Raw genomic sequence first — 71777 nt, 5'->3', positions numbered from 1 at the left:
TGATGAGTTTTTGAAGCACAAAGGGGACCTGGGCGAGTGAGCATTTGCTGTCAGTGCCATGGAGACAGCGAGGCAAAGCAGCAGAGATGAGGTCCTTTCCCATTTGCCTCAGCCGCTGATGCCCTTCATCACCTCTAGCCACCATATCTCCTCCTGCTCCTCGTGGTCTGACTCACCAGACCTGCCCAGGCAGGCTTGAAAGCCATTCCTGCCACGGAGCAGTGGGCAGCCCCTCCACAGCAGCCTCAGTTCTCCAGCACCTCCCTCCCGCTGGCTCCCCTGCCCTCCCTGCTCTATCCCTCTTCACCTCGTCATCATCCCTGCCAAGCACTCCAGAGCCCCAAACCTTGTGTCTCCTGCCTCCAAACCGTACTGCAGCCCCAGAAATAATTGGCCAGGCACTACCTTTAGTTGCTCTGGCTTCTCCAGAGCATCCCCATGCATTGCTGTGGGTCCATCCTTAGTTTACACTAATGGGTCTCCTTCACCCATTGCTGAAATGCAGGTGTCTCAGGGGTGGGAGGTAGGTAGCAGCTCTGTGGTTCACTGGAGGAACCTCAGTCTGAGACAGAAAACCACTAGAAAAAAAATCATCTGAAGAATCTGTAAGGAGAAAAAATCAGGACTAGGAAGAATTCCTATAACTCAAGAAATAAGCATGTACACCCCTCTCAGACACTGCCACGCGGGATCTGGGAGGAGAAAGTGGGGAAGAGATTTCACACCCATTATATGTGTTCCCATCAAGGCTAGGTCAGATGGTTAGGAGAGGTCAAATGGCTGCTGAAGGGAACCCTTAGCAACACCTGCTTTGCAGCATAGCCCCATGAGGTTATATTGCCTATTTTCTGGATAATTTCCTTGCCCAGGCAGGGATAGCCAGGGATGAGCAGGCTCAGCTGCACAGTGGCTTGTGCTTACATCTATGTGCATGCACATGGAGATGCAGAGACAGAGCAGGCAGAAAGAAATCACTATAAAAATGCTCGCTGCACTCTGTTGAGTGCCTCAGGGTTGTCACAAGCTTTTTTGGGGAGTAATGATGTGGTGAGGGCACCGTCTCACTCCCTGCATGCCTACCTCCTCAGGAATGTCTGCCTGAGAAACAAATGCCAAATGTAGCACAGAGGCAGTAATTGGGTAAGAAGTGTGAGGAATGTCAGTGCCACCCACTGCCGATTGGCAGCTGGAAACAGCGAATTAATTCAGCAATTAGTGAAAAATTAGAGAGCAGGCAGGGTAGGTTGATGAGCAGGGTACTGATGGGACTCCCCCAGGCTCAGGCCTGAAAACCTGCTCTGCCACAGTTTTGCTACGGGTTGAGAGCAAGTCACTTAGGTGGCTTTCACCTCATCTCGTTTTGGTTGTCTGAAAACCTATGGGTTTGACTGTTTCTATAGTTTAGAGAGAGATGGAAAACTCTGGAGTTGCTCTTTCTGTCCTAATGTACGAGGGGTTGGATGAATCACCTTGTGTTTTCATTTGGTTGGTGACTACCGCCAGCCAGATGACCAGGGTGGGATTTGCATCGTCCAGTTATAGCTACCTCTGAGCTGCTCTTGCCATCTCTCTTGGTGGACAGTCAAGAGAAACAGGTACTTCTAGAGCCACTCGTGTGGACGTCCTGTGACAGCAAGCTTGCCGTAAGGTACACTGTGCCTCCTCCCTGGGACCTGTACTAAGGGTAGATGAAGTATCCCCACTGCAATGAAAGGCATAAGCATGCCTGAGGAAATAGCGAGGGGAGTGGAATGCTGAAGTTCACCAGGAATGGTACTAGGGTGGGGAAGGTGGGAGGTAACAGTGTCCTACACTGTTAGATGACCAAACTTGATGGAAGCTGCCTGCTCTAATAGCTGTGTGTTGCCATACTTTTAATCCCCCTCTGCCTCTGCCCTTCTCTGAAACTGCAATCCCCACTTTATGAAACACATCAATATTGTTAGGCGCTCACATCCATACAGGTGTTCAGATGCATAATTTATTTTTAAATCCCCATCCTATGAATGAGGTGTTTACCTGTCTGCTTGGATCTTGCCCATAGCTATTCCAGGTTATTTGGGCAGGTGGCTTCATGGCTGACTCCATGAATGCAGATACGTTTTGGCGGTGACACAAACCAAAAGCTTTTTGAAGCAGTGAGGAAAGGTAGCTTGCAATGCAGATTAGATGCAGTGCTGGAGGCAGCTTGCCTTTGGGGCTGAGCTGGAGGAGGCACAAAAACCTCAGTTACACATGAGTTATTACAAACCATAATATGAGTTATTATAAGCATAACTTGGTGATGTCAGAGCCTTACGCATGAACAGCACATGGCTGCATTTTTATCATGTTCTTTTTTAATTGCACCTAAACAATCCCAATGGTATGTGCAAAAGCCTGCAGCTGAACAGGTAACCAGAGACGTATTTTCTTGACAGGCACCTCAAGGTTTGCATGCATCAGCTCATAAGGAGAGAAAATTAAGTTTATACCGTCTGCTTCATGTAGGCTGGGAATCTCTGCCAGGAGGCAGAGCTGACTTGTCTCGGGTCTACGTGTCCTTGTGGTACAGCAGCACTGCCATGGGAGTGAGAAGGGGTCAGTGTCTCTGTGAGCGTGTCAGGCTCAAAAGGGCCATAACACGGAGGGCAGTTCCCAGGCACAGCCTCTCACCCGTGCCCGCTCCATCACCTCTCCTGTGGGATTAAACACACTGCCTGCATCCCTCGTCCCATGGCACAACATCATAACCTCATCAGAACAGGGAGAATGAGCTGGGGGGGCACGATGGGACAGTGATTTTGTGGAACGCAAAATGTCTGGCCTCATCAGCCAGCTGCAGCCCGTGAATTTGGGGCGTCTGAGCGAGACGAGCAGAATAAGGCAGATGAAGTGCAGGTTAAGTCTTTTTTAAGTGGCATATTTAGAAAAAGCTACAACTTGTGCATCAGCACATAGGATTCACTGTGATCCTTCCAGTCCGAAGCAATAAGCATCAGATGCTTCAAAACAAAGTGCAAGAAACCTCCTTAGCAGGAGATGGGGGTGATGCAGCCCTCTGCAATGGCCAGCGTTGGCACTGTGACCAGGGCTGGTGCAGAGCGAGCCCTGAGCCCGGACCGCAGGGGCTTGGCTGATGCAGGAGGCCAGCCAGAGCTCAGCTCCTAGGCGAGGGTGATGGAGAGCTGCTGGCACTCGTGGTGCTGGCCATTTCACCCGGACTCGCAGCACAGGTTGACGCAGAGCTGTGAGCAGGTGATGAGTCACTAAGAGGATGCAAACTCTGGGTAAGGTTGCTGGACATCTGTCCAGCTGGCATTGCAAGATGGCCAAGGGATGAGGAAGGATGACTGGGGAGTGATTCGAGGTAAACTATGAACTGTCTGCCATAGATGTCTCCAAAGTACATATTATATAGTGCAGTAAGCAGTCTATAGGCCAGGAGCAAAGACAACAGGTTTAATTGGGCCAGCACAGTGCTAGGAGCTGAAGGCCACAGCCTTTGAAACAGAGACTACAGGAGGCAGTGACTGCCAGAGACCATCTGCCACCCCCGAGCTTCTACCAACATGCTCACCCTTTAATTTGGGGAAGAAAATGACAATCTGGCACCCCCCCTCCCGGAGCGGCTGCAGGCAGCATCAGTAGGAGTGACTAAGGAGCAGACAGAGCTGCTGCCACCTGAGAAAGACCTGAGCACGTCCCGCCATTTAGTGCTTCTGCTCCCACTGCTCGTTACCTCCCCATGCATGGCTCCGTGCATGACTCCAGGACAAATTCCTGCTGCAGCAATTGCTACCTCTGGCTCTGTGGCATGGGAATGGCAGACACAAGCAGGCAGCACAGATTCCATCGAGGACCTGCAGTGATGGCATCCTCACCCATTTTATGCCAGGAGCTGTGTGGTCATTAAGGATGAGGTTCAGACTATTAATGACATGAGGTTCAGACTACTAATGACAAGCCCTGAGAGAGCCCTAGGAGCTCCCTGCTGTGTCTGTGTTCAGGGCGGGGAAGTTCAGGTCATCTGCCATGGTGGCTGGCTTCATTCTGGCTTCTTACGTCATCAGTGGTGAGAGGTAAATGCCTTCTCTAGACATCTTATATACCATGGTTTTTGTCTTCATAGCTTGGATTTGATAGTTTAGAGGGACTGAATTAAGGTGCCATGGTAGGTGCTTAAATGAACTGGAGGTATCACCACTGTAGGAGGTGAACACATGGCCCTAAACCAAGCCATCTATTGGTCTTAAAAATCTCTTCTAGGAAAAAAAGCACAAGTTAGAGGCTTGGTGCAGGGTGACTGGTGAGATTCTGGAGGCTGTGTTGTGCTGCGAACCAGACTGGAGAGCTGCAAGCATCCCTTGCAGCCTAAATGGATGCGTTTGGCAGGGCAGCTAAGTAGAGCATACAGTCCTCCAAAGCACTGCAAGGAAAATAAGGAGGGAGTACAGGATGTGGTCTGAGGCACAGCATGTAGTAGCAGTCACAATGGAAAATATACTTCAAGGTCCCTTTTTACATGTTGCTTTCTAGGAAAGGGAAATTGCATCCAGTAACTCTTCTCTCTACTGTTTCAGATAGACGATCCAGAAAATGACCTGCATGAGATGGTGCATGAAGCTGATATTGTTGGCACTGTGGCCAACCTTGGTGCAAATCAAGCCTTGACCTCAGACTACGTGGGCTCCGGTTACGAGAGAGGGCTGCTCAATCCCAGCTTGCTCAATGAGGAGGATTTCCAGATGGCCACTTACACGCTCACGAACGCCGTCCCTCTGAGCCCGTCTCTGAGCAAAAGCTGGCACAGAGACATCGGGAGGGTAGTGGAGCAAGCTCTGGTCCCTCACTGCTCCAAGAAAGATCATCTGTATCTCCTTGCAGGTGCAATTCCTTCCAGTGTCCGAGTTAAAGGCAAGGTGTCGGTGCCAGAGACCCTCTGGCTGGCAGCCTGCTGCGATGCTCCGGAGGGATGGTCCCTGGGACTAGTGAAAAAAATGAATGATGAAATCAGCTTGGTGGACCTCACGGTGGGAGAGCTGGAGAAGCAGCTTCTAGCAGGAGTTCACTTGTTCAAGGGCAAGTGTGGGGAAGACAACAAAAGCCAGGAGAAAACGGAAGCAATACTGCAAGCTGTCAGTCAGATCCGCTCTGGAGAGCAAGTAGGAACAAGTGACAACCAGGAGGCCAAAGACGGCGGCTTGGTGAGAAGAGTGGCTGGCATCATTGCTACCCCTTTCATCAAACTTCTGGAACTCCTCATCTACGTGTTTGTGGAGCTGGTGAAATTTGTGTTTTATTTTCTGTGGCTTGTTATCAAGCGGGTTGGTGGTGCAGTTCTGGATGGACTCTACAGCCTGTGGAATGGGGTGGTGTCCTACCTTAAAGCCATCAGCATGGTACTCATCAGCATCCCCTATGATGTGGGGAGAGTCATCATCAACATCGTCCTGGGCTTCCTGCAAATTGTTCAAGATGTGGCGTCCCTCACCTACAGGATCCTGCGCATCCCCGTGGGCTTTGTCCTTCACCTCGCTGCTTTCCCTTACCAATCCATCTGTGCCATTCCCTCCGTCCTCAAAGACATGGCCACCGGGATCGGGGGCACCTTCTCTCTGGTCATCGACGCCACAGCCACACTTCTGCATGGCTTTTATTACCTGGCTTGTCACATAGTCAAACGGTTTGTCCCTAAAGGCTCCTCTGATGACTGATAGGGATGGAAACCAAGGCTGCAAAGTCACGGAGTGAAGGAAGAGTGGGGCAATGCTTTAAGACACGTGGCCAAATGCTGTCAATTTTATTCTGGTATTTATTGTAGTGACATTAATAACAATGAACCGACTGGGGAATAACAGGGAGGGCTGAAGTAATGTCGCCGGGGGCAGCCACCATTGTAACTCAAATTCTGTCTGTTGTAAACTGTTCGGGTTTTATTGGTGCAGGCCACAAAGTTTCTGTGATTTTCAAATGTCAAGATGCTTCCTCTGGGAGATGCGTGCTAAATGTGGTACAAGGTTATTTCTTTCCGGCTATGGTGACACTGAGCCCTACGTACTGGCAGTGAGCTCTGCAGAAGCCCATCCATGCCAAGGAGGAGGTGGTGGTCAGGGGAGGATTTTAGTTACAGAGGGTTTTCTGGGACCTGGAGAAAGGAGGAGGCGAGGGTACAAGGATTTGGGGCTGGGAAACAGCAGGGAGCAGGGCGGGATGGGCGCAAGGTCCTGCTGTCGGTTGCACTGCTCATTGCACCGGGGTCCCACGGGTGGAGGGGGTGCGACCAGGTGTATCTCATAGTCCTCAGGCCTTTCCAGGCAGCTGAAATTGTGTGGATCTTGCTGAGAGGAAAGACCTGCTGCTCGTCCTTTTGCATGGTGGGAAAACATTTTCCCTTAGCCATACCAAGGTCGTCTTCGCCCAACCCTTCCTTGCTCCCTGGTGACCACTGAAGGTCTAAGCCCTGAAGCTTAAAGATGTGGCGTACCCTGAAGGTCTAAGCCCCTGAATGTCTCAGCCCTGAAGCCCTCGTGCCTGCTCTGAAGCCCAGCGGCACCCGGGAGTCACGCTTTTGGCTTTGAATCAGTTGCCACCTGCTCTGCCTCCCTTGAGAGCTGACAGCTCCCCGAGCACGCAGCGGTATTTATGTGCCTGAGGTCTCTGTGAGACGATGCCCAGGCTGGCGATGGGTAACACCACAGCTGTCCTGCTGAGGCTTGTTTTGAAAGCACACCTCGCCGGGGAAAAATGATCCTCCTGGGTTTCCCTCTAGGGCAAAAGAAAAGCAGCTCTGCCCTTTCCATCAGTCTGGGTTGGTGGCGGGGATGCCCTTATAGAAAGGAGACACGGGAGAGGCGGTGCATGGGGAGCGTGGGGGGATTTTGCTGCTTTCGCGTGGGCTGATGTGCTGCTTTCATAGCCTGTACCCAGAGGTAGAGTCAGAGCGGGGCCGGAGCCAGCCCCGGGCAGGGCAGGCGGATCCCCTCGGTGCTGTGCTGGGCGTGAAGCTGGCCTGAGGGACATCAAGGAAACTTGTCCGGCAATTGGGAGAGAAAAGGCAGAGGGAATAGGATACTTGTGGTGAGTTCCTTGCACTTGGAGGTCCTGGCAGCACTCGTGGAAGAAGCCTCTGCCACCCGCAAGAGGAAAAGAGGTCTGTGTGGCTGTTGCAGCTGCAGGAACCAGCATGGCCAAGCTCCACCTGAGCCATAACGGCAAAGCCTTTTGCTGGGCATTTTTCCTCCTTAGCCAATTTTGGAAACCTGGAGGAGGGAAAAAGTGGTTGTGTTGCCTCTGTCTGCCATGGGGACTATGAACTGCCAGGTGGGATGAGAGGCAGGAGGGCGATCTGGGGTGCAGCACTCATTTTGCTGTGTGAATACCCACCTGGTGAGCCCACGCACAAGCAGACACGTTTATGTCAGAGGTGAACCCAGCTCCTCTTCTGCACCGCTCGTCCTCCCTGCTAGCTCTTCACCCTTTCCCCCAGCTGGCATGAGCCAGGACCCCCCCACATCTGGTACACTGAAGCTGGGGCACACATGGGGCCTTTGCAGGGGACCATCAGTGGTTTGCAGCCAGACGAGGGGCACAGGGACACCCGCCGCTGCTGGAGGAGGGCACAGGGGTACTGCCCTTCCCCAGGGCTTGGCTCAGCGAGGGGCTTTGGGTCTCTTGGTACAGCTGCCTGCAGGAGGGAGGCTCTCGATCGCAGCAGCATTTGCTTTGGCTGGACTCCAAGAGGCATTTGGGAGTTCTACATACGCAGATCCTTCCCTTCACCCTCACCTCTTTCCCTCCCTCCAGCACCACGTTGGTTTTGGACCCCTGATCTGCCATAGCATCCCATAAGGAGTCCCAGGGGTGTGCAAGCCAGTGCTGCCGTCCCCGTGGGGGACCCAGCGGTGCTGTGTTGGTGGTGGCCAGTCCTGGGTTGAAGAAAGCCCAATTACTCAACGTGGCAACTTTGCCTCTCTGCCTCATGCTGCCTGCGGCAAGGCTGAGCTGGGAGGGGAGAGATTCAGAGGGTAAAGGAGATTCTGCTGGTTCATGGTGGCAAGAGAGGGTTGTTTCCTTAGCTCAAGGGCTGCGTTCAATGCAACCAGCTGTGTGTGCACATCCTGGACCAGCACACCCTGACCAGGTGGCTCCCCGTTCAGCAATGACGCTAATGGCATCATTGGGGATGCCAATGATGGGGATGAAGTGGGGAGGCAGTGGGATGAGTGGGAGAGAGGATGACTCCTTGTCTCACCTTCGTGGGCCATGGCTGGTTTGTGGAGAGAGGCCGCCTGCAAGCAGTGCTGGCTTTGTTCAAAAGGAAAGGCAGCTTTTGTGTGCCAATATGGGTATAGCTGGGTGAAGTCAGTGGTGTTTTACAAGTCCCTCCTTTGCCTTGGAGCTGTTGGTTTGGGGATTTTGGGTACAAGGGGCAAGGTCCAGGTTGCTGCTCCCAGCAGGCAGACAGCAGCCTGCGGATGCTCTCCAAACCACACTTTGCATCTCTGCCTACTCAAACGTGCCTTTTCTGCTGCAGAGCCAGATGTGGAGCTGGTTTCCCACTCCTTCACGAGACCCTGTCCCAAGCCCAGCGCTCCTCTCGGGCTACATGGCAGCTGGCAAGGCAGGAAAGCAGCCAGCTCAGGTCCCAGGAGATGACAGGGTGGGGTGACGGGCACCAGCCTCGGGGACCCAGGGTCCCCAGCAGCCTCTGGAGGCACGTGTGGTGGCAGCAGCCGGCGATGCACTTCTCAGGGGTCCTGCACCCAGAGCAGCTTCCCCACAGCTTAACCCAGCAGCCCCCGCATCCCAGTTCCACCAGCATCTCCAGTTGCAGCACCCCCCTAGTTGCAGCGATGTGGGAGCTCACGTGCTGAGAGGCAGAAAAGCTGAGGCACCTCAGGAGGTCTGCGTTGCCGCATCTCCATCGCCACCGCTACCCAGCCTAGCTCGGGTCAGGCCAGCAGGTCTTCATGCTGCAACTGTGTCTTCTGACCGCAGGTGGGCAGGCCTTGAAATCTAAGGGGCTGCAGCACTGTAGGATTTGGGTAGATGTGGAACAGTATTATTAAAATTGTCTTAACGTGCTCAGATTTCAAATGCTAAGAACCGCAACTGGCACGGGGCATTTTTCTTCTGTGCTGCGTGTCTGAGCAGGTGATGGGAAATCTGTATTGAGCGCTGAGCAATTATCACAGAACAAGCAACATCCTGCTAAAAACTAACTATTGTTTGAGATTATTCTTATCTGGGCATGATTTATGGCTTCTGAGCTTTACTCTATCCTTGGAAACATATGGCTTCAACAAAATAAAAGTTACTTTTCCAAAGAGGGGCTGGTATCACGTTTCTGTCACAGTTGCAAACGGGATAATGCAACCCCGGGGTGCCTTGACTAATCAAGACAGCACCAGCAGCACAGTTGGTCTTTGTTATGGCTTGACGTCTGATATTAATGGCCCTTTTGTGCTTTTAAAACACCTTTCCTCTCTCAAAGCACTTTAAAAGAGTCAATTCATTAAGGTGCAGAATATGTAGGTAGAAGCTGGGGGGTTGCAGGCAGTGAATTTAGCTCTGTGTGTGCCAGAAGAGAGAGGGAATGTTTTATTCTTGTGAGATGCAGTGAGATGCAGCTCAGGTGCAGCACAATGGCCAGATACAGATTCTGTGATACAGAAAAATCACATCACAGCAGGATGATTCTTCGCAGCTGACAGGGAGAAACTCCCTCTTGTGCAATGCCATTCGCTTGACCGGTTTTATCACAACTTCTTGAGAAGGAGAACAAGCAGTCCCTAAAAGTGGCCATTTTCCTCCACTGACAGTATAGAAGTCCTGGGATGAGTAAGCCAGACGTTGACACCTGCGTTTTGTGGGTACCTCTCTTTGGGCAGATGAAGCCCTCCAGTGGAGTCTGCGTTCCTCTCAGGTCTGCAGGAACTGGTAAGACACTGGAACAGGTTGCCCAGAGAAGTTGTGGATGCCCCGTCATTGGAAGTGGTTGAGGTCAGGTTGGACAGGGCTTTGAGCAAGCTGACCTAGTGAAAGATGGCCCTGCCTCAACCAGGTCACCCAACGCTTCGACACAGGGGTCTCTGTGCACCTCGAGGTGACCCTTGTGCCTGCTGCATTCATCCTGGGGCTGGTCACTGGTAAGGGCAGAGGGACTCAGCAACCCCAGCAGCATGGCCCCTCGGTCACAGCCCTGGGCTCAGGTCCTCTGGGTCACACCTCTGCTGCCACTGCGTGTTTTGGAGCTGCTCAGCTCTGCGTGGAGCTCCGTCACCAGCTCCGTACCTCCCTCTGGCCAGGGAGCTGCTCCAGTTTGGCAGGGAACCGAGCCATGCTTGTTCACAGGTTATCTCTCCAGCGTAGTCAGTGCCAGAAAATGGAAAAGGTATTGGAAAATAAATACCAGTGTAACTCGTTTGGCTAGGAAGGATTGCCTGGGAGCAAGGAGCATGAGGTGTGTCTGGGGTGTGCGCGTTAGCAAGATTGCAATCCCATGGGTTTGACATGGGACGATTTCTCTTCGCTGCATGGTCTCCCAGGCTGTTGGATTTACTTCGATTTGGGAATGGATCTCACACTGGGTAACATCTGCCATTGATTTCCACAGAACTGGTGTTTCCAGCCAAGCAGAAAGGCCTACAGACTTTTCAGTGGTGTTAGTGTTACAGCTGGTTGGAAAATCTCCAGGGAAATATATCCTGTCAGAACAGGGTGATTTATCAAATAGGGTTCTTTTCATGGCAATTTGCCATATTCAGTGGAAAAGATTTTTCAGGCCCAGGCTAGGACAAGGACCAGAATCATCCAAGAGCAGCCCAGAGTCTGGATTGGAGGTTTGGATGTGGATATTCAGCACCCACTCCTGCCTAAAGCCAGGCCTGGCATGTGAATGTGACTGTCTCCATCTCACAGGAGTGCCCTTACAGCCATGGCCCATCTTAGCTTATGTCTCATTTTCTCCCATTTGTAAGGGTGAAAAAACCTTGTTTCCTTTCCAAAAATACTGAAATTGTGACTGTATTCCTGAGAGGTAGAAGCCATTTTCCGCTGAGCTAGCAGCAAAGTTGCCTGCAAAGCTGAAGCAGTGGCTTCAAATTCCTCTGCAGTATCATCTTTATTAATATCTTGATGTTTTAAACTAATTTAATATGGTGGAGAACGGACATTTGGAGCAGATGTCACTGCACATTTACTGCTGTGACATTGTGGATTTTGCCAAACCTCCCAATGTCTGCTGGTAGAAGATGGTTATGGACCAAAGCCAGGAGATGCAGCAGGCGGGCAGGATGATGCTAGTGGGCAGGGGAGGAACCATGGGAGCTCCTCACTGGTGGGAGAAGAGCAGCAGATGGAGGGGATGCTTCAGACTAGATTTAAGGAAGACATTTTTTACGATGAGCATGTTTTACACGCTGGCATAGGTTGCCCAGAGAGGTGGTAGATGCCGCATCCCTGCAAACATTCAAGGTCAGGCTGGACAGGGCTCTGAGCAACCTGATCTAGTTGAAGGTGTCCCTGCTCATTGCAGGGGGGTTGGACCAGATGACCTTTAAAGGTCCCTTCCAACCAAACTATTCTATGATTCTATGACACCAAGTGGCCTGTAACTAACTAGTGAACAGTAATGGCTGAGAAGTGGTCTCTGCTTGGTCCTGACACCAACAAGCTGCTGAGAAGAGTGGAGCAGCTCCAGAGGGATGATACGATAGAGTCAGGGAGACATCGCTGTCTGGATTTATGCCACCCAAGTGTGGGCATTTAAAATCTGCAGGCACTGGGCTCCCTCCATTCAGTATAAATATCTCACTAGGCTTTCACCTGGGCATCTCAGCTGGATGCCTAAAGCTGGGGCCAAGGAAGCTTACTTGGGGTTGGTGGCTGATGGGGCTTGTCCCATCCATGGAGACCTTTGAGGTGTCCATTGACGTGGGTCACCCAGGTGATTGTACAGCTGGGATGGTCTTTCCCATAGCCCCTTGGAAGGCTCTTGGGTGTATTGGCTTTGTGTGGCAAGGTTTTGGTAGCGGGGGGGGGGTTACAGGGGTGGCTTCTGTAAGAAGCTGCTGGAAGCTTCCCCTGTGTCAGACAGATCCAATACCAGCCGGCTCTGAGACGGACCTGCTGCTGGCCAAGGCCGAGCCCATCAGCGATAGTGGTAACGCCTCTGTGATAACATTTTTAAGAAGGAAAAAAAGTTGGGACAGATGGAAACGGCAGCTGGAGAGAGGAGTGAGAAGATGTGAGAGCCCCAGCCCTGCAGCCCCCCAGGTCAGTGCAGAAGGAGGGGAGGAGATGCTCCAGGCGCCGGAGCAGAGATTCCCCTGCAGCCCGTGGGGAAGACCATGGGGAGGCAGGCTGTCCCCCTGCAGCCCAGGGAGGTCCACGGGGGGGCAGATCTCCACCTGCAGCCCGGGGAGGACCCCACGCCAGAGCAGGTGGGTTCCCGAAGGAGGCTGGGACCCTGTGGGAAGCCCGCGCTGGAGCAGGCTCCTGGCAGGACCTGTGGTCCCGTGGAGAGAGGAGCCCAGGCTGGAGCAGGTTTGCTGGCAGGACTTGTGACCCCGTGTGGGACCCACGCTGGAGCAGTCTGTGCTCCTGAAGGACTGCAGCCCGGGGAAGGGACCCACGCTGGAGAAGTTTGTGGAGGACTGTCTCCCGTGGGTGGGACCCCACGCTGGAGCAGGGAAGAGTGTGATGAGTCCTCCCCCTGAGGAGGATGAAGCAGCAGAAATAACGTGTGATGAACTGACCGTAAACGCCATCCCCATCCCCCTGTGCCGCTGGGGGGGGGTGGTAGAGAATCCAGGAGTGAAGTTGTGCCCGGGAAGAAGGGAGGGGTGGAGGGAAGGTGTTCTGAGATTTAGTTTTATTTCTCATTACCCTGCTCTGGTTGATTTGTAATAAAGTGAGTTAATTTTCCCCAAGTTGAGTCTGTTTTGCCCGTGACGGTAATTGGTGAGTGATCTCTCCTGTCCTTATCTCGACCCACAAGCTCTTTGTTATATTTTCTCTCCCCTGTCCAGCTGAGGAGGGGGAGTGATAGAACGGCTTTGGTGGGCACCTGGCAACCAGCCAGGGTCAACCCATCACATTGGGTCACCAAGTCCTTCCATGTGGGTAGGAATGATACCAGGGGCTGATGCCTCCCAAGTGCTGCTGGAAATGACCCCCAGTGCTGGCAGCCACATTTGGGCAGTGGTTGGGATTTGTGTGTGGTCCCACTGCAACAGACGGGATTAACACCACGTGCGCCTCAAACCCTACGAGTTGGCCTGACCTGTGTGGAGTGATCCCATCCCCCCAAAAACTTGGCCCACAATTTTTTGAGTTCACGGAAAACATGCGTATTTGTGGGGTGGCTGAGTGCACCCTTCACCCTCAGGCATCTGCGGGGTGTAACTGTACACCTTTGCACTGTGGGTGATAGCCTGCACTTCAAAAAAACACTGCACTCTGCAAAACCAAGATGAGTTATTTGATGTGGAGCGAAGGGACTGCCTTCTCAAGGATCTGTGAGACCACGGAGCCCAGTAGCTGCAGAAGAGGTTTGAATGGTAACAATTAGCATCCTGGTGTCAGAGAGGTGCAAATGATCTCTGAGGCTCATTATCCCACCAGTTAAGGAGAAAAGGTGAGAACTCAGATGCTGGGTGTCATCAAGGACTAGGGAACAGGCACTGGGGCTCTGGGGATGGAGGATAGTTTTGTCCATCCCCCGATCCTGCAATGCCACAGATCATCACCCCAAGCCCAATCAGAGGGAGGTTTGGTGAAGTGGGATATGTCTGGGAACGTGGTACCTGTCCTTTATTTCTTTCAGGAGAGTATTCCCAGTCTTACACTTTCTCCATCACCCGTTGCCAGCTGTGAGCAGATGCAGGTGCTCAGCACCGAGCACATTCCCACACCATGCCCTGACAGCACTGCTGGGACTCCCGGGGACACAGCACTGAGGTTCTGGACCTCTGCGGTGGTGGGGATTTGCACTTGGGTCTACTAATTAGAGCTAGTAAGGATGCCTCCAGCTGAGCTGCTTCTGTTCCTGTTTTTTGCAAAAATTGCATTTTTCTTGTTTCGTTTTTCTTTTTCAGCAGGAAAACTGAAAGAAAAAAACCCAGGGGTTGGCTTAAATCCAATAAAAAATGTTTTCAGCTGATCCTTTCAGTATCACTGTGCTGTATTGCAGATGTGAGCCGGAGTTTAATCTTCTGCGAGCCGAACGCTGCAACCCGACCGTGCTTCCCCTGACGTGCAGGGAGTGGAGGCGGATCGGACTCCCCCAGGAGATGATTCAGGGCAGATGTCACCCTCTGGTGGAGTCTCTCCATCTCTCCACCGGTTGCAGAGGAAGCCAAGAGAGATTAGCTGGGTAATTTAGCAAGACAAATTGAAAGTCTGTATTCAGGCAGCAGCATCTCCCCAGCCCAGCTCTCCTCCTCCTGGTGCCTTCAGTGCATCACGAGAGACACCAGACCACGAGGAGAACGTGGGAGAGGTGGTCCGGGCCGAAGCTAAACCCGCTTTTGTGGGGTCGCACGCTGCAGCAGCAAACTGCCGGGGAACTCATTCCTGGGCTAGTCAACCCTGAATGTTGCAGGTCATGACTGCTAAACCACTTCGGGTTCTGTTGTATTGTCTGTAGCCAGTTTTTGGCAACATTTTGTTCCCTGGACGTGTTGAGAGTCTGAACACCAGCCCCAGGCAGGAGGAGCAGGGGGGCTTCCCTTCTGCAAAAGCACTTTCCTGCGGGTCGGAAATGTTCAAGTTTTGCTCCAAGGGCCAGAAGGAAGCCCGAGAACAAAAAGCACATGTGGAGGATGCAGAAGGTAGGTCTTAATTTAGCAGGAAATACAGATCCAGTGATTATCTTCTGTTATACATTGAAAAGCTTACAAAAAATCAATGATATTTACATGAGCTCATTAGCATGATGAGTGATGTTATTTATAACTTCTATAATTCTAGCTTGGATTTGTAGAGCCTCTGCTCTCCCGTCCAGGTGCCTCACCAGATTGCTCTGTCACGATCAAATTAAAAGTTAGTGGGGGGGAGTTTGCGTGCTCCCACGTGGCCTATAATTTGGGCTAATTTAGCGTGCAGCATTGAAATCAAGCCACGTGCTGGTGGCTGCACTTCAGCAGCAATTAATGCAGACCACTTCTTCCCCGCGCCACGGCACGAGGAGGCCCCGAGGCGACGCTGGGAAGAGGCCAAGGAGACCCCGGTACAAGCCGAAATCCAACCCTACGGATGTGGGCTTGCTTGAGCCACGAGCGGGCACCCAGTCTCCGCCGCTGCTGGCCAACCGGTGTCCGCCGCTGCTGGCCACCCTGCCGCTGCTGGCCACCTGGTCTCCGCTACTGCTGGCCACCCGGTCTCCGCCGCTGCTGGCCACCTGGTCTCCGCTACTGCTGGCCACCCGGTCTCCGCCGCTGCTGGCCACCCGGTGTCCGCCGCTGCTGGCCACCTCGTCTCCGCTGCTGCTGGCCACCCGGTCTCCGCCGCTGCTGGCCACCCGGTGTCCGCCGCTGCCGGCCACCCTGCCGCTGCCCACGGCTGCCCGGCTCCGTCCGGGAGGCTGGGGGTGGCCGAGCTCCCCGCCGCCGCCGGTCTCCCCGTGCTCCATGAGGCTGAGGAGGGACGTGGCGGGGCTCGGGGTCGGCCCAGCTGGGTGTCCCCAGGGACATGCCGCCCACCCTTACCCCGGGGACGGCCCTTCCCCGGATCCCGGGGGAGAACCCCACGGGGGTCACCCGTGGGGTGCAGGGACGCTGTCCCGTGGGCACACGAGCATCCCCGTGACACGGTCCCTCGTCCGCCACCGCCCTTCGGTCTCTGGGTTTCTCCGGACCCGGGCTGGGCGTAGAAGATTTTGGAAAATTTAGGACTGTACGACTGTTAGAAATTAGTATAGACTGAGTTAAGGTGAGCCGTGCGGGAGCGGGAGGCAGCGGGCGTGCGGCCAGACGGCAGCTCAGCCAGAGCGGCCCGGGGAGGGCGGCCAAGGCGAAGGTCTGGGGAATCGCCGACACGCACAGATGTTTTGGGCTTTGGCTTTCCTGGCGGGGGACCGGCCGGAGAGGTGAATCCGGGTCCAGGGCGAGCCCGGGGCCGGCGGGGAGCGGGGCTGTCCTCCGCCCGCGCTGGGTCCCCGCTCCGAGCGCTCACACCTCGCGCTGGGTGGAGGTGCGGGGACCAAAATCAGGGCTGGGCTCGCTGCTGGCGAGCGACCTGCCCTGCTGCTCACCTGCTCTGTGGGACCTTTAGGAAGTAAAGCAGGAACGCCACAGCAGCCTTTGGCTTTCAGGAATACGGCAAGTTCATCTTTTTCAGGACGGTGCTGGTGACACGGTCGCCCTCCCTCCAGTCCGGAGCTGCACCGGTGCCAGAGGCGACGGCCACAGCACCTGTAAGGGGACGGGAAGCTCTGCCTGCACCCAAGATGATATTTTCAGTATTTTGAAACTTCCACTCCAAGCAAATAAATAAGCACTTTAGGTATTTACAGATCTACTTTTCTTTATTGTGATATTTTTCAGGGCAGGATGAAGCTGAACCAGCTGAAGAGGCCTGTAGGTAGCGGCTGTGCTGCGGCAGCCCTCGGTCACAGCCCTTCTCGGGGCACACACTACCTCTAACAGAACTGGAAATGGGCTTTTAGGGGTTTTTGGGGGGGTTATTTCCATCACAGGGCGAGGTGAGGTCAGGTGAGCTGAGCATCCAGCAGCTGGAGGACGAGATACACCCGAAACACCCCAGGTCCGCGGTTTGTGTTAACTAGTTTTGTCTCTTTGGAGGGGAGATGAGCATCTCTCCCGGGACAAAGCCCCTCGGTGATCCCTCAGCGCTATGCCACCCTTCCCTGGGGGCTGGATGGGGCAGGCGGCAAGACCGCAGGGGCTTGGGGGCAATTTGGCTGCCAGATAAGCTTGGCATTGCCCCACGCCAGCACCCTCGGCACACATTTCCTCTCCCCTTCGCATCTCCTTCGTGGTTTTATGGCTCTCACCCGCTTCTGCTCTGGGGCTCAGCCAGGGCTCCCTGGAAGAGGGAGCAGCTCCTGGCGCATCCCACTGCCTGTGGCTTTCACAAAACAAATTCCTAAGGGGAAGGTGACAAGCCCTGTATCAAAAGCGAACATCATGATGCCCATCGCCCCATCCCTCATCACTGACAAATGCCTGTTTAAAAGACATCCCCTTTGGCAAGCACTATACATTTTTCAGGACCCATGTTCACATAGATTAAATAGAATTATTATCTGTATCTATGTATGTATGCATAGATTAAATAATCTATATATTAAATAATACATAGATTAAAAACCAGGACAAGGGCACGGAGGGGTAGGACAGTTCCAGGGCTGGATCTCGTCCCAAAACTCAGGATGCTCTGCTCCAGAGATGTGTTCCCCAGCACGTGGCAAATGATGGCTCGAACAGGAGACAGGTTTTATCCATTTTATTTAACCAATGAAATTCCTACTGATAACAATGAAAGTAATTTCAGCAAGTATAAATGCGATACAGTTTTAAACAAACCCCATTGTTCCGTACCTATAAATAGATTTTTCAAAACCTCATAAAAAGTGCAGATTTATGAATTGCTGTTAAAATGTTAATACATGATTCCTTTGTTTAAAAATGCGTTTTTGTCTCTTAACTCACGAAAAAAAAAAAGTTCCTTCTGCATCTGTTCAGATAAATTCAAGTCGGGTAACTTAAAAACTAACAAAAGTCACACACAAAAAAAAAAAAAAAATCCATCCCACTAGGTCAGTCTGTCCTCTGCAAAAAAAACCAAAAAAACCAAACCAACGAAAAAAACCCCCAACCAGCAACAACAGAAAAAAATAAATGATAAAAGCTGCTGTGGAAACCCCACAGTGAGCTCCTAGCAGCTGCCTCACCCCGCAGGCAAACCTCCTGCGAAAGCACGGAGCCCGTGGCGTACCCGGGAGCTCAGGGCAGGCGGTGGCCCGGGGGGGGCAGGACAGGTGATGTGCCACCCGCCCGCGGGATGCTGCCGGGACCGCGGGACCCGCTACCGTGCTTCCCTGCTTCGTGGCGGTGCGAGGGAGCAGCAGGATCAGCGCTTCGTCTTTAATCCTCCAGCCCGAAACATCCGCGCGGCCGTGGCAGGAGAAGGCAAGAAGCTGCCGGCTGCCGGGCTGGGGCTGGTACAACGTACCCCCCCCCGTCCGGAGGGTGGGAGATGCAATGGAACACCATTCCCCGGGGCGCAGCGCTGCCCTGCCCTGCCCGCCGCCCCAGCCTGCGGGCAAGGGGGCTCAGACCCCCAGCCGCCAACGGGGAGCCGGTGCCGCTTCTTACCCCCGACGTGCTGGGCTCTGCAGACGGCAAATCAAGGGCTAATTTTTGCACTCCGGAGAGGCTTGGAAGCTTTTCGGCTGCAGAAACACCGTGCCCGCGTTTTCGGTCCAGCGGCTGGTCCGTCCATCCCTGCCACGCCAGCAAGGCTCACGTTCCCCCCGCCGCGCGCCAGCGAGCAGACCGCGGCGGGCGGCCAGCGGCAGGCTTACGGGCACGGGGGGCTGGAACACACGCCAGACCCCGGCCTTCCCGGCGTTTGGGTCCAAATGCAGCCAAACGCAGGGTGGCCGCGCGGCTCGGACCGTGCTTTTCGCAGAGAGGGGCTCAGCTCACCCATGGTCGAGAGAGGTCTTGCCGGCGCACCTCCCTGTATCTACAGTGGTATTTTATCTACAGCAGGGTCTGTTTAGCAAGAGCAGTTTAAAGTGGCTATGTTTATCAAGTTTGCTACTTTATGAATTAAAAAAAAACAACAACAAAACAAAAAACCAAACCCCAACAACTATAAATACAAAGACTCTCACACACCAGACACTTGCAGCCTGCGTGACTCATAAACCGCATCAATATTCTGTTAAAAAGCTTATTCTACTTAAAACTATACATAGTACAAGAGACCGAAAAGTGGCAGTCGTGTATGGGCACGCTGCCTGCCCCAGGGTGGCCCACAGTCAGGTGCTTCCTAAAAAAATCAAGGAGTTACAGTAACACGGCACAGGACTGCAAAGCCGATCACAGCTTCTGCTTACACTGCATACGAAGTACCAAGGGGAACACAAAAAAGAACTGGTGTTAATACTGATGGATTAAAGAGTAACTATAAAGATCAAAACAGACGTTCACAGCATGCTACATATATTGCTCACAAACTTTTCTTTTAAAAAAAAAAGGCTAATACAAAACAAGGAGTTGGCAGTCTGATTTTCAGTTATGTCAGATAGAAAGATAAAGCATATACATTCATCGTGTGGCTTTCCAGCAAAAGGAGAAAAGGGTAAAACCGAGAGATTTCAAGTTTACAAAATTCCTATTTTATTAAGCTACAGTTTATATCCAGTTCCGGTCACAGTCATGAAAAGATTTCTGACTGCATCGCCTTGCAGAGTCCAAGGGCTGTAGCCTAATTATTATTATTTTCCCCCTAAAAGCGGCCGCATCTCCCACCACCCCGAGCGGGCTGCTCCTGCAGCCTCCTGGGCATGTGGCAGCTGGGCTGGAGGGAAGAGGTTTGGGTCTGGTGGCACGACATGAGCGTGAAGCGGGGAATGAGAAACAGTTTTGGACCGTGCGTGTTTCCGTGCATGTTTGGACCTGCTGCTGTCGCTGTCCCCCAGACCCCTCAGCTGGAGACACAATGCTTGGTGATTCACCCATTTCATCCAAAAACTCCCTTCAAAGGGCTGATGGGGGCAAGAAAATGTAGTTCAACAGCGGCATGTTTTTCTCGGGCACAAGTGAATGGTTCCCTTCCCCTGCTCCGTCCGTGGAGTAAGGAAAGGGCCCAGCTCTTGTCCTACAGAAGCCCTCTGGACACCTCGGGAGGAGGCACCTCCCACCACCTCCCCTACACACAGACATACACGAGAACGTCTCAGACACATCGGTTAAGTTTCTTTAACTGACCAACATGTCACCTCCTCCTGCGCTGGTTACGTCCCCTTGAGAGCGCCTGTGGTCTGTACCTTCCGATGCTGACAGCGTGGCTTGCTCCCCACAATTAGTGTATTAACTGGCATCTTCAATACCACCTCTAACTACTGTTGGGAACAAGAGCAGAATTCAGATTTCTGTTTTCCACGAGCCCTGATGATACTCAGTACCCGTAGGAACACCCAACCCTGCCTATGTCTCCAGCAGCCACTCCACTGCACGCATTTGGTTTTATCCTGTTGATAAGGAAAAAACCCGAATCTACTTGTTGCAGAGGTCGGCCGCGGTCTGCCCGGCTGCAGGGCACCCGAGGAGCTGCCGACTCAACGGCCCTGTAAGCTTGCCTGGCACAAGAGGACCTCAAATGCCCCATTAGATATCCCTCAAAGAAACCTGCACGGCTGAACAGCTCAAGCACGGGGAGTTTTGCCAAAGAAAGCGTTTCCTTAGTGGATCCACTGGATTATTACTGTAACTCCAGAGATGGAATCTGACACGCTACTGGCAAACGCTACCTAAATGGTGGAAGCAAGTACGGAGTGTTATCCTTTCAAAGCAGATTTAGAATTTTCCTGCCCAGAAATAACCTAATATGGCAATTAAGTGTTTCTGAACACGAGAAAGACCCTCTGAACTCAACAGCAAACGGTGATATAGGAACCTAGCATTGTTTTACAAGGTTAAGGCTAGGAGGTTGTCCCTGCATGACTGCTCAGGGTTGTGAGCTGGGAAGATAGGAAGCACTTGATGGAGGGTGGTGGTGGTGGCAGGTTGGAAAATGACAGTTTTTGCCCCTGGTGAGCAGCAGAAGGATTAAATGTCTGCAAGAGAGACGTGATGTGTGTTGGGGGAGCAGCAGCATTACCGCATGCCAGGAAATGTGCTCTAAGGGACAAATTAACACTGATCAAGACGGTCCTAAAGTTTCCTCATACTACTGTGCTCTCTCCATCTCCCACACCTGTGATCTGTGCAGTAGGTATGAAATGCTAAATTCATTTTCATTTGGAGATAAAAATTTTCATTTACAATCCCCAAATGCGGAAAAGCTGGTGGATGCATCTCTTGGAATGATCGCTAACAGCAAACCGATTCTTACAGCTTTATATTCAGATCAGCTCTGGGCAAGTTCATTTACAATGAATCCACTCCCTTCTCCCTCCGTTTTGTGCAACATCACCCCTTATTTATGGGAGAAGGATCCAAACCTCTAAGGAAAGTAACTGAAAGAACATCACTTGAAATCAAGAAGATTTGGAGTATTTCTTTCTGGCCAAAACTTTTTAGTCTGGGCACAAGCTATCCACTTGCTACCACCAATGTATCTTTTCTGCAAGTAGAGGTTAAATAATCCAGCTCTTCTAAAAGGGAGTCCAAACTCTGGAACATGAGCCTGAAATGCATGCCTATGTTCATGGAAAACACACACACATGAGAAACATCGAGAACCTGTTCTGCAAGAGCAGCAGCTTACAGTTTAACTGCTTTGGGAAAGATTTCTCTAAGCCTATATTAAGTACCCAAAACAACCCATTTCATTAACAATCGCTGCAAATCACATGGATCTGCTACACGTAACTCCTTTAATCTCTATGGAAACTGATTTTATTCTATTGAATTTAGGTGACTAAGTATCTTTAAAAATCTGACTCAAAAATGCAAGTGGGCACCTTGCAGGATTTTGCTAAGTGCCGAGGTGCTTAAATTCGCATTGAAATTCAGGCAACTAGCTGCTTTTTCCAAATCCCATGGAAACACCTATCAGCATCACTATGAACAAAAATACTTTTGAAGAATCTGGTGCTTTGACCTTCTGCACTCAAGTAACAGACAAGCAAAATGTTTTCCTTTTTGTTCTGTTCTGATCTGTTCTAAATTTAGAGAGGCCTACATTTATATTGTTTACAATCACTGATTTTCCTGTCCTTAAAAGTTTTTTTAACACATAGGAAGAGCTGATGGTAATTCTTTAACTCTTAAAGCTGAAAGTACATCCTTTTCATTTTAGTGAAGGCTTTAGGGCAAAGAATGTATGTTTCAGTTGAGACTTGATGAAAATAAATCCATCTACAGCTCACCAAAATTCTCATAGGATACCACACTAGCTTTAGTAGCTATCTGCACAAACTGTACCCTAGTTTAAAATGGTTCCTGTTCCTGTATGATGGCACTCTTGCGATGTTCAGCTGCAGGCAGCATGTTCTGGGAAATGCAAATGCTCTCTCCAATTAGCACCTTTTTCACTCCTCTTCATTACACAAAAAAATATGGAGCAATTTCAGCAAGAATGTACTCTATCGCAACACACATATTGAAGCAATTCTGCAATGATAAGAAATTGTCCATGCCCAAAAGCTCTGTTTCCTACTTACAGCATTCCCTGTGCTAACTGGTTCATTTGTACCTACCAAGCTTTCTCTTCAGCAGACAGGAGACTGTACACTTTGTTTTTATGCTGGTCACAGCTGGGATTTTGTGGACTAACATTAATGCTGGTAAATATCAATTCCAATAAAGGAACACAGAGGGAGAGTATTTACACTTCCAATGATTACGGCACTCTTAAGAATAATATTAATGAACAAAGTGTGAAGATTCACATTCATGAGTGCTTTAAAAATGCAATAAAATCCACGAACACTTGCACATTAAAATTTGGCACAGTGTGAGCCTAAAGCGTGCGTAAAGTGTATGGTAGAGTTGTCTGACTTTAAACACCTATTCTGAACAAACATCTATTAAAAATCATAAATTTGAGTATAAAAACTAGGCTATAAATTGTTACACTGTAAATGCAATACTTTGAAAAAAAAAAAAAATGCCACATGGAAAACATTTCCAGAAGTTTCAAGTTTGCATTTAATATTAAAAAAAAGAGAAATAGCAAACTAGTTGTACAATGACATTTCCTACAGTGGAATGTCTTGCAGGCCATATGTGACTTGATATGGCACCTTAAATAAAAAAAAAAAAAAAAAAAAAAAGAAGAAATCACTGGTTTACTACAAATTTTATGAAGCAATCCATTTATGGTTTCTATATTTCAAATCTGCTCATGTACTTTGCTCAGAAGGCATTTGAGCTGGCAAGTATATCTCGTAAGGAAAGAAGTAAAGGCACTCATGTTTCCAAACATAAAACTCAACCTACTCTAAGAGTCTTTGCATTTCTGAAGGGAAACTAAGCCGTCATATTAGTTACCCAAATCTAGTTTCACCTCCTTTCCAGAGCTCAACTGTGCTTCTTGAGAACTACTTGACTTTTCAAAGCAAAGGAATTTAAAGTAGTCCTGTACAGTTCCTCTCACGTGAAAAAAGCAAAAGTATTGCATGAAATCTTCTCTCAGCAGAACTGTTTTATGCACAAAAGCCATTAGGTATGGCCACTACAGTCACAAGAGGGAGGAAAAAGGATCATAACAACTTAGAAAGTTAATCTAAGTTCACACATATGAGCATCCCAATACTTCTGAGAAATCTTTGCAGTTAGCTATACAAGATAAATAAATCTGGTATTTTACCCAATGCTCTCTCTAGAAGAGAGTCTGATGCTGTCTATTGGGTAGTTTTCTAAATAGCCAACGTTACATTAAAAAAAAAAAAAAAATTACTGATTTCTTCCTCAAAAGGTTTTCACATGCAGAGTCTGCAGTCTGAAAGTGCAGAAAAGTGTACAATCATTTAGCTTTCCAATCTGGAACAGATAGATAAAGCGAAAAAACCAACATGCGAAGTCACAGCAAGGTATCAGGAAAAGGGAAGAAAAGAGAAAACTAACTTTAGTAGCGTACTGGTCCATGATTTTGTCAATGAAAAGTGTTAAAATATGACTGATAGTATTTTTTAAACTATTCTGCTATCACCAGTGGAAGAAAATCCTGTATTAACTTCTACAATCCAATGGAATATTAAACATAAACCTATCCAGTTAGTTTTGAATGTATGCAACAGAAATAAAGGTCACCCTCCTCAAAGAAATATGAAAAGTCCAAACCAACAGACAAAAGTCGAAGCAGTGACAACTTGCATCCTACCGGGTAAGTTTAAGCATCTCTTTAGGCACTTCACTGGTTCATTAAATGCAATACAAAATAAAGCTATAAATATCAACATTTTGTGCTCTTAAAAATTAGCCACAAGCAACAGAAAACAGCACAAAATTGTGACATTTTTGGCAGCTTATTTCTTCCCTTCCCCAATATTACTGGTTGTCCAAGAATGCTTTGTTTTGGGGATGCTTTGGCATCTCAGTATCAGGTTGTCTTAAGCCGTAAAAGCTAAAACAAAACTGCTAGGCCTTAGACAATAAAGAAATTTGGTTTTAAAATTTCTTTATGGCTATATAAGAAGGACACTTTAGCAGTGGCATGATAGGGAAAAAAGCTTGCTTTCTTTTTAAATATTGCACTTTTCTTTTGTTCACTCACACTAATGCATAGAAACTTTTTAAAACTTTGAATATTAAAATTTCATGCTATGAAAAAGTTATGGGAAATAAATTTCTACACATCCAATATGAAAGAACAGATATGCTAGCCTTCCTTTACTTTCCTTAGTTAAAACATTGAGAAAGAAGAGAGTGCAAAAAAACCCACAACCCTATTTTTGGTCAGCCTGTGTTTTAACTTTATAGGTGCCAACTAAACAAATTGCAACATGTGATGAGCATGGATATTGTAAGGACAACTGAGGGTGACTGTCAGTAAAACAAGATTATGCATGATTGAAACACAGTTAAGTGTGGCTGAAATGGCAAATCGTGAGGCCTCTTCTCTTGGGAAGGGGCACGACAAAGCAGATGAATTTCGCGCTTCAGTAGCATGCTGTAGGATTTATCATGATTAATTTCACATTAAAGTGTGCTCAATGTTTGCATCCACATCTCGCATCACCTTCAATTGCTGTAGTAAGACAGTGACTGGCAGTCTCCAGGAGACACAGAAGAATCCAGTGGGCAATTCAATGCAACGCAGCCTGCGTGTCTGTCACGAGTCATGACATGGTGGTACGTTCTCAGGACAGGCAGAACCAATCTTCTGCTGGACTCCACTAATCTGAAAAATGATTGCTTGGAAAAAGAAGTCTCTAAGCACTTCACTCCAGTGCTTAAAGAACAAAGCGCTAGGATTGGATATAATAAAAACAGTTTCAGGATCCTGACCACTGTGCAGAAATCCAGCCGGAAACAATGCAGAGTAGTGCTCCTCAGTGTTACTTTTGTTATCATTAGTAATGTTAAGCATCAAGAAAATAAAACACGTCATTGCACATTACAGCCGCCAAGAAGCACGGCTAAACTTTGACACTAGAGAATTGAATAACCTGATGCTACATCACAAACAGCTTCTGGTGTGTATCTATTTCAAAAGGTCTTTACATACTCAGTAAAAACTCCTTTACTCCTGCCCAGCGAATGCTTCAGGTTAAGTGACGAGTTATGGCACGAAGGGCATACAGAAGTTCAGCTTGCATACGAGCTTCCATTAGAAGTAGATTGACATGAACCTGTCAAAAATTATATCAGCCATTTAGTTCACCTCTGAATGCAACATTGTTTATTCATTTAGACTAAAATTTCTAACCTTTAGTGAAGCATCGCTGCAAGAACTATGTCCTTTCTCTCTGTACCCTGCTGCAGGACTCCAGTTCCTCTTGAGACAGCTGTGCAGTATGCCAATACTAGACAACACCCTAGGACTGCAAGGAACTAGCCTCAACTACTGCTTTAAGCAATCTTCCATCTGAGAAGTCCCAATAAAACCATTTTTGTATCCTAATAGTATTAGTTCTTTATGAACTATATTTTATTTTCTTTACTACCACCTGTGACTGCTATACAGGAGCAGAGAATAAGGAATAGTTTACATGCCAGATAGGCTAGCAGGCACACAAGCACTGAACTCTTGTCAAGAAGCATTTAACTTGGATATCTGAAGACACGTTGACATTTTTATTGATGAAAAACACCATGAAGATTTTATATATATATAAAATATATGAGTTTTACATATATATATATGAGTTAAAGTCTTTTTTGATCCCCAAATCCCAAGTATTGGCATAGTTGACCACTTCTGTATTCCCAAGTTTATCCACTTTTCTTTTACAGTTGTCAGTTCAATTTTATGGAGAAGTCACTCAAAATAATAATAAAAAAAGAATCAGTATTTCCAGTACACTAAGAAGTATTTTTGTAAAACTGATATCTAACACTCAATTAGTTAATCTCATTTGTTTTTCTCTGGTTAAAAACAGTTCATTTGACAATGCTGCCATTTTTGGGTGTCACTGTATTTCAGTTTTTAAACAGCACGGGGGTCTCTGTGAAGTCAGTTTGGCTTTGAAATACGTACCTTCTCCGAGTGCTTGAACTGACGCCAGTAACTATCGTACATGCGCTTGGTAGTTCTCTCTGGGTAGCAGGTCACTGTCTTTATGTAAACCTTCAGGCTGCGTTCAAGTAACTGATTAACTTCTCCATAATCATAGTCATCATACCTAAATAACACAGGCAATCACTCTGTTGGATATAAGTTTTTAAAAGCATGGTCTTTTGCAGCATTATGTTCTTAAGTTTGGGAATCGGAGCATTTATTATACATGCTAGAAAACTACCTGCTAACAGAGGATCTGAAAGGCTTAGTACTAGGATGCCGTCTTTTCTGAACAAAGGATACAGGCTGGCTTCAGAAAAGACATTTCTGTAGTAATTTCCATCCCGATTCATAAGCATTTTCTCCACTGAAAGCAAAAGTTATACTGATATGCCAGCAAAACCAATTTAACTTCCAGACTGCGGTACCATCTCCACTTTAACACCCAGAGTCTAAAATCATGCTTTTCACACGGTTCATTTTTCATTCTGTTTACACAGTTTAAAATGCACTCCGAAGCCAGGGGATTTTCATCCATACCTGATTCCATACATACAGTGGACATAGTTAAATAAAGCTCTTCTTAGCGTAGTTGTATCAACATCTTCATGTGTTGCCATAGTGTTATACGTGAGGTTATACACCATCCGAAACTTCTCATCAAGGAGATGCCCAATATCAGAATAAAGCCTGTTTACAAGGGAAAAACCATGATTTTCCCAAGTATAGTCCTGCAGAAAGAGAAGGAAATATATAAATGTACAAATGAAATAAAGCCCCTATCAGGTCCTCTCTATAGCTCAACAGGTTTTGTTGTCTGCTACTTTTAACTTTATTCTCTTAAAAAAATTTGTATTTTGAATCCTTCATCCATATCAACTGCTCTATTACCCCAGGCTTCCTGGCAATGAATATCATGTCACAACACCCCACCTCCAGCTGGATATCATTAGACTACAGGAGAAAAAAACCCAAGCTTCTCTTGAAATGTTGAGGCAATTTTCCACTGTCTGCTCTGCCACTCTGACCAGTGTCGTTCTATGTGGGATGGGCCTGTAAGTTTAAAAACTTTTTCCTCTTGGAGGCTTTGATGCTTAGCTCTGAGCAGAAATGGAGTATTTACTTCCAGCCAGGATGTACACTCATTGGGTGAAGTGCTGAACCATCCTTGAACAATCGAATAAAATCCAGGCTGCTTTGGTCTTAGACAAGCACCTGCATTGCAAGGATAAAAGCTTGCCTGCTCACATCAGGAATGGGAAATCTTTGCAGAGTGGCGGCACGCCATCAGCGGTGGAGAACGACCCCGCTTCACAGCAGTGTGCAACCACTCTCCACACTGCAGTTATACAGAACATGCTACTTTGCCCACATCCTTGGCAAGTGTTCAATCATTCCATCACTGATGCCGCATTTACAATTGAGGGCATCATCTCCACATCCTTCCTGTGTCTGGTTGTTTTCAAAAGGTACTGCTGGGCAAGGGTCCTCACCCCGGCGCTTCAGGGCACGTCAACTGGACTTGCCCCTTGACTAGGATAGTAGGGAAGAGCACGCAGGACTATACTCAGCTGCCTAACATCTAGTGACGTCTAAAATGCACCACAACATCACATTTGGCCTCCAGCCGCCAGTCCAAAAGACCGTGAGGCTTGTGAGAAATATGCCATACCAACCAGCCCTGTAAAGGTGTCCAGGACACCTGGGACATCACAAAAGCCTCCGAAAGCCAGAAGCCCCAGGAGGGGAAAAGTGCTGCTTACTAACAACAGTTGATTCATACTAACAATGAAAAAGTTAAAAAAGAAGTTTCAAGACATTCTGCTGCATATGGAATACCTTTTTCCATTATTAAATTTAAAGCCACAGAGATAAAGGCAGCCTTGTTTTATCAGAAGAAGGATTAGATTTATTACAGGGTTTTGGGATGCTACCGCAATTTGAATAGCATTAATAGCAGAACATTTGGGAGGCTGTGGGTATACACATCTAACTGCTTAAGAGTGGGACATACTAATAAAGTTAAATTATCAAGGTGACTCCTTTGAATGTAGGCCAGAAGCTGTCCTGTTTATTTAAGAGCAGAGATGCCTTAGTTTCAATTTCAACTTCTGTAGAGCTTTTTTCCATGGGAGCCTGCTGCTCCTAAAGTAGTTAAGCAGAATGTTTGATTTACAGGCACTGACTCTGCCTTATTCTTTTTGGCAATATCTACCTACTTCAGGCTTGTATAAAGACCACAGAGTAAATTATCCAGATCAGCAGAGACTGCTATATAGCTAAATACATTTCCTGAGAATGATCATGGATTCTTTATTTTACAGTCTTAGATAAATTTTCTGACCATGGAGTTTTCCTGCACCCACTGTTTTTTTAATTGAAGTTCTCTGATTTGGTTTAAGATTTCTTCCATTGCTTACAATTTATTACTAGACCGCTGATTAATCTACTCTATAAGCTGTAACAGAACCACCTAGAATGTCCCTCCTGTTACATATATTATGAACTTCATGAGCCTGCTTATGGAAAAAGATGCCAATATGTAAGCAATGTACAGGTAAAATACACATGCTGTTCCCTCAACAGCACTAAAAAAATATATTCAGATATAGACAAAAATTTCAGTAATCGTATTTAGGGACTGCTTTTCTTTCCCGATATTCAAAGTCCAGTGATTTGGTGCATATATGAGAACAATACTCACCAAATTGCTCTCATAGATCTATATACATCTAGGTATTGATCACCACTGGACAGAGAATACTTGATAAAATGACAAGAATAACGAGTTCTTCCAGTGGATTTTTTTCTACAACATCTGGAGGGAGGGGAAAGCAATTCTTTCTTTTCTACCTTTCACTTTTATTCCAGATTTAGTGATATGCTTTACAGTTTTCCAACATTAATTCTGGTAATAACTGGAATAAGACTGAAAGCTAAGTATTCCCTTGTCTGAGATTTACAAATAGGAAAAGACTCATCTCAGGTAGATTTACGGAAGCTTTCAAGTTATTTAATGGATCAGGACAAGAAAAGGAGCATGCAACAAACATGCCCCACTACAACTGCTTTACGCTACTTGCCCTGTAATGAGATATATAAACTTTCTTTGAGTGAATGTACTTTAAAGAGATGGTACCTGAGCCCTGAATGTTGGCAGATGGTCTTCTCCTCGCCTTGCAAAGTCTTTGTACCCAAACCCAGGATCTTCAATATAGCGGGAGACATCTGTAGAAACTATTTCATCATCAAATGCTGTGAATAAAACAGCAAAATGCTTTGCTTTAGGCAAGAACATGAGTTAGCGCCGACTTCCAACTACCACTCTACTACAGGACTAGAGAACATTTTTGGAAGTTGTGCAAAGGAAGAGTGTGGTATGAAGGAAAGAAACATTTCAATCCAATCTGCTTGTATGGGATCCATCCCTTTCATTGAGCCAACTAAATGTCAGCCTACACCAGACATCTAACATACTTCTACAAAATGGGAAGAGATGGGCTAAACTTCTGTCTGGAGGTGTGCTTTGCTCTCTGTTGACTTCTGAGGGAGGCTAGGTATCTTAAATCAGGAAGATGAATCCTGTTAGTAAAGTCATTGTGCTAGGATAAGAAACAGAAAACACACCCATGACAACAGGATTGCTATGCTGAGCAGGTATGGTGTTAGGAATTTAACCCAGAGTATGAACAACCAGAAAGCAATGCAACACTCCACTTGTAAATATCAGTTGAAGATTATATGAAAGCAAAAAGCTCTACAGTACATCAGGCTGAAATTCTGCCAGAAGCTCTAGTAACTAAGCATCTTCAAAGAGCTCCAAAATGTGTCACTAAGCAAGCACAGGTTCTCTATCAGGAATCAATCTTTCCCTCTCGAATAAACAGGTGGCTTGATTGTGTAACTACCTCTGCAGAAGTTGACTACTGCATAGCTGACTGCATTTGACCCTCATGTTAAAATCCTGGCTCGCTTCCACATGCATTCACGGAACAGTTGCCATATGTCCACTGTTAGCACCTTGAAAAGTCAGTTAATCTAAGAATTGCAGAAGTGCTTTATCTCCTCTTTGCCTCATTAAACAATCAAAACATAACTGTGTAGGAAGAAGCTTGCACAGCATCTGCTACAGCAAATCCTCAGAGATGAATAAAAAACCTGCACACATACACTCCTCTCCCCTGACAAGGACTGAATTTCATGAAAGGGTAGAGGCCCAACACATACAGACCTCTCAACTCAAACCTGCAGAAGGCAAAGAGGGAGAAACGTCAACAAAACTATCAGCAAACCCAACAAAAACCTCCTTCCGTCCCAAACAACACCTCTTCCTTATACACCTGAAGTTGCAGACTCATGAAAGTCCTGATTTGATAATGAAACTGCAATGGGTGTCAGTTTATCTGCACTGTTGATACTGTCTCACCAAAGAAAAACAGAGCAAGAATGGACAATGTCCCTTTCTTAAAATCCAGCCATGACGTTGCTGGATCTATCTTCTTTCTGAGATTTTGCATGTTTCTAGAGAGCCACAAACAATGTCTCTGCTGATTGACAATACATTCTTCCTCTCTTTTGGGCTCAGTGCACAAAAACTGAGATACCTTTAAACACATTTGGTCTGAAGCTACAGAGATCTAAAATCACAAAGAACAGTGTCAGTAAAATGTGAAGCATTTTATGGGTCACTTCTTAAAAAGACATAAGCTATCATCTTCAAGTAGCCTCTACTATGAGGAAATGGTTGGAGATTATTCTTGTTGTCTTAATGGTATTCTTTCTTTGAACACTTTCTTTGGAAAAAAACCCCACTTTCCTGTCTATAGGAAACAGATTTCACTGTATGGTTTGCTAGAGGTGAAGGCCTCCAGAGCATATGAAGAATGTTGCAAAAGAAGCTTTCGGCTCAGAATTTTGAACATTATTTAAGAATAAAAAAAATGCTAAGAATCTCTATCACAACACAGGGAGTGGAACAGCACAGCAGTATGGTAACTCAGAATAGCAATTTAGAAATGTCCTTTCCAGGTGGGCAGTAAATGGTAAAGAAGTTGAGTCTCATCCCAATTTATTTCCTGAACTAAATGTCATATCTGAATGCTACTTAAGAGTGTCATTGAAGTTCTAAGCACTGTAGAACCTAAATCTGTGAAATATGACAGAATATTTACATGAATGAATTAATTTGAAGATACAGAGCGTACATGAAAGAGAAATTTACACCCAACTTTTTAAAGAAGCCTACAGGCTTCTCTTTTTAATATACAAAAGCTAAATTTCAAGTACCTAAAAGGATGGTGTTATTTGCCAATCAAGAAATCTTAAGCAGATGAAGCAAGTGACAGGACCACCCTTATTACACTCCTACTAGAGCAAGAGCCAGAACAAAGAAATGGACAGAAAAAGTTGTAGTCACTGAACTGGCCTCAAGTGTGTAGTTCTTACAAAGCACAAACAAAACGGAACTGGAAAAGCACAAATACCTCCACTAATTACTAGCAGACTCTCCTTCTTCTCCTTTTCAAAGCGAGTTGCCATTTCTTCCTGAGAAGCTTCTTCGTCCTCTTTATCTTCTTGTAGCCTCTTCATCCTTTCCATTAAGGCCTCCAGCTCACTTAAAGAATCTGCAATCTGCAAAAACACCATGACATTCTGCAAAATTAGAAGATAGACAACGTGTGTCATCTTCAGATTTCATGCTTGACAACAAACGTTCTCAAAAACAGACAGCAGCAGCAAACACACAAACTCAAGCCAGAACGCATTTTGTCACATACAGTGTAGACAAGCAGCTTTCAGACAGTTCGAAGAAGGGAGCTGGGAAGTGTTACTCTAACCTATCGCAGTGATCTACTGCAGTGGGATTAACAGCGGAAGAGGTGGTATTTGAATGTGGAAACCATCGTCGCTTATAATACATATTCCACCACGTAGATGGCTCAGGAAAAGCCATCTGTGTGCCCTACATGTATCAGAAAATAACTTTTAACGTTAAGGTAACTTTTTTCAGTCTGTTAGTAATGCAAAATATGTTTCTGAAGAGATACAGTGCAACACTGCAATGCAGGAACACAACCTGAGACAGCAAATCAGTGTTTTTCTTTTCATTACACATGATCAAAATAACCATTATGTTGACCCTTTCTCTTGCTTTTGTGAGGAAAACAGGCCTCTTTACTAGACACATCAAAGTTTGGGGTTCTGTGATCTGTACTTATCATTCAGATTTTTCGTAAGATAAATTGTTTGGTTTTTCTTTACCATCTTTTCCTTTTGATTCTTTTCTTTTGCCCATAGCTATAATTGCTTTCTAGGATGCTACTCACTGCTTAACAAGCAGCACAGAGTCAGCAGCAGCTCTTTGCCCACTACAAACAGGGAATAAGACACCCTGGTGATTTGAGCTAGCATGTCTTACAGACCAGAAATTTAAGATACAGCAGTTGAACTGACTGATCACATGTTCACATTGGTCTAGTGACTCTGCTCATAATCCTGACCTTCCACCAAAGGTGATGAGGCTAATTCATCAATCCGCATTTATTCAAGGACATGTCTTCAAAGCATTATAGAGCCACTTTCAGAAAAAAATTTCCACATTTAAGTCAATTAATTAGTAATCAAAGTTCTCTGTTGGTTGATCCAAGACTGGAACACCAGCATGAAGAATTAAGTAATTTTATTTCAGACATTTCCTCCCATCCACACGGAAGTGTTTCAGAATTGACCTGTTTTGTGATTGTAGGCTTTGAAGTCAAAATTATTATTATTATGACTTCTGTTTTTTTTTCCATTTTTTTCCATTCCACATGTTAGGAACATGGACGACACAATGCTCCAGTCAGTGACACACTATCTGAAGAAATTGGGACTTTAAGCTTTCAGCTGAAAGCAAGTTTTAGTCTTGCCCAATGGGTTGTGAGATTAACTATCAAAATCACATCGCTCTGATTACCATCCACTGTTACAATGTGGCTTTCAATAGATTACACTGAAAACGGCTAGAGCGATCGTAAGTTATCGGACTCAAGCATTCCAGTAAAGTAGACATAAAGTTTTGAACTACCCTGAAATGTAAACAGGAAAGAAGGGAAGAAAGTTTTCTAATGCAAAACAGAGGCAAGCAAAAGAATCTTCTTGCAACACTAACCCCAAAGTTGCTACTTGTGAGGGATGCATTTTCTATGTTGTTGTCATTGGCAAGATCACAGACACAGAAGTTGTTGACTGCTATAAGTCTGACTCCATTAGATGTATCCGGATCTCTCTCTGGATTAATGCCACTACCAAATACAAAACTTGCCAAGGCATGATAATGTGCCAACAGGACAACAGCATGCACCAGTTCAGGAAGAGACCAATTATTTTCCCCAGTCTTGACAAGTTTCTGAAATGAGAATAAAAAAAGTGTAAATATAAAATTTCTTTTGGCCCCCAGGTTTTCTGTAAAACACTGTGTATTTTAAAAAGGGATCAATTCCTTTCTTCCAATAATAACATATTCCTCTTGCACACAAACTCTCACTGGATAAAAAAAGAGACACCTAATATATTACCTCTTTTCTTTCGGGGTTATTTTAGCCAATGCTATTCCTAAAAAGTAAATCTTGTTGGCTTTGTCACATAGAAGAACTTATTGGCTTATTCGATGCTCTAGTACTTCCCTGATTTTTTTAACTCAAGGTAACGAAGCCTAACCAGACACCTGTGTAGCTCTTAGCAGTTCTTATTACCAGACATTTACTGCTATTACAGGGCACAACTTAACAGGTACCTGAATGTGCTCTTTCGTGATTAGCCAGGGCCGGTGTGCAAGGAGTTTGTTTATTTCGTTCAGATTCTTCAGTCTTTGGGGAATGTATTCTAAACCATTCAACCACTCTGCAATCCCACCAGTCTTCAAAAACTCATCAACGTGCATATTTATTAGGTAGGAACACTGATGTCTGGCAGCAGCCTGGAATAATTAAACACAGAGGGAAAAGTGCAGCACATTAGTGTGTAATCTGGTTTTGCTGCAGGTGGAAGACAGGTTACTAACACAAAACAAAAATACAATTTCATTCCAAAGGGCCATGTTTTATAGTGCAATGTATTTCTATACAGTATGGAGGATTCTCCAATACAAATACATTTGATTACTCTGAATCGCAGAATCTAATTTAGGTTGGAAGAGATCTCCAGAGGAGATCTGGTCTAACCCCCTGCTCAAAGTAGGGCTGACTCAGATCAGGTTACTTGGAGCCTTGTCCAGACAAGATCTCCATCCTTGAAGATCATACAACCTCTCTTGGCCCCTGTTGCAATGTCTCAACATCTTCATGGTAAAAATTGTTTTCCTAGTGTCCACCTGGAATTTGTTGTGACTTGAGTCCACTGCACCTCATCCTACTGCTGTGCACTGATGGGTTAAATATCTAGAAATAAGGTTACACAGGTTTAACTGCTCTTTGTAAAACCTCACTCTGGTGGGCATGTGAGAAGCGTATCATTGTGGGAAAGAGGGAAACATGTATGTTGCCAATACTCCCTTCTCATTGAAAACCTTCTGGCTAGGCATGCTTTATTCTGATGAAAATCAACTACAAAAATTCACACCCTGTCAAAATATCACACTAGTCTCTACTTTATAAAGTCTTCCTTCTTCCTTCTTTTTAAATACACAAGCCAAGGTCACAGGAGAAAATATATAGCCTGTTGGTACATACCATTATAGCAATGTAGTGCCTATAGGGCAAAGGAAGGGGCCCATCCATGCGCAGCATATAGAACTGGCTGCGGAGGAAAGACTCCAGGTACTGAGTATGGATACTCATGACCTGTGTGATGTTGTCCAGGCGACCAGACGTAGAGTATTCTTCCACAAGAAGATTAGTACGTTCATCCAAACCATTTGCTTGCATAACCTTAAAAATAAGATAGACAAACTTAACAGTGAAAGAGATTTTCTCTAGCTTTCACGCTGGAGAGAAACGTATTGTGGGATGAAAGGTTTGCTTGTGTACAAACTTAAAGGCAATGCTGCAGATTCGAAGGTATATTTGTAAATATACGTGCTTGCATGTGTGTGAATACACACATACAGATGCTACTTGTATACTGAGAACTGAAGAGCACTTTACACTGTACCTCTGTTATTTTAGTACATTTCTACAAAAACCAAAAACATTTTTCTGTAGATCCTTCCCAAATGGCTAAATTCACAGATGCTTACAGTCAAACCTGCACAGAGAACTGGAACTAAGCAAGAGATAAATGGAAAGTAAAGTCTTTATGGAAGTCAGCCTGTACAGACACACACCACCTGAGCATTCAGCCCTAAAACCAATTTCAAAATTAATGGAGAGGAACTGGGTTATGTAACCAAATTATAGAAACAGCCTGGCAATCTACCCCTTCTGTGCTTGTATAATTGAAGAGAAGATCAAATGCTAATTTGTCCATAACATTCAAGTATTATTTAGAATAAGAATTTAATGCTTTCTTTAAACAAAAGCTGTTCTTTAATTATTCCAACCAATCCAAACCTTGGGCACAAGATGAAATGAAACAGCAAAAGAGTAAGTAGCTCTTGCATTGCAAGCCCTGACACAGTATTAGTGTTATTACTCAGTGTTTATCACCAAGAACAGCCATTCTCAACATGTTCACCACTGAAGTTACAAGCACAAGACTAGAATACCCAGTATTTATTCTGAAACTGCACAGTATTAAACCAGTCAGCTTACTATTGCAAACACCATGAAAGGAGAAAACATTTAAGCTGGTTTACTGCACATGAAGATAGAAAGTGCCTAAAACCAAGAAGACGCAACGCTTTTGCTGAAATACTCTACTTAAAATACATTTTCCTTCTTTATGGTGGGTTGATGAATAGACCATGAACAACATACTACATTTTCACTTCTCACCACTGTACTTCCCTGTTTTAATTTGTGGGCCCAGAAAGAAAGGGAAGAAGCAACTATGCAGTTAGGCAGATCCATCATTTTTACATGTGTAGCTCTTCACAATGTGAGCTTTTCTGTTTTTTATAGCCAAAATGATGCCTCCTCAGTTTTCCTTAAGAATGTTTTTACCATCGGAAGTTTATTCACACATTAGATATCATTTTATCTCACTTATTACTGTATATGCCTCGCTCCACTCCAAGGAGTCACCTTTATTCTTCACCAAGTGTATCTCCCATGTATTTAAGAGATCTTTGTCTCATTTAGTAGTTTCTTGGGGAAATCATACTTTTCGTGTCTCTGGTAAGGTTTCTAATCTTCTCCAGCATGTCAGGAGTTTTCCTTATAACAGTGCAAGTTATAGAGAAGAAATTCTGCTGACAAAATTGAAATATAATCCTGTAGGACTGCACTGTTGCTATGTTAGGCATAGCAATATGCCGCATTATTGCTTCTGAGATTTATCTCCACCTATATTACTATCCTCTTCATACTGTATAGGTACTTCCTCCTGATTTATTACCATCCATGGATCCACAAACATGGTTTTTTTTTCTGCTTGCAAAGCCTTATGGCACTTTAACAGGAACCTTTACAACTAAGTTGTTATCACTCTGTCCATATTCCTTCCATTACGACAATAAAGCAGGCTTTGAACGAGCAGTGCTATTATCAAGATTTGTGAGACATTCAGTGTGTTACTAATCTCTAACTACATCCTTCCTATCCACTGTATTATTTCATGCCAAGGAATGGGGGGAAAAGGTAGTCATTTGCTTAGCAAACAATATTTAACATTTGTTCGTGATACTGAATAGCTGTTTTATCCATACAGGGGGAGGTTCCCTGCTTGTACTGGGTAACCGCTGGGGTTACTGCTTTCTGAGAGCTCCTCAGTGATTCCTCCTGCACCCTTGGCTAGCACTTTACCAAGTGTATCAGCTGTGAAATAAATTCATTTAACAATTCTCTCAAAATATGTTATCATTTTAACTACATTTATTTTTCTACTTTGTATACAATTACTGACTTCATGAGAAAAATTAAATCATTATGAAGTTTGGCATCTCAATTTCATCTTGTATTTCATATGAAAGGGGAAGTCCTCTTCACAAGTTTGGCTGGCTGGAACTCATTCTGCTCCCCTCTTCCCAAGACTAAAAGACTCTTTTTGACCTCTCTCCCTTTTTACGCCATTATGTTTTCTTGTTACCAGCCTTTACACTCTCTCTGTTTATTTTTAAATTCAAACCTTGTCAATGTATAAATAGAGAGAGACTCAGAGAACAGCAGCTATCTCATCTTTCAAAAGGTCTTTTTGGCCCTTCTAGCATGTGAATTATCTGCCCTTAGCAGATACTTAAAACAAAAAAAAAGGTCCTGGTTTTATAGTTGGCCATCCCAAATAATTAATTGATCAATAAACAATACTCTGTGAAGATTGAGATCACAGGAGAACACCACCATAGCAAAGTTTCTACTTACTGTAGCAAGCTGCAAATCAAGGCTGAAGTTGAACATTAAATCATGGGCAGAAATCTTGAGTTTGAAGTCAAACTGTACCTTTCAACCATAAATTGTCTCAAGAGCCACAGTTACGGTCTAAGGAGTTAGTCATATTTTCAGGTTCTCTAAAACTGAAGGTCAGACACTGCTCTGAGAGCTATATAATCATACTGCTGCAATACTGGATAGGCCTCCCCTTAGGCCTGGCATTAAGAGTAGTAAGTGATCGTCCCCCACAAGAAGAGCAGAGCCGGCACTCACGGCTGTCTCCAGCAGTGCTGGCAACCAAAAAGATGTCCAACGGCACCACTTGTGCGAAAGGGCAAAGCGGTTCTTACCCACTGGCACCCGCTCCAGAGAAACCATTGCTTTTGCTTGCAAAGGAGCTCATCTGGGTACCATGGGACAAGCAGGATCATAAAACTGTCCTTCAGTATTTCCATTTTAAAAGCTACTACCCACCCGACCCAGCTAACCACAAACTTACTTCGTTCTCTGGTATAAAGGCACTTGGTCCTCTTGTCAATGGCGGGGAGACTTGTACTCTTTTTTCCTGCAAAACAGACACATAATTCGTTCAGCGTCAGGAATAACATACTAACTGGCTTTATCTCGCAAGATGAGATCTTCAAGGCCTGGATTCAATTCTCTTCCCAAGGTCACCTGGGTGTTTTACAGCCCACTGAGGAGGTAAGCCACCACACCACGTTGGTTACATCAGCTTTGCATCCCCTGTACTTTGCACAAATGAACGGCACCAATTCTGGCAAGGGATAAGACAGGAAAAAAACCCCAAATCTAATCCTGATTGGTTTACAGACCAGCTTGAAGATACATAGACAACAGCAATAAAACATTTGGCACAATGCTAAAATTAGCCATTTACTGGATTAAATGGAAGTTCGGAAAGCAGAGGGGAAAAAAAGCCACACTCGGGAAATTATAAGCAAGATGCTGTTTTCTTCAATATCAGCATCTAATGAGACCCTCAGTGTTGAGATGAGTGTAAGCACTTTGCGTGCCAAATACTGGCATGAAAAGCATAGTCCACACAAACCAGCAAGACCCAATTAAAGACTTGTTCAAGAAACCCGACGAAACGGACGCCCCGCTCAGCTGCCGAGCCCGGAGGAGAACACCACATGCAGTACAAGCCTTGGTGTGCAAACCCCAGCTAGAAGTCATGAAACGCCCTTTGAGGATGATATATTTAGTACAGAACAGGCTGATAGCGTAACAAGAGCCAGAGGACTTTTTTGATTTATTAGGGGTAAGAAATTGAACTAAGATAAACGGTGGAGGCTTCCACAGTGTGGCTGCTGACAGCCAGAGGGGTGAAGGGGACCTGGGGAGGCTGCCCGCTCCTCTGGTTCACCAGGGGCAGGACCAGCACTGCCCACGTCATTCCTGACCAACGTTGGTCCAACCTCCTCCTAAAGACCCTCCTGGAGCTTCCTCCATCTCCCTGGGTCATTTATTTCAGTGACTAACTCCTTGGATTGTTAGAAAGTTTTCCTCATGTCTAACCTGAATTTCCCTTACGGTAACTTAAAGCAGTAGCTTCTTGTCTTTTCTTCTTTTCCTCTTTATGGTTATACTCCACCTAACTGGAAACTATGGCTGCACGCTCTCAAGTCCCTAATTGCATTGCAGCATTGGTGACTCTTAATAAGTTATCCATCAACAGCAGTATTGGATTTGCATACTAAATATTTCACGCCCCTAACATAAAATTCCAAGGTTTTCCATAACAACTGACCCTTAAATACCTCTACCAGGGGGGTTTAAGCTTAACTGCCATGTGCACGAACAGCAGCACCGGTCCCAGAAGGAGCGTGTCACCGATTTCCACACAGGAAAATGAAGCCACTGGATCTGCGTAACTATTGTCTTGCTCCTTAAAAACATCCTGTCCTTTCTAAATTAGATTATGAAAAAACATGCAAAAATCAGCAGTGATTATTCAGGAAAGATGTTCCGAAGAAAAATCTCACAGGACAATTAGATTTGTGACTTTGGAATAATTAGCTGCTAAAAGATGCAGAAGTAAGCTGGATTTACTGTGTGAAGCCCAGCTGCCAGGAGACAACTTACTGCAAACCGCTGCCTACTGTCACAGCCCCAAAATCCCACAAAATACTTCTTATGAATCAAATATACTCAGTCTAACGGAAGAAGAAAGGTTGTAGAGAGACCGGGTATCTGCACACGCAACTCCTTCCTTGCACAGCTACACAAGGCACAGGAAGACATCTTCTAGCTTTAAATACACAATTTTGCTAGCTGCCAGTCATTTCTGCCAACGTTAAAAAAAGAAATGCTTTCCAAGATTACTATTAAGGTTGCATTTTACTTGGTTTATAAAGGTTATCTAGATATTAGAGTTTAAAATCTTCATTTCATACTGAATAATCTGGAGGAAGCAGCTTGCACGAGCTAGACAACTTGGATAGGTGCAAACCATCTGCTCTCGCTGGAGCACCGGTCTAAGCCAGAGCTGAACCACAGCCTTCTCCATCTTGCTCTCTGACCTATACACTGCTTCTTCAGGCTCTGCAAAGCTGGTCCTCAAGGCCAGACCAGGGCAAAAAAATGCATACGCTTCTTCTAGCAGGATCTGGGTTCCGTTCCCCTGTTTCCCCATTCAATGTGACTGCTATTACTCCCTTGACCCTGCAGATAAGCTACTGCTGAGAAGGAAAGGAGGAAACCGTACTTGGGTGGATGAACGTAGGCAAGTATCTCCAATTAATTCCTGTGAATGACAACAGAAAGCCAAGAAGAGAGTCAGACATGAAAAATGAGGTGTGTTAAATATACTACAAAGAGGACAAAACCCAATTCTTTTTGGGTGGTGGCAGTTCTACAAAAACACAAGCCTGGAAAAAACAGACAAACAACCAAAACAAGAATAAAAAAAGTAAACCCCCAAACATAATAATTCAAGTTTGTGAGTCTAATCAATCACAGCACGCTTCCAGGGAGCTGGGTTTTTTCTATATTAGAAGTGTATGCTCTTCCTTTCCATCAACATGAAAGATTATTTTGCCTTCACGCCAAAGCTTTTTTTATTAAAACTGGTTAAAACAAGCTTGTCAGAAGAAAAGGAGCAAACATCATCTGGTTGCACAAGTTCTCAGGATGCTATTAATAAAAACATGGGAAGTTTACAAGCATTAAGAAAGATAATGTTGGCTTTGTTGAGCTGTAGATAAGAACCACTGCTTCTGGGCATGCTTTATCTAGAGCAGTGATTTAAGGTCTACCCAAGAACCCAAACATGAAAAACTATGTATGGGAATTAGAAAGTAACATTGCAGATATACGGTCCTTTACAGTGAAAGTTCTTGCAAAGCTTCTTGTTTCCCAAGAAAGCGGGTTTGTTTCCCTGTCCAACTAGTCTCTGCAGGTTACACTGGCTATTGCTAAGTCAGCCAGCGTCCCAAATACCTTATTTGAAATTGGATTCTTATGCTAAGTGGCAGAAGCAAGAAACAGGTTGCTCAGCAACTAAAATGCTGTACACACATATCCCAGTCATTTTCTGCTTCACGTTCCTCCAGAAATGCATTGCTGGAGTATGAATAAGTTATCTTAAAACGATTGCAACCAATTCCATTTACATAAAGACTAGAGCCTTTTTGGGGGGTACTTCTTCGGAAGGAAAAAGATGATGAAAAGCTTCAAAGACAAGCAGAGAAAATTGAGCCTGGACAGGCTACTGGGACAGGGGCCACTGCAAGCCAGACCCTAGAAGCAGGTTTTGTAGTAGCTGTGGCATCAGACAGCAGAACGAGACCTCTGCAGACCACGGGAGAGCTGCTGCAGGAATTCATGAAAAATCAGGTCTGAGCAAGTTTATCTGTGACCTGCTTTCTTTCCTTAAGCTGCACTTGCAATAGAGTCAGGAGCTAAGTATCAGGAATTTTAACGGTGACAAAGTGGAACCATTGCCCATTTGCACGTCTGCAATTTGCAAGAAACACCTTCGTCCTTGGGCGAGCTCTGCCCAAACCCCCCAGAGCCAAGAGCTGCGACTTGCCCTCTCGCGGGTTTATTTTTAGTTGCGGCAGTGACCGTGCACCTTTCCTCCAGAGCCAAGAGGCCGCGGGCACTGGGACACGGCACCTGCATCTCAAACAGCCGCCGGGCTGCTGCGGCAAGGGAAGGGATGCCAGAGCCGCTCGGCTGGCGACGCAGCTGTGAAGCCCAAGCGGGAGCAAGCGGGAGCCCGGCCGGCGCTGGAGCAGCACAGCGGCTTTCTTCCCAAAGCCTAAAGCAAAAGAAATAACCCTTCTTCCTCTTCGCTATCACGAGTCACTGCATCCTCAGGCTTTAAAGAAACGGCTATTTTTAGGAAGCTGTAAAAGGAGGCTGTTTTATTTGAGAAAGTGGCTGCTAGCTGGCGGGGCCGATGGAACAGCGGGTTTAGGAAGTACTTCTGAATACCCACAAACGCAGAAAGCACAGGCGAGAAGCAAGTGGTTGCACTGATGCGGGTGTACTGGGGCTTCTCACACATGTGGTATGTAAAAGCTAATTCATCCTGAACTCAACATCAAGGTGGCCATGCTGCGACTGGGAAAAAAAACCAAGAACTGGGAAGAAACATTTTGCACTTCAAGAGGGAATTTTGTGAGCCGTGGCAACGCTGCCACTCACGTCCCTGCGAACTCCCAGAGCAGTGCAAGCGGCCGGGAAACATCCACAAAGGGCTCAGAGCCTCCACTCTGACAAAAACTGCCGCCACTATAAAGACATCAGGATAATAAACAGCACTAGATCAAATATAAATCTTAAGGGCATCCCAAAATTAGCTTCTCCTGAGGAACAAACTTTTTTCCTAAATGAGCACGAATTTTTTGGGGGGGAAGGTGATGAGTATGTCTTTCTTATTTATTACACCTTTTCTTATATTATAATCTACAGGCAGTTGTGCTACCATCTAGCATTTCTAAGGATCTTTGTTATTTAAATGCAGTGGTCTACCTCTTTATAATACACATTATCATCTGCGGCAAGTCCAGTCCCTCATTGGGACACCTGGGTGGGAGTGGAGAACTGGGTTTAGGACTCCTTATCTGGGGCTGTATCCCCCCCAAAGGGATCGATTTTGTCCCAGTCTCAGATTTATCTTACAGTTCCTCAAAATCAAAATACACCAGTTCAACCTCATGGACTTGATGCCGCGGAGCCCACTTCTGGTTTTCAGTTTGACAGACACAAATGCCTTGCATTTTAGTTCACATGGTACAGGCAGTATTATTTGCTGCTGCTGGTTAAAGCCCTACCTACAAATTGGTTTCTCCTACCCTCACCGTTGCTCACTGAACACATTTCCACTCCACTTTCAGTTCTTGGATCCTGGAACAGGGTCTACCTCCACAGGATCTACCTTGCTCTGATCACAGTCAAATGCTCTGGGTTTCAGCAAAGCCTAACACAATTTTACAGTCATACTGAACCATCTGCTCATTCTATCCTTGCTGAAGACAGAAGCAAGCATAAAAAAAAAAAAAAAAAAAAAAAAATGTTATCTGAACATTGATTGTGTCTTAGCTTCTACTGTTATTCAAACCCTTCCTTAGGATGCAGGAGGGATTTTGTTTATTTCTATGTATGCCAAGCTGCATTTTAGTTTATCCACCTAACTTTGTAAAGAGCAGTTTAGAAACATGGCAGAAGTTTAGGATGCATCCAATTCATTTTAGGTGGAAACTTCAATACTCTTCTTAAATTTATAGAGGATTAATATACTATTTAAAGCTACACATAGTATTGCTGACTAAAAGGAAAACGAAATAGTCACAGTTTACTTGCCTTCACATGTCAGTACTCCTGGGAGGTTGTGATTGACAAGAACAAAAAAGCATATTCATCAAAACTGTGCAATTTTGAAATTTATTGACAAACATTTATTGATGCATCATTTTTTAAAGAAAAAAATCTGTTTATGGCATCTAATGTAATAAAATCGTGAACTGTATAGCTTCAGAATATATCTGCAATTCATCTCAAATTAAGTTTGCATTGCAACTTCAAAAATTTGGATACACATTAGAAGGGTAAACCTTGGTGTCCTGTTTTTCAAAACAATTTCTGTAGAGGAAAAAAAAGCCAAAAGACAAAAGAGAAAACGTGAAGAGGAATAATTTGAATGATGCACAACACTTTATTTGCTGACAGTGCAGAACTTTTCCTTACAACTGACCCATTCCTATAATTAAACCCAGGACGTATCTCCAGAAGCAATAAAAGAGATGTTCAGAACAAACAATGTCAAAATGTTAAGAGTTCACAAAGTAAGAGTCCTAGCCTACAGTCATTTGTTAAGGGTATTTCAAGTGATTTTGCAATGGTTTCTTCCTCTTAACAGACTGTACAACTCAAAAAATGCAAACTAAGCAATAAAGATGAAAACTAGCAGAGGAAGTCAAACAGTAGGAAATCTTTTTTATGGAACAGCATTTCAAAATACTTAAAACAGTCACTTTTAACATTAAGAATTTGGCATCTTTGTGCCTAACAGTTGATGAAGTGGTGCAAGGAGCTGGGAAGAGAGCCAGTGCAGTGCAATTGATGGGAGCTTTTGCTTTAGTAACAGGTTACAGCCCTTTTGGATTTCACACAATAAAAGGAAGCCTATCCCAAGTTCCCATCCCTCCACCAGCTATTAAGAACACAATCCACACTAATTAGAAACCAAAGGGCAGCAATTTCTACCCAACCCAAGATGGATGGCCAGGCAGCAGAAGTCTAGCAGTGGCTCCGCGATCTTTGAAAGATATCCGGTACACTCAACCTACGGGAGAAAAACTCAGAAGTGAACACATCGTAACTGGCAGAAAAGCCTATCTCCTTTTTCATGAAGAAAGCCTACATCTACATCCTTTTTAGTCCTACTTCTGTCGTATCACTCTCCCTGTCCTGGAGATAATTTCTATTAACTCAAACAAACCTTCAGCTGCAACTGGGAGTAGACAGGCAAGGACTGCAAGTCAAATGTCAGAGTAATGGGTATGCGGCAAAACACTTCTTTATTTAAGAAGCCCAAATCGTGTTTTGCATTTTTGTCAGGATAGACCTGAATATATCATTTAAAAGACACACCTGTAACTTAATCTTGATGTAACTGAAGTACAGAGTACGTCTAACTGAGAAAGTAAGGCTGAGGCTCCTGACTGGAAATACGGAAAGTTCTTCACAAGAAGATTTGCTGAACTAAAGGTGCCAAGTCAAACCTAAACATTGATTATTAACACATGAAAAGGATGAGAGCCAAACAGCTACTGCTTCTACTTCCTTGTTGCTAGAGAATCACTTGCACCTAGTTTAAGCCAAACCTCAAAATCTGAATTCTTATCCATGCCCCAATCCTTATCAGATACCAAGGGTAAAACTCAGCTGACCAAACAAAGACACCCAAATCAGAGTGAGCCAGCTGGATCCTGGTCACAACTGAAAAAGAAAGGTGATATCTAATTCAGGATGAGATCAATTGTGCCATGGAAAGGCCTCGTTTTCCTCCATAGACTAAGAGGAATCCATGGCTAACCAGGTCAAATGTAGCGGTCTGAAGCTAGGCAAGACACGTACTACCAGCAGACAACAAATAGTCTTCTGGTCTACTTCAGCCTTCAAAAAAAAAGAAGGAAAACAAAACAAAAACAAAAAAAAAAGAGAAACAAAGCTTCCCTCACAAGGCCACGGAGAACCTCACCTCCTTTCCTCCCCGTGCACCCAACGGTAACACTGGAGTTTGTGTGCTCCCCAAGAAACGCCCTCAGGACAGAAGATCTTGTGATCGTCAAGATGACTCAAAATCCTACGAGCACGGCAGAAGAGCATTTTCGATGTTTCAACAGCATCAGATATCAAGAGCAAAAGTTACAGTGGAAAACTTCAGTGGTTTAAGCTGGGGCTTGTTTTATCTGCACCTTGGCCCATTTCCACCTTCATATTTAGTCCAAGTCTGATGTACTCAGACAGACCAAAATTATCTAGTTCGGGGAACATAGCCTTTAGCCACTAAATTGGCAAAACTGCATTGAGTTAATCTGCCTCATCATCAGCCAGGACAGCAATACTGCTTGCTAACGAAGAGTCTCTGAAGCAGCACGGCATATCCTTTAATCCACCGCCTCCCATGCAGAGGGCTGCCTCGTCCTGCCTGAGCACAGCCCATCTAACCAAACCTGGTTTCGCTCTGCCAGAGAGGTCCCACGTGCCTGGGAGGCTGCATTCTCAGTATGGGTAAGGGCAGCAACCGTGGTCACGCATGTGGTCTTCGTCCTCCTACGGAGAGACCGTATCGACTTCCCCATTCGATCCACGCAGCAAACCACTGCCAACAGGTAGAAAAAACGTTTGATAGAAAGTACAGATAAAACAGCAGCTGCTTTGACAGGCCTGAATTAATTCCTAAATTAACCACCGACAGCACAGTCTCTTTACAATACAGTAATTGAATGGTTAAATACTTAATTCATAAACGCACACACATTTGATTTATTGGGCATACTGCCAATCAGAAAGGCATAACTGGTGGATATTAAAAAAAAAAAAAGGAGAGAAAGACCCCTAGGGTTATGTAAATCCATCACGTACCTCTGGCAGAACTGTCTCCCAAGAATGCTCTACCGAATTTTTAATAGAAGTATTGTCTGAAAATACAGGCTTTGTAAGCAAGCAAAATTGAATGGTATTCATCCATACTGTAAATGCATAATGGCATCCTTCTACCGTGAAGAAAGTGGCTTAGTTGTTTTTTTTTAAAAAAACAACTATTTAAAAAATGCTAAATGTTGGAAATATTAGATTAATATAAGAGCAGTACACAGCAAAATACTCCAACAATGTATTTTATAGAAAACGTTTAACTCCATTGCAATTCATGCTGGAACATCCTCAAGTGCTACAATATTCCAGCAGAGATCATCATCACCAAGGGTTTATAGGAAGGAAGATGCATTTAACTGCAGGTTACTATAAAAGCAGACTGGGAGAATTGTTTAACCAGGGACTGGCATCAAGGCTGCATTCTCTCACCTCTCCTCTTCGGCACTGCCATCGTATTCATTATGACAAAGAGCAGAGAGACACACAATTCAGGCACAGTGTGCCTTAAAACATTAAGATTTATATTTTTACCAAGGGTAAGACTCTTAAGGTTATGTCTGCACCGCAGTTCCTAGCACAACTGCTGCTCTTCTAGAAATATTTAAAGCTAGCTTTAAAGAAGTCCTTGGCTAACAGTGGTTTTAAAGAAGTCCTTGGTTAATGGTCCCTAAGTCAGGTGGGCACATGGAGCTCAGCTGCACAACCTGCTTGAGAAACCAGACAAACATTAATTCAGTCACTGCTGAGTTTTCAGTTGACATGATGAAGCTAGACAGTTCAGACTGAGTAGTATCATAAAGAGATCTGCTCACAGCAAGTATAGAGTCCTACCTTTGCACTTTAATGGAAAAAATAATAACAATATCCTCCTCTGATTAGCATCTCAATACCCCGGCAGTTGCAGGGAAGGAAGCTGGGCTCTGACCTCTGCACCAGCTCGCTAAAATTGTTTCCTTCCCACCTTCAACGACTTGCATGATAGGCTATCAGAAGCAACAAGGCTGCACTGGTGTCCTGGTCACACAAGGTATTTTGCTGGCTGAGGTGTTAGTCAAGCAACGTTCATGACTATTGTCAAACACTACTTGTTTACTAACTACCAAACACTGAAAAATCTTTGCTAGCAAAGCATCGAAATCCACTGCAGAGTTTAACTCAAGAGGCAAAGACTGAGGATCTTTCCAATGTGAAAAGTTGTTTGACCTGCAGCTATGAGATCTCAGAGATCTCAGACCACACAGTCCTGCTTACCAGGCACTTCCTCCACTTTTCACCAAGTATTTCACCATGCAATGTCACTGCCTGGTTACAGCTCTTGCTTCTTGATGCTGTTCTCTTAAAATGCAGGAGATTATGCTCTCTGCCTGCTCCCCTGATCAGCCAGCTGGTGAAAACCACTGAACCAGAATGTTTAAGTGGAAAGTTTGAATTTTAGCAGAAGAGCAGCACACCTGCTGCACAGGAGCATTTCATTGCCTGGAGCGTATCACAGGTGCTTCTTTGCTGCATCTCAAAGAAAAGGTAAAATCGCAGAAGCTCCACAATCCAGAAATAAACTCACCACGTGTCCCTGCCAACAGTCCCTCTTGATAAGTCTGTGTCCTTGTAGTGTTTTCAGCTCGATAAAAATTACTACTGAGCAAATAAATAGTGTCCCAGAATATGCTGCTACAGAAACATGCTCCTAAGCACCTTTCACTTACCAGGTACTATATAAAACCAAATTCTATTCTGAGACATAGGAAAGTCAAGCAGATGGCAGAAGCATGGGTTTTCAAACTGCTTTTCCCACACATTTTATGTACAAAATGATCAAAGCAGTTATTTTAAATCTGTGTGCAGGAACTATATTAAGAGTCATGGAAGTAACTTGCCAAAATGCAGAAAAACAAATCCTCTCACCCAGATAAAAGAGGGAAATGTGCTCAGCTCAGTACTGGAGCCCCCCCCCAGCTAGCCTTCTGCCATCTTTTTCACATAGGATTGTGAAACACGGTAGCTTGAGTTTTGGAAAGCAACTCTGAACTGCTGAGCTTGCTGTCATGAGCATGTCAAGATATTTTAATTGATTGCCTCCTGGCTGTCACAGTCCATGCATAGTGTGCTTTTACCACCTCCAATAAAAGGATTAGGAACCAACCAGCAGGTGACAAGCTCAAGCAGAGATACTTAACCTTTTCCACCATGTGCAACTAAGCCGTGGAAATCCTTGCTGTAAGATGCTGCGGACACCTGAAGTCAGCGTGTATTTGAAAGTAAATTGTTCAAGCTCATGGAAGAGAAATGCAAGAACAGTTATTAAATATGGAGAAACTACCTCCAACTTAGGAATTTTTCAAGTTGCAAATACTTGGAGGCTGGGAGACAGTGCCCAGGGAGTGTCATGATGAACTTGCTCCATTTTGTGTCCTCTTCCTTAGATACCTTCCCTTGGCCACTGTCAGAGACAGGATACTGAGTTTTGATCTGACCCACTGTACCTGCTCAAATGCTGTTATATATCTATATCTGCAGCAGGTTGGTTCAAGGATATTACTTATTCTATAAATGCTATTAAAAAAATGTAACCTATTTTCTAATAGAGATAGGAATTGGCATCACCCAAACAAGGAGACATTTTAGCTAAACTGGACCATTGTAGAAACAAGCATTGTGCTAATCCAGTCTAAAAGATGCAGCCCAGGTTAAGGAGCTCCTTAGTGACTGCGTGAGCACATTCCTACACTGTCTGTTCAACACAGGTGGTATCATATCATTTACTTCATAATCTTGAGTACATTACACTTCAATTATTTACTAACACTGTTTTTAGGAAGCAAATGTTATTTTTTCCCCTTTTCTGAATGCGCCTCATCAGAAGTTACATCAATTTAATCTGAAAAAGGTGAAGAAAAAAACCCCTGAAGAGTTAAAACATGAAGACAATATAAATATTTACCCTCCCTTCTCACTTGATGGGCAGATTATGTTTGTTTAGATTGATGGTATCCACCTGGAAGAATATAAGCACACATTGGCTATGCTACCTCACCATGAATAACTTTAACCAAGCTGTTCCCATCAAAATTCAAGCTGACATAAAAATATTAAAACATGAGGCTGACATAAGGTTTCCAGTCTATAGCAAACAGAAGTTGTGGCCAACGTTCCTTAAAATTTTAAAAGTTAATCCATTGAAAAGCTTTTAAAAAAATGAGAAGCCCTCTTGGCACAAGTTTCTCAGACGAATGCTCATGTACAATTGATGACCACTGAGCATCTTTGTTACAGTTCAAATAATGTAAGGAACACTGATGCTATTCTCACAGCTCTGCCTGGAAAGGGATAGCCCCTCTGGACATCCAAAAACAGCAATGTCCTCCTGCTTTAAGAGAAGCACCTTTTTTTTTTTTCCATCTTTCTTTGGTCGATGACTCAAACAGAAAGAACGTACCAGACAAAAAAATAAAATCTCCCTGACTAACACACTTTTACCTCTAGCCTAAAGGTACAATTTCCAAGAGCAAGCGCCTTGCTGTCTAAGCCAGGAGTTAAGCCTTTTTTGATTAGTTGACTCGTAAGCATTTTTCAGAAGGAGGTGGCATCTACATCATGCCTCTGAGTTTACTGAAATAAGTTTTCTTACACAGTCTCCTTGAAAGAAGTCCAGAGAAATCTTATAGATGCTAGGGCCACAGATGGAAAACCATGAGTGAGCCCTTTTGATTCTTTACCTGATAGGAAATCCTAAAATAGTCACCAATTAGAGCAAATTATTTCTCCAAGGAGTCTCATTTGCAAAGGCTGGAGACTGTTTTACAATGAGCAAGGAGCTGACATGCTAACTGGTCTACATTTGATTAGTCTGGGAGAGGTTTGGGCAAGAGACAGACAGAGGAAAGGCTTCATCTCAGAAGCACATTCAAAAGCCACTGACTTGCTGGAACGACCAAAACAATACTGGCAGTCAGGCAGTTTCTTCCTCTTTCTTCTTCTTTTTTTTTTAAAGAACTTTTTGCATCTTAAGCTATGACTTACCAAAGTGAGTCATTACTGAGATACGATCTCCAAAACACACTGACTTAATGTGGCTGAGCTGGTGGCAGCAAAGACCTAAGGTATAAATGTATTTTCCTGATGGAGCTTAAAAGAGATGCTGATTTTCAAAAATGAAGACTCATAACTGTTACAGAAGATTTACTGCATGTAAATACAGAGACGTGTCCAGAGACAGATCAGCTATTCCTGCTCTCTTCAGCCATCCCGGCCAGCAGATTGGCAGAACTTCAGATTTACCTCCAACCTCAGAGCTGACAGGTGCTACCGTCTCCTCAGATTACTGCCTAAACTTCTACTAAGAGGACTTTTGGCTACATTTTAGTGACTTAATGACTCTACAAAAAAATCACCAGCAAATACTACAGAAATAATAAACCCACTTATTTTATATCCTGCCTGAATAAAGGCTTCCGCAGCTACAGAAGAGTGATTAACATGCATTGCCTAATGACACCCTCCATTGCGTTCCAGTCCACTTGCCCGTTTTCTGAATGAAGTCACCAAACCCAAACTGAGAGCTTTGCACCAGAGTAAGCCCAACCCCTAAGAGACATATTCACAGCTTTTATTTGTTCCCAGCTTAGCCCTGTACAGACACAAGCTAGACCATGCAATGGGTATTCCAACTTTTCTGGGAAACAAGAACCAACGCCATAGACCTAGCTTCTCAAACAAGCCAAATTACTCATGTTGGATGGCTGGATGCTGCCTGTAAGTATTCACGAGGCACAGCTTAACACAAAGGAGTGTCCCATACAAAACAGCAACAGTACCGGATAGTCAAACTGCTTTTGCTTGTACTGCAAGTTTCTGTTGGATAAATAGGTCAAGTAACTACAGCTTTATCTAATACCTTTTGCATAAGTGACCTGAAGAGCAGGGTCATGGAGGGAGACCTTCCTTCCACCTCCATTCCCATTTTGCTTTTCCAAGCCGTGTGTGAAGGACGGCTCCAGCATACCTTCCCTCGGTGCAGACTGTGCTCCTTCTGCTCACCCTCTGCTCAGGTGTAACAACCACCAAGCTCCGTCTCCCTTTAAGAACTCCAATGCTGGCTGCAGGCTCCTTCAGCCTTTAATTATGTTACAGTTGACCTTTTCAACCAACACTCCTTTTCTTCTAACTACTTGTGAAGCACCAGCGTTGAAGCGAGACAACAAGTTTTAAATTGCTGGAATAAAAGCCACTTATCTCAAAGCAGGTTCTACCTGCATGATCCCTGATGTTACTGCCTCGTCCAATCTTTCCCCAGTAATGCAAAACTTAAACTACTAATGTAATTGAACAGTTTGTTTGGGTTTTCTGGAAGAAACAGAAGACGAAAAAAATTTCTGAAGTCTCCTGAAGCATTAATACAGCATAAACTAGTTGGTAGTTCTGGTTCAACACTTCCACTGTATTTGTTCCAATGTGGAGACTGCAAAATGTAAAAATAGTAAATATGGTGGAGAAACAGAATAAAAAAAAGTACAAGGAAGAAGACAAAAGGCTGTATCTGATTCTAGTTCAGATGCATTAGAGCTTATCATCTGTATTTCAGAGGGAGAAGCTAACCAGCCAAAACGAACTGTTGACTAATGAACATCATGCACCTGAAGTGTTGTTTTAATGCGTTTTCTACCACTAGGGACTGGAAGTTTCCACCACAGGATGTTTCCACCGCAGGATGCTAATGAAGAGTCCTGATCCAGAGTTTTCTAGCAGTAGTGCTCTAGAGCAAAAACTGCTGCAACTGAGTTAAAGAGGACTTAAAACACGGGTGCTAGAACAGCTGCCACAACACCCAATGGGTGTTTCAATCAGCCTTTGGAAGGAACAGAACAAGCCAGCTCATAACAGGGAGAAATGTGGTGCTTTAACTTTATATTTTCATGTACAGTATGTTGTTATCAACTTATTACTACACAAGAACAGCGACAACTTGTGAACTTTAACAGCATGCTTCTACCTCATATACACTTCATACCATGTATAATGTATGTGCACAGCCACTCTGAAGTCCAGTTTATGGGGTTATTAGTATGGGTGCTTCCACATAAACAGTTGCCTTAATTTTCTAACTCTCAGCTAGTTATTGCAGTAAGTCAATGAGTGCTCAGTGGAATAATCAAATCCTGATGCTGATTTCCAGGCAGGGTCAAGGTTCACCCTGCCTGCTGAACAGCCAGTGGGTATTTGCATGCAGGCAGCACAGTTGATTTCAAGACACAAAACATATTGTAGTAAAGCAACATTTCAAGTGTTCCTCCCTGCTGGATGAGATCCAACTGGTGTCAGGTAGAATATTTAGACAGTGTGTAGGCGCTCCATTTCATTAGAGGTCTAATCAAATTTCTAAATGCTAGAACAAATTACTATTTCCACACCTCTAATCAGCAACAAGGGTGCTTTACTGAGAAGAATGTCAATCAACTCAGAGGGAATATTTTTTATTTTTTTAGTTAATAGGGATAATTACATTAAAACAGATTTAGAACCATATGGCCAAAACCCCTCCAGATACATTTACCCAATAATGTAACTATATTCCCTTCACCACATGCTAAAGCAGGAGATATTAAATGTATTTACAAGCACATGCTATTAAATTAGGTTCAACGCTGGTAAGATACTGTCTTATTAAATAGTTTTTAACTGCACAATTCATACGGAGGAGAGAACATATGCTGGCTTTCAATTGTTTTGCTGGTATCAGCCAGAGCAAATCCAATGCAGTAATAAACCGCCCAGAGACAGATAAAAGATGATTTTGAGTAAGCAGTTCTGTACTGCTCCAAGAATGGTTTACACCAAGACAGCTAGTACTTCTTCTCTATCATCAACGTAACTCTGTTTTACTTAGGTTATGTGGAATTGCTCAGAAGCACAAATTCTTAATTCCCAAGTAACCTCCAAGTCACATTTAGTGTTCATTTTTGTGTGAAAATGTTAAGTGAGGAGTCATCCTTGCAACCATTATTCCTTTCTGAGGAAGAATTTAATTCTTCCTTTAAAGTATCAATTAACTCTAAAAGAATTTACAATTCTCTCCAGTTTCATGTCAAAACTAAGTGCAAATTTAATACACTTTAAACCAGATACACAATTATGCACTTTTGATTCCGTAATGCAGCAATTGAGACATACTGGTTATATCTACGAGTTTATTGCTCATTCTGAATAGATGAAAACCTGATTTTAAAGTTACCTTTTACTTTTCTTCCAAATGTCTTCTGCGCTTGAAGAGATAATAGAGACCTACGGTTGCACATAATTCTCAAGAATGTGACTTCTCCTGGCTTTCATACATGTTAACCTAACATTTGTGTACGTTGGAAGACTTAAACCACAACTCAAAGGGTGGTTCACACACTGACCACACAATATGGAGCAAGTCCATGAGGAACTTCTTGTGCGATGCAGGCTTATCACTTCAGTTCCAGCCTACTCACAACACACGAAGCCAGGAATACTTCATATTCTTCTCCATTATTATTTTTTCCCACACAATCCCCTGAGGAAGGGGACTGCAGGTAGCCTCACACTGTTACCAAGTTCACTAGGTTGGGTGCTGAGCTCAGAATCCATTAGAAATCCATTGACGATATAACAAAACAAGATGAACAAGATGCTTACCTTGAGAGAAATATGAATCATTAACAAGAAAAAAAATTGGTGTTTAATCAGGAGGTTGTATCTGTTTGTTTATCTTGCTCTAATTCAGGTAACCAGGGACTTCAGGAAGGATTAAGTCATCTTTCTACATTAAGAGCACCGACTTCTGCCTCTCACCCTGAGCACCATCACTTACACCCTGTTCAGCCCCTCCCTAACTTCAAGTCCCTGATTGCCACAAACACTATTCCCTAGAAGTAAAAAGCCCGTGCTTCAAAACATCTTACTTTCAACTTAAGTAAGATGTGAGAAAGAAGATATTTGAATAAATCAATGGTTGATACAGTCTATACCAAGAACAAAATAGCTTCTCAGTGTCTTAAACACGTAATATTAACTATCATCTACACAGGTATTTTGCCCCAACTGGTAGTTATCCAATGTCTGATATGCAAGAAGCATCCTATAATACAAATTTGAAAATAGTGGTTAAGAGAGACATTTAAAATTAATACCCCTTGATCATGGCCTCCTCTATTATCATTAACACTAGTTTGCCCAGGGTGGCATACTGAGAACCCCATAAAATTTCTTGACCTGTTCCTAATGCATTCAATGAACTGACTGATAAATAGTCAGAAAAAAATTGTTTCTGGAGAATTATCCCTACCTCCCTGTAATGGAATTTCACAAGATATTTGAGTCACCTGCATTATGCTCCCTATAGCTTCTACTCAAAGCACACAGACTACCAGGCTGGGTTGCAGAGGCAACAACGGGAAGGACCTCTGCACACAAACAGGAACACCTGCAAAGGACAGAGAAATTAAACAGCATGGACTATTTCCATACAGGTTTTTCCAAAGCTGACGATGTGCAATTTCTCATTAACCGAGGTCTCCCTCCTGACAATTCAAATTTCTTTTCTGCTGAAAACACCCCTTTTCCCCCCAGTCTATCCTGACCCACTTAGACAAAATCCAATATTCAGCTTGGCCAAGCAAACGATGCTCATGATCCCTCCTTGTTCTCCAGACCTGGAAATGGAAATCTGATAATAAAATCTCCAGACCAACTACCCTAGCTATGCAAAGCCACAGGAGAATTATACCACTATCTTCTCTCTCTCAAATCTCCCTGGCCAGAAAAAAAGGTTCAAATAAAGAACCAAACGAGTATTAACAGCTCCCTCGCCAATGTGGGAGAGAGGAGAAACCAAGGATGCTTAACGAACCTTATTTTTTTCAGATTTCAAAACACCACCATTTAAAGAGATGTGAAATTTGAAGCACTAATTAAGTAATATGCATAAATTTAAAGCAAATGCTCACAGAGTCCACATCTCCAAACCACAGCCTGCGATTTGGCTAATGCAACGCACCACTCCTACCAGCAGCAGTAAGTCTTAACAGAGGACAACCTCCACACTTGGCTAACCCACTCCCAACACTAAACCTCAAAGTTTCTTTTGAAGAAAATCCTCCTCCCCACTTTCTTTCCTTTCTTGCCTCCACTCCCTCCCTGTAATTCAGGGAACACTGTGTTTTTGCTTTTGTTTTATTAAGTAAAAGTGACTATTCCAAATGAGCGTGGTTCCTATGAGGCCACCTCTTACAACTTTTCATTGCAAAACAGCGTCCTTCACCAGAGGTTCATTTCACTCATGCCACTCTCATTACAGGTCTAACGAAAATTTAATAGTTCTGCCTTCCCATCTTCAGCACATAAGACTAGAAAGGTACAAGGAAAATTTTTTACACTAGCTTTTAAGGCAGAAGTGGAAGAACCCAGGAACCCTCAAGACCAGCATACACATGCAAAGAGCAATAGTGCTCTCCGATATCAGGCAATGAAGCCAATAATTACCAAGGGGGGTGGAAGAACAATTATTTAAAAGGGTCGGGCTCTGATAAGATATAAATTACTGCAAGACTCATGAGGACGGGGAAGGAGAGAAACCAGTTATCTCTGGATTTTCACTGCATTTATTTCACAGGAAAGAATCCTGTTCTTTAAGTTGTTTTTTTTTAACTAAATATTTCCAGAAAAAGTAAGAACAAATGATGAGGGTGAGGGGCCTGTTGCTGACAATTTTAACCGCCCTAAAAGGCTGGGTTTGTTGCTCTTGGTTTACAGCTTTACATTTTGGACCCTCAAAGACCCATCTTCTCCCCCTAGTTGTGTACGCAGGATTTGTGGTGGAGTGACCTGAGTTGGTTTCACCATGGCAGTGCTCTAGGGGACTGGAAGACACAAACACCGAAGGCAGACACCATGTTTTACACAACAGAAAGTTGCTAAAATTAGAACCAATACAAACAGAGTTGGGTTTTCATGACAGACTTTGCAAATCACTTTGAGAACTCCTTTAGCAAGAGGCACATCGGAGATTTAAAGCCATCTAGGCAACTGTAAACTAAGGCAACTACAGCATGACAAGACTATTACTAAGAGTGGTCAAACTATGGAAGACATAATTTGATTTTACAGAATAAGATTCTCTGTGACAGCCAAGTATGTTGATCAGATTTCCAGAGCCAACTACACTACGCAACTCAACAAAAAAAAGATGCCGCATTGTGGAAAACCTAGGGTGTTTTCCAAGCAAAGGCATAGCAACTTTCATTTGCCTATGCTGAGAATAGATTGAACCAGGCTGACTTCCCTCAAAATAGTTGAGACGTCCTTGAAAGGCCTCTTGATTTCTACAGAACAGGTAACAGCATCTCCATGCACTTCGTGACTCATGGTGACACGTATTTTAGCTTACACGGGCTTATGAGACCTGACATTAGACTATTTTTGGTTCACTTTTGGGCTACTTTCTTACTCACCCACACAGAACAATAAAGTGAATGAAAGTGTGTCTTTTTTTTTTTTTTTTTTTTTTTTTGGATATGACCTCAACTCCCTGAGCCTAGGCTAGTGCTATTGTAAGCACCGCATCATTTAATGACATCCACACATTTTTCTGTCTTAAAAGTAGGTGCTTTTTTTAACAGCACCAGACCTAGAACAAAGTCTTCCCGTACCTCACGCCTCTGGACACTTCAATTTTCCAGCCTAAATGTATTTACAACCATTTTACATCCATCTACTCTTGAGCTAATTTCTCCTCACTGGCTCTTACCATCAGATGTATTTATAGACAGGAATCATATTCCATCTCAGCCTTTGTTTCTGCTGGATTAAAAAAGCAAACTCTTTTAGTCTCCTTCTGCAAAACCAGTCCTCTGTTTCCTTCAGCACCCAGCCAGCTCACCTCTCCATCTGTTTAACTAGGGTCCATCCTTCCCAGCTTCCCTCCTCCCCAACGACTCTGCCCTGCAGGGTGACAGTAACCTGCTGGTCCTCCTGCACACCAGCATCCTTCTCCCTGCTCCTTCCAAGGAGCTGCTCTTATTAAAAGTTATGAGTAACAAATAGCCAAGCCTGTAACTCTTATATTTCATGCCACTGAATTTCACCCCACTAGTAACTACGCCAGCACTCAAAGTCTCCCAGCTTTCTATGAAACGTTCCACTCTTTCCCTGGACCAACAACATTGACCACTTCTGCCGTGTGTACGTCTTTTAGAAACAGTCACGCTCTCACTGTGATTTGGGACAGTGTTAAACCAGATTAGTTTCAAGTGATCCTTTGAAAACCCACCGGTAGTCTTCTCTCAGCGCAGTGACTTCTCCTTTCAGCATGGCCCACCACCATGCCCACTCCCATCAGTTCCCAATCACTCCTCTATAATTAACAGGGACAAAAAAATAGACGAAATGTGTCACATCAAGGGTCCCTATTGCACACTAACCTGTACCTGCCAGGGGGCAATAGCAGACATGTAACAGCTGGGTAAGCATACAGAAACTATACCGGAAAGTGTTGCTATTTGCTATTCACAGGTCTCCTTTAATTCTTCTGTTTTGAATTTGCCCAAATACTTTTCAAACCCACTTAAACTTTTTGGTATTTAGAACATCTTGTGTTAGTAAATCCCAAAGTTTAATTTGAGCTGACTTGCTAATGCAGCAAGGAGTTCAACCCCTGCCGTTACTTCAGATGTTTAATGAATGAAGTCTAGTTTTAGTCCTTCCAAAGCTTTCGGAAGAGGACACTCTAGCAGATGTCTTGTCAACACAAGACTACTACATTAGTCTAGCGTGACCTACTTCTGGTGGTATCATATCACACATATTTTTTTCATGTATCTATCTGTATGCTTCTCCATCAATATTTGCTTTAGTCACTTGTATGGTATTGAGACTCGTGCTAAAGAAGGACACTGGCATGGAGGGATGAGGAGCACTGAAAATTATGTCCATCGTATTGATGGCTATTTCCCTCTCACGGGATCACCCTGATTGGGTAGACCTATGAAAAACAGGAACAGATCCTGTATTTCATATACCTTTATCCAGCACTCCAGCACAGAGACTGGCTCAAGCCAGGAGGGTCAGCTAAGCTGGGTTCACTTCCACCTTGCCAACAGCGATGGATGCTTATAAACCACACTCCCCCATCACTGATTTTGCCATTGGCCTTGTTTTGTGTTAGATTTCAGTGAGGGAGCTACAAATATTTAATCCTGGAACCACGTTTATACTCATTCTCTTTTCTATCCTACCGACTTGCATGTACATGTAAAAGAAACTTTTACTTCGCATGCTTTGCAATTTGCAACTAAGCTTGAACAGCTGGCAAACTCTCCCTGTTCCTACATTTCCTGACATATCAGGATTTCTCCATCCCCTGAAGACTTTTTGCTTATTCCTAAAAGCCCTCCTGAAGCAGTTATTTGCCCAAAGAAATACAGAGCCTTTCCTATATATTCTCTTCTTGCTTGCTTGGGCTGTTGATTTTGTTTAGGAAGGAGAACCTTGGGTTTCCATCAGGCTCCAGATCCCCTCCAGATTTACACCTTGGAGCTCCCCTGCCCAGGGACTCCCCCACATGTTGGATTTTCAGAAGTGAGAGCTAGAGGCTGTCCTGGTTACTGCAATGGCAGCAACTCCCGGCCACCTCTAGGAAAGACTTGGCTACAGCACTCACATGCCATTTTAAGCATGATATGACACAGTTTTGTTACAAAGCCTGCCCATCAATCCCACAAACTGGAGCTACTCATCTCATTTTACTCATTCTTCCATTTATTTTAAGCTGAGTCAAAGCATTAGCCTCGATTGTCTGTTCAACAAGCTCACTCACCAAATCCAAACCAGCACCACCTATTACTGGTTGTCTTTTTTTTTTCTAAATCAAATAATGACATATTTGTCACATCTACGACTGTGTAAGCCCTTCTGATTAGCAGCAATTGTTCTGCAAGTAGATCTGGTTATTTGAAGTGTCCCGTTAACAATAAACCCAACCGGAAATTGTATCTTTTTAATATGAAAAACCTTCCTCATAGGCAAATTTAACCCATGGATCCTTAGCAAGTTTCTAGTGCTACCCTAATAGAATTTTCCATACTAAAACATAACTTTGATTAATTTGAAATTAGCTGAAACCTAAAGCACTGCACCTGGCTTTTCCTGCTTCCCTGCTGAAAGAGAAACTTACCTTCACCCATGAGAATCCAAAACCTGCTAGACTATTTCAAATTTCATTACATGCCAGTAAGTAGAAAGCTTGCTTTGCCCCTTACAATTTTGACAACAGCACTACCTAAACTACGAGCATTCAGGTGGCTTCAAATAAAGACTTAAGACTGAGGAGGGCAGAAGAGATTCAACATGTTTTAAGGTAAATCATTTTTCCAGTATATCATCACATGAGCATTAAAAAAAACCAAAAAACAACACCATCAAAAGAACAGATGAGGCAGCACTTATCTGAAGATTATTACTCTGAGACTCGGGTCAAATTTGCATCTCACTTCCACCAAGCCTTTTTTTTTTTTTTCCTGTTTTCTACTTGCATGCTTGCCAATGAAGTGCAAAAGGTTAAAATTTACCATGATTTTTATTATACCAACTTTTACATAATTACAGATGTAGTCAGAAGCTTTGTACTTCTATGTTTATTGTCCAGCCTAAAACACATATGCAATGATGTCCTAGTACAACCACTGCAAGCACAAAACACCTATATTTCAAGAGGGTTTCACAGGCTGTTGCTCAGTTTCTTTTTTCTTTCCCCAGTTTTGCAACAAAAGTAGTTGAAATGACCACAGACAAAGAAGGACAGCGCTGAGCTGCCTTCCTCAACAGACCCAACCGGGTACCTATGTTTTACCATCATCTTCCCTAAATTATTTAAAAAAAAAAAAAAAAAAAAATCTAATCTGGTAAATTTCCTCTTACCAGAAAAATAACATCTAGCCCTGTCTCCCCCCCCCCCCCCCCAAGTATTAAAGAGGTATACAAAAAAAAGTCCTACCCAGCAGGATGAGACTATGGCTTCAAAAAAATTCAATAATTTAAATTTAATTTTAGATCTACAAGTGCTGCCAAGCACCACTTTATTTGTCAACAAAACATTTTGATTATTTGGCAGAACAAAGCAAGCTCCCTCCCTGCTTTCTCCACAGACATATTTGGCACCGGTTAATTTGTATGTCTTTAGACATATGTCAAGTCTGAAGCTGTTTCAAGCTTTAACCCCGCAGAACTTCTCTCTTTTATGTACTTGTTTTTCTTAAAGCAGTAACAGCAGCAAGTTAAAGCCAAGAAGGGATTCGATCCTGCAACGAAATGGTTAAAAATCAGACTCTGCTGATGTGTGCTTCTCTGATCCATTACATTTCTCGCAAGCTGAGCTAAGAGCTGAGCACCAAGTATCAACTGTAATATGATCCAAGAGTTTATGGAAAAAATAACTGCACATACCAAGCATGCACATTTAATAAGATTTTGTTTCCATTAAAATATTCGAGAAACATGATTTTTAAGATCTGCTTCTCTCTCTGACCGATTTTTAACGTTTCTCCTCCCCCCTCCCCTAGATACACACCTCCTTTCCAAAAACCGAACCCTTAAAAAAAAAAAAAAAAAAAGAAGAAAGAAAAAAGCAGTCCTACTGCAGGGAAGAGAGGCTTGAAAAACAACTTTGATTGGCACTTGGCCTGACCCACAGAGGAAGAAAAACAGTTTTTGGACAAAGAGCGCAAATATTTGAGCTCAGTGACTTACAGGCTTTCTTAGCATTTACAAGAACCGACCTGGTGCAAAATGTATCGGGAGAGATTGAATTAAAATAAACCCCAAAACGGCATCGCGTTCATCTTGGGCGCTCAGGCTCTGCGCATTTGCACAGCTCAGCAATTTTAATTCATTTGCACTGGACAAACAAAAAGCACCTCAACTAATGCTCCCCGTTACGCAGACGTGGAGAGGCGGTGGAAAAGCGACTGCACTCCCCCCGAAGCACAGGGGGTCTGCGCAAGGGAGCGGCTGCTAACCGTAGGGACGGGGTTTAGCGGATTACGGGGGGCAGGGGCTTTTCGGGTGCTTTTCTTCTATTTTTAAAGCTCTGATTTCGGGTGCCCCCGCACAGAGACTTGACGGAGATCGCGGAGATGAATTCTGCCGGTGAAATACGTGGATAAACTTTCCAAGCGCGGCTGGGCCCCAAGTCAATCCCCCCCCCCGTGCCATCGGGGAGGGCAGGTGCCCCCCAAACCCTCGGGGAAAGGGGGGGGGGGGGCAGCCCGGGGCAAGTGACAACCGTCCCGGGGGGGGGGAGGCGACCGGGGTGCGGGACCTGGCAGCCCCCCCCCCCCCCCCGCCACACCTGGGGCCGCGTCCCCGCCGCCCTCCGCCGCCCCCCGCCCCAGCCCCCCCAGGCACTCGCCTCCTGACAGCCCCCGTACCCCTCCCGGCACCGGCCCAGCTGCCCCGCAGCCCCCACCCCGCTGCCCCACAGCCGCCCCCCGCCGCCCCACTTCTCCTCACGCCACCGCCGCCCCCCCCCGCCGCCATCCCCGTCCCTGCCCCACCGCCCCGCTCCCCCGAGTCTCCACCTCACCGCCTCCCGCAGCCCCCTCGGCTCCCCCCTCTCCGCCTCGCCGCGCCTCCCCCCTCTCCCCGGTACCTGTCTCGGCACCTTCCGGCAATTGCCGCACACCCGGTACTGGCCGGCGGCGGAGGCGGCGGTGGCGCTGCCCACGGGGCCGGGGCCGAGGCGGTTCATGCTGGCGGGGGAGCGCGGCGCTGGCCGGGCGGGGAAGCGGGGGGAGGCGGCAGGGTGGCTCCGCGCCGCTCAGCAGCCCGCGCCGCCGGCCGCCCCCATCCTCCAGCCGCGGCCCCAGCACCCCGCTCCGGGCCGCTGCCCCCTGCGCACACCCCTGCGCGCTCCGCCAATCCGCGCGGGCCGCCCCGCCCACCGCCGCCGCGCCCCGCCAATCCCGGAGGCCGCCCGCCGCCGGCCAATGGGCAGAGCGTTCTCCGGCTCCCATCTCCAGGCAGCCTCCGAGCGGGGGCGGGCGAAGAGGCGTGGCCACCGCCGCCGAAGGGCGGGGCCGGCCGCGTCTCTGGGCAGCGTTCGGGAGAGAGGCGGGGCCGGCGCCTCGGCGCGTGCCTTCTCCCGGCCAATAGGGCGGGCCAGCGGGCGCTATGCAAACGAGGCGCGAGAGGCCCCGCCCCGGGAGCGGGGGGCCGCCGCCCGGCGAGGGCCGTGAGGGAGCGGCGGCCGTGAGGGAGCGGCGGGCGGCCCGGCCGCGGGGGCCCCGGCTCCCTCCGGCCAGTGCCCCCGCCCTGCTCGGCGGCGCTCCCCTCCGGGACGGTCCCGGGGGAGCCACGTTTGGGGGCGCGGAGCAGGGCAGGGCAGGGCGAGGGGTCACCGGTGTGATGAGGTGCGGGCCTCAGCCTCCCACCCCGCCTAGCTGCTGGCCCCGGGGCCGGGCCTCGGCCCGGGCCCAGGCCCAGGCCCAGGCGCAGGCCATCGTCCCGGGGTATCCCCCTCCCCAGAGCCGCGGATCCGTTAATCGTGGTGGGGGTGCTCGCTGCTGCCGGCCGGCCGAAGGTGTCCGGGGTGGGGGGGCTGCCTGCGTGGAGGACGAAGTGCTTTCTGCAAAAGTGCCCGCTCTGAGGCAGCTTGCGCATGTAGGGACAAGACTGCTCTGCTGCCAGGCAGAATAGGATTAGGTATTTGCTTTAGGGGAAGTTGGGAACGTTTGGAGCGCGCATGCGAGCGTGTGTGTGTTTGCCTCAGGTCGCCGGGATTGTTAGAAATGATGAGTCAGGTTTTCTAGGCTCCATGATAATGCACGGAGATGGAGTGTATAATTAGGACAGAGACAAATCTATAATCTGCAGCCTAGTATAGCTGGGGTATAAACCTCTTTTTTACATCATAGCATCGCTGCAGTTTTCCTTGTTTGTGTGCTCTTTAGCTTTAGATTTTAAATATGCATATATGAGCTTTAACATGAGTGGTCCCACCGATGTCAATAAAAGTTTATTTATTAAATGTCGAGCATTATATAATTCCTGTCTTGAAGGATGTTGGTATAGAACGCTTTGATTTTGTTATGGAAACAGAATGCTATAACCCCATGAAATTTCTAAGAAGATTTGGGGTGTTACATGCATTGTTTTCAAGGTTTCTCCTGGCAAAACAATTGTACATCAGCTGCTTGAGAACTGTGATCTGCTTTGCCTGGGTATACTTTCTATTTTTGCAAAATGAAGCGTTGTGTAATTTAGTCAACTGGCTGGCTAAAAAGGGCACAGTGCAATTAGTAATTTACATCTCTTAAAGGAGTCTAATTGAACCTAGATCTGACTGTCTTTGAAAACTACTGAAAAGTTTCTCAGATCAGGCTTTGCCACCGTAAGTAAAACCCCATCCACAGCAACATCCTCGTCCATCCTTCCTTCCCCTTCCATCTGTTTCCAAAGGGATCTTTTCCTTAGGCAGAGCTACCTTCAGCAGACGGGCGGGCACTCAGTGGATTCTGCTATTGCCAGTCAGTTCAGTGTGGAATGCATCCAAATGTTGCAGTCACAGGCAGCCATACAAAATGCTTGGAGAGGAATAAATGGAAGAGGTTTTTTTCCAAGCAGTGTAGTAGAAATGGCATCCCAACATGAGAAAAGAGTTTGCTTGAGCGCAGCCTGTGTCCAAATCCCACGTGCTGCAGCATGGTGCTATTAAGACAAGTGACAAAGGGGAGCCAAACAGGTTAGTTTCCATCATCTAATCTGAATGTAATGCTAAAATGTAAGTAAACAACAGGAATGATGTAAATGGCTTTTTATTTCTTGCTGAACTCCATGGTGTTATCTGAAATGAGAAGTTTTAAAAGAAGCAGAAGAGGATCGGAATTATTATAGCCACAAGCAATGGAGAGCTGACTTTTCAGCTCAAGTAAGATCACTTTGAGTCATGTGCTGTCAAAGTGCCTGGTTCAAAACTCAAACCCATTGGCAAGAATGGTAGCAGGCAAGTTTGAAACACAGATAAGAGAATGATTTCAACTGAGTTACACTTAATATTTAACACTGGAACATTGGCAAATACTCAGATTTCAATAATAGCATCCATTCATTTATTTTGTTTCCGCAGTAGCAAGTACACGTGACTGGACATCCTCAGAAATGTGGTTGGGTCCCATTCCTCTGCACTGAAATTATTTCCACCTTGAGTGAGAACTTCAGACCTTTAGCAAAGCCCATTAAAACTGGGAAAACTTTTCCACTAGCCAAGTGTGAAAGTTAGGCTGACTTGTAAGGCAGTTTAAAATTTGAGAAATTTGATATCTAGTCTCTGTTCTGCCACAAACTTCTTGTGAAAGGGGGCGGGACATGTTTGCCCAGATGCTTGAAGTATTTGGTTGACTAACCCTCACTTAAACCATAAGCACTTAAGTACCTTTGTGGCTCCCAGTCTTGCCTTTCAGTACTTTAGTATCTGAGAAATGTCAAGAGAAGCAGAAACTTTGAAAGTGTTTCATTGTTTTTGGAAACAATACAGCAAATGGAAGTTGCCTAAAATCCTTTCCTGCACTCAACAAAAATTCTCTTGGATACCTTTTCTGAAGTTCATTTTTTCCTCTGCATTTTCTTTTTGTAAAGAATTTTAATGCCTAATAGAGATCAGAAGTGTACCGAACAGGGCCAGATGAAGTTCTTGTCCAGTGTCAGTATTAGATAATTACAATATCAGAATTTTCAAAACACCTGAACTCTGTCTAGATGCAGTGTTTGGAAATGAACTGTTGGGATCCCCATGGCACTGATCCTGTAAAATGCCATGTATGGGCTCAGCTTACACCATCTGCAGAGTCCTGCTGCCTGCAAAGACTTGTGCCTCTGTGCCTGATTTTAAGCTCTTGGCTTGTTCCATTCTGAGTTAAACATGCATAAGTTCTGCAGAGTAAAAGCCTCTCTTTGTACAAGCTGGCTTTTTGGTGAGCATATCCACATTCTTGAAAGTTCTCCTTGTAAACTTATTTCTCAAAAGAAGTATTGCAAAAAACATTCAGTGCTCCCTTCACAGTTGTCTGGCAGTTTTTATGATCCACTTGCCATCTGCTGCTGTGGATTTCCTTCAGGTTTTGCCTAGTTACTGAGTTGTAAAGGAAAGCAGAATCCTGAAATTAAGAGGTAATTGAGTTACAAGCAGCCTGGCATCTTCACCTGCCTTGAAATTTTAAGAAGGCCATCAATTCTATAGACCCAACCAGTCCTCTCTGCTGAGGTCACCTAGAGAGGCTGTGAGTTTTTGCAGTGTATGGGAAAGGTGGAGATTTCTTTTTCTTGATGATACGGAGCATACTGGCTTGAGACCATTGCATCCTGTAGAGAGATTACTGACCTGCTGAGACAGAGTTGCACAAGTGGTTACTGGTTTAAACAGATTTTTATCATCAATGATCATAACTCTTGCAAAGTTTAAAAAACAAACACTATGATGAAACAACAAGGCAGGAACAAACTTCCAAAGGAAGCAGGGATTTCTCTGCCTCCTGAAATCATCAGATGCATTTTTGGCAGACACATTGCAGCCAGGCGTGGACTGCAGCCCTCGCCATAGGAGTGGATGAGATGTGACGGCCTTTGCTAGAAGGTCAAAGTTCTCCTAATGCCTTATGCAGCCTTCAAGCTAACGTGGTTCAAACAGGACGGCTAAGAGACATAGCTCATCCAAACATCAAGCTGCTTTCATCCCCCAGGACGAGCACTTATACTGGGGTTTAACAGCGTGATACCAGCTTTGAACTCCTGCTGGGGCTGCAATATTTCTGCCTGGAATTTCCTGAAGAGAAGGTTGAGCGCTGGAAACAATGCATCTCCACTGCCTTCCAGAAAGCATCGCACCCAACAACCATCCGCTGTACAACCAATCTGTGAGAGAGCACAGAGCGATAAGCATCTTCTTATTGCAAGAGCCATAAGAAGATGCTCTGTAGATTGACTGTACAGTGTTGACCATGCTGTGTGCCCTGGAAAAGTCAGCCTAGCTGCAGTGTGCGGTGCAGGTGTTACAGGAGTGCTCAGTAAGTCCACACGATGCTTCCCCAAGACGTGCACCTACTGTACAAGCATGCAGTGCTTTTGTTGTTCGTATATTAATGCAACAGATTGATGCTTCATGAAAAATTTGGATTGACAAGATCAAGGGCTGTAAAATCGAACTCATTATGCAGTGAATATGTTTGTGATTCACAGACCACCAGCAGCTTGGAGAGAGAGGAAGGGAGGGGGTAGCTGCCACGCAATAGCTCTGTCTGGATTGCTGCAAGACTAGAAATCCCGCATGAAATTAAAAGATCCTCAAGTTTTGCCCAGGAGCAGGAAAAGAGGGCATGCCTGAGCACCCAGCTCTGGAGCCTTACCCACTCTCCCTGTCTGACTGCCGTGATAAAGTGCTATGTGCATGGTTAGACGAAGTGATTGACACATGTCACATGCCTTACATTTAATGAGTCCATGAATCATTCAGTAAAGCCATACCGAACATGGATGCATAGGAAAATAGACATGGTTTCTCCAGGCTAAAAATCCAGCCCATGGCCATTATGTCAAACGAGTGATAGTCCTGCCTTCATTATCATAATTTTTGTTGCAGCATTTTAATATAATTTGCACAGGATTTATATTACTTTGTTAGGGGAAGGAAGGAGAGCAGATAAAGTTTGTGCCCTGAGTGATGTTACGCACACTTTGACACTGCAAAATGACTTCCCATCCTTGCGATTACACATCCTAATTTGCAAAATGAGTGTTCAGATAATTGCGTGAGACAGGGAGATGTGATAGTTTGTGGAATTCTTCCTTGAGGGTGGGGGTGCATGCCTTTTTCATTTGCAGCATTTAAACTCTGACTAGATAAAGCACTCAAAATTATGTTTATTGTAAGAAACAATTACGGCCTGGCCCAGGAGAGCTGAGCTCCCTGACCTAATAGGCCTTTTTAATATCTAATTTCTTTGACAGTTAAATAACTCTAAAAAGCATTAAATCACTACCCAACCAAGAAACCTCTTCTCTCTCTTTATGTTCTTCTGTGGTTTGCATGATAATTTGCTAAATATATTTCAACATGTTGTTTACTTCAGTTCAGCCTTCTGAGACCACACTGGCCAATGCTGCGAGCCTGTAAGTAGGGATCATCTGGAAAAAAATAGGTTATGCTTCGAGTTAATTTTGGAAATATTTTGGCCTGTACAATTTTTGGGAGTGATACAGCAGGGAAATGCATTAATTGAAAAAAAAATCTGAAAGGCAGGAGAAAAGTAGCCTGGTCTTTCTCCCTGGAAAAGAATTGCAAGCAATCCTTTGCAATGTATTCATATTAATATTTAAGATAGTCCTACTGAGCAGATTTAACGACAGCAGCAGACTATCTTTGGTGACAGAAACGCATCTCCCCTCCAGGACTGGAGATGGAGTTCACGGAGCAGACACGGATGCCTGGGGTCGTACACACGGAGCAGGGACAAGTCTGGGTCTCAGCACCGGCTGCGCAACTGCGACCTGAGACACCAGCCGCAGCACTGGGAAGGATGTGCCCGAAATTTCATCCCTCTCCTAAACATGGGTGCCTGCATCAAAACTGCAGTTATGACATCTCTGTGAGATGTAGGTGTCCCCCAGTGCCGTGGGCCTGGGTCCGGGTGGCAAGATTTCCTCGAGAAGACAGAGAAGTGCTGCTGGCCTTTGGCTGGGAAGTGGGAGCTTCTGCCTTGGCTCCCAGCTACATCGCACATCACTGGCGAATACAACCTAACCATGACACTGCAGGTCAGGCCAGTTAAAAACACTTTGAGCTCTCCTTTTGCAGCCAGGATACCATGAGGCCAAGAGTTCAAAAGCCAAGGAACCAAAAGAAGTCAAGCAGGAGGTAGCTGGTTCAGATACCTGCTGGTTGGGGAGGTGAACTGAAAACTGGGGTTTTGCTGCCTGGTTCCTTCTACTGCTTTGGCTCAGTTCTGTGCCCGGCCAGTGCGAAGGACACAAATGTCTTTGTTTGGCTGAAAAAAACAAAAATTTCTCAAGCAGCAGAACTTGTCTGTTCATACTTTGCAAGTGAAACACATGGTATGGCATGATGCCACATTAAGGATGGAGCTGATCAGTGAAATTAGCTTCCTGTATTCACTGGCAATGTTATGACTTTCATTATTTTCAAATACAAAATACAAATACAAAAACCAAATGCAAAACTCAGCAGCTTTTGGGATATGGCACATGATTTAGGTCCATTTCCCATTGAAGCCCCCGAGATATGAACATAAGTATGTTAAAAGATCAGGCTGAATTATGGCACAGTTTTATTCTTTGTTTACAGACAAAGAAGAGCTGAAGTGCTGAAAGATTTGCATCTGTTACATACTTGGCTTATTTTGATTTAAAAATGTTTTTACCCTGTTTCATTATTTTTCTGATGGTTACACCCTGAAAAAACAGAGTGTTAGTGCAAGCGGGATTTTCTCAGAAGGTACCACACTTAGAAGCAATTAGGGGTGTGAGTGAAGGCAGTTAGCACATGGGATCTTCCCCAGCAAAACAGGCTAAGTGCTGAAGGCTTGTTTGCATGGCATGTTTCTTCTTTCATCAATCGCCATCTGGATGCTGGAGGCATCCCTGGACAGGAGAGGTCCCAAATTTCGAGATTTAGCCTTAAAGAAAGACCCCTGCAGGGGAGCTGGCTGACTGAATCAGCAGCACAGTGTGCTTGTGCGGAGCCATGCAACTCGCTAACCTTGGCACTTCGGCCTCCCTCCCTCCTGCGCGGCCAGGCGGTGCCCGCTGTGATAGACCAAAATACAGCAAGCAGGATGGGCCCAGCCATCTGGCGCTGCAGAGCGAGAGAAAAGGAGCAGCATCTTCCCTGGACCGACACCAGCCAACTCCTTTCTGCTCCCATCTCCTCTAGCCTGCCTGTTTGTCTGCCGCCGGATGGAAATGCATGACTCCCGCATGTAGATTTTCCTTTGAAGACTCTCTGACCTATTTCAGCCTGGCTTTGCAGTAGGCACAAGCTCTATTCATAATGTCAGGAGAGGGGAGAGGGAGGGTCGGTCTAGAAGGGAAAAAAAAGGGTGTAAGCGATGCACCTTGCTCCGCAGGTGAAGCCCTGGCAGTCGCAGCTTCAGCGCTGGAGCCCCCCGAGCTGGAAGTGGCAGAACCCAACTCCTGCTTGGGCAAATAAATGAATAATAACAGGGGTCACTGCATCTTGCTCTGCTAACTGCCAGATTCATCTGGTATAAGTGAACCTCAGGCACACAGACCTGACTATTTACTATCACCACTGAAGCATTTATATTGGTGAAGATTCAGGAGAATGCTGGACAGCAGAGGCAGAGAAATGACTGTTTTATAGGCAGAGCGATGCCTTTGTACAGCACAGGAGCATGATCTGAGTTGGAAAACATAAAAGGATTGTATTTCCACAGCAAGGTCATGTCTTAAGAATTTTATTCATCCTCATTTCTATTAAAATGTCCTTTTACAGGGAGAAATGACTTCTTTTAGTCGTGTTGTATTGCTTTTGAAACTTAACCTTCCTTTAGCTGGGCTCTGTAAATCACTGGAAATCATGGATTTTCTTGTAAACAGACTGCAGATCAGCTTACTTTTTTGTATTATTTGGCTCCCTCATTTCAGAAACAGTATGGGCCAAATTCTTCCCTGGCATAACTCCAGTCCTCGTACTCCTATTCTGAGAATGCTGGGCCAAATTCCCGCTCCCTGTTTTGTCGATATATGTTCAGAGCCACTCTGCTGTAATCACTGGAGCGACATATCATTAACAGTAATGTACTGCTGAGCAGAATATAGCCCTCTATAAATATCACTTTGGTCAAGGGAAGTAAGGAAAATAATGCTGAATGTGGCCTTAAGCATATTACTTACTCTGTTGAAAGATCATTCTCTCTTGGCTTAACTTATTTCAAGCATGACAGTCCGGGAAAAAAGTATATCTGTGAGTGAAATGAGACTCAATGAGAGTCAATAAGACCCGATGTATTGTGGTATTAATAAATGTTTATTTGTGCTGAAGCATGCTAAACCTCAAAGGCTGGATATAAATATCAATGTCTATTGAATTTCAGGAAGAGATGGCTGGTGGTAACCATGCTCGATGTTGTTCTGCAATACGTAATCTGTGTTTACACAGGGGCTATTCATAGGCACGTTCCTGTTGGTAGGCAGAGAATTTGTCTCTTCCTAGTCAGTTTATGAGAAGTGAATTTCTCCCCTTACTTCCCTGACAGGATCATTAGTTTCCCTTTGAGTAAAGTAGCAGTGATGTGCTACCGTGCAAGTAAAGTGTGAGCCGAAAGCGCTGGAGAAAGAATGCCAAGAAGTCCACCATGGGATGAGGGTAGTGCTTGGTTAAAGGCAAAGGGGGTCCTGGTGCCTCAAGCAAGCTCCTGCAGCTGGTGGGCAAAGCATCCCCCATGCAGACTGGGGACCCTCCGAACCTCTGCAGCGACTTCTCCCTGTGACAAAACATGGCATGCATGCATTTAATCAAAAAACGTGTCATAAGCGGTGGCGACAAGTCATACTGCAACAGAAGGATGTGGTTTATAAGCGATGTCTGTAATATGACTAAGCTAGGGGAGGCAGAAGAAAGTGACTGGTAACTGTTTGTCAGTGTGGTGAACAACTTGCGACTGTGCCAGGTAATTTTGTCAGTTGTGTTCTGAGCCGCCACGTGCAGCTGTTGTTAAAGCATCGCCAACTTGTTTGGCTATGGGTGGGAGAGAGGGGCACAAGTGAATAAATCATGCCTTCGGGTTTGCAGACTTGTAGCTATCTGCCCCAAAGCAGAGAAACTGACATTTAATCTGAAAAATACTGGACAAAATAGTTGGTGTCTGGTAAAAAAAAAATTGACGCATGTCCTCTCTGCAGCATGTTTTCCTTTTGCCCACCGGGATGATGCATGTGACAGATTATTCAGAAACAAGAAGGGACGCTGGTCGGCCGCTGTGGAGGCACCTGTCTTGGGTGGGCATCATGGCAGCAATGAAAATCCTCAGTGCTAAAAATAGTTATCTTCCCAAGCTGCCTGGTACCCAAACCCTAGTCTCCACTGTCTCTGAGTGCTGAGGCTCACCCTTAAAACAAGGCACCGGGGGCTGGGACAGCTGACTGCTGTCTTCTGGGGCTGCCACAGACTTTTTGTGTCTTCTTTTGTGTGAGAGTTATTCTCTAGAGACACGATGCTCACTGGCATCCAGCTTCATCATGAAAAACAGCCAGGATCTGCAATTCTGTGAAACTGGATTCTCCTTTCCCACACCTGGAATTGCTTTGGAGGTCTTTAAG

The 71777-nt window shown here is 45.2% G+C and overlaps 2 protein-coding genes across 4 annotated transcripts in view; one reads left to right on the top strand and one right to left on the bottom strand.

Annotated features, from left to right (window-relative positions):
• ENDOD1 (endonuclease domain containing 1) overlaps nt 1–9308 on the top strand; it is an 11160-nt gene extending 1852 nt beyond the window's left edge. The window contains exons 2-3 of one of the 2 annotated variants that reach the window (XR_003927597.2): nt 4563–6433; nt 6474–9308. Coding sequence is in view for 1 of the 2 variants with exons in the window: in XM_030043062.2 (XP_029898922.1) it covers nt 4563–5696 (1134 nt within the window). In the remaining variant the exon portion in view is untranslated. Of the gene's footprint in view, nt 1–4562 lie in introns of both variants that reach the window. The other variant, XM_030043062.2, reaches the window with a different exon arrangement.
• An 8128-nt stretch (nt 9309–17436) lies between these two features.
• On the bottom strand, nt 17437–62312 carry SESN3 (sestrin 3). Of its 2 annotated transcripts, none has more exons than XM_030042656.2 (10): nt 62080–62312; nt 38290–38355; nt 35055–35252; nt 34121–34303; nt 33497–33733; nt 31830–31998; nt 29486–29601; nt 26887–27077; nt 26326–26470; nt 17437–25477 (listed from the first exon to the last, which is right to left on the bottom strand). In XM_030042656.2, exons 1-10 carry the CDS (start codon nt 62176–62178, stop codon nt 25391–25393), a joined length of 1491 nt encoding a protein of 496 aa, XP_029898516.1. In that variant the 5' UTR covers nt 62179–62312; the 3' UTR covers nt 17437–25390. The 2 variants fall into 2 exon arrangements, with proteins under 2 accessions (XP_029898516.1, XP_029898518.1); XM_030042658.2 differs by having other exon boundaries at nt 31830–31977; nt 62080–62311.
• Nucleotides 62313–71777: the final 9465 nt, after the last annotated feature.

Source organism: Aquila chrysaetos, chromosome 19 (assembly GCF_900496995.4).
Source record: "Aquila chrysaetos chrysaetos chromosome 19, bAquChr1.4, whole genome shotgun sequence".
NCBI classification, from domain to species: Eukaryota; Metazoa; Chordata; class Aves; order Accipitriformes; family Accipitridae; genus Aquila; species Aquila chrysaetos.
Note: the sequence above shows the minus strand (reverse complement) of the source record. Positions and strands in the feature narration are given on the sequence as shown.

Coding starts and splice junctions, on each gene's coding strand:
- SESN3 (XM_030042656.2), bottom strand. CDS start 62,178: ATGAACCGCCTCGGCCCCGGCCCCGTGGGCAGCGCCACCGCCGCCTCC. Junction 34,304..35,054: donor GGCACTACATTGCTATAATG/GTATGTACCAAC, acceptor TAATTATTCCAG/GCTGCTGCCAGACATCAGTG. Junction 25,478..26,325: donor AGTTCAAGCACTCGGAGAAG/GTACGTATTTCA, acceptor AATTTTTGACAG/GTTCATGTCAATCTACTTCT.